A 53,076-nucleotide genomic window follows, 5' to 3' on the forward strand; every position below is an offset into this window, starting at 1 on the left:
TGAACTTTGAATATGACTATTGCAAAAGTGACTTTTAGCTGACTTTGTGTACTTTAAGATATTTAATTGTCTTTATTTTTATGAAAAAGTTATCGATCCTCTATATGTTGCAAATATTAAAAAAACTTTTATTTTTTAATTGGTTAAGGAATAACATGAAAATAAATGATAGAAACAACATACATATTAAATGTGAAATTTAAAGCATTTTTTGTCTACAAACAAAAAATTCACTATAAAGATTATCATGCATTTCATTTGTTCATTATTGTCTTTAACTATGATTTACAATATCGTCTTTGACGAGTGATACTTTTATATCTTTGCAAAAATATCTAAGTTTGTTAATATTAAAATATTACTTTTGAAAGGTTATAGATCGTCATTTGATTTACACAATTTATGTAAAACATGTAAACAATCTAATTTAAACTTCATTTGAATATTAATTTTTTTTATTAATATAAGGGAAATTAATTTTATAAAAGAATCTAACAATAATAACAAATATATATTTAAATTTTTTTTTAAACATTAAAATCTTAAAAAAAATTACATTATAGAAAATTTAAACTTAGATTTTTAATATAATTATATGAGCTGCTTTGTTTTGGTTAGCTAGTATGTTGCTTGGCTAACAAGTTAGGCGAGACAAATTGGTAAGTTAGACACCTAGCTTGCTTTGTCATTTTTTGGCGAGTTGTTAGGGTGACTCACCAAGTCCAACTTGTTTTGCTATCCTAGATATGATAATTCAAGTATGAAGATATAAAAATATCATATCTTACTTCACAAATCATAAGCAAATTTTTAATCATTAACACTAATTACAATATAAAAAGGTAAAAGGACTTTTAATTTTTTTTCCTGTCTTAAAGGCCTTATTATTAATTCTCAAAAAATTCATAGAATAAGTATTTTTGAGGACCAAAAGTGGTGTATCTTCAAATTAAAAAAATCAAAATAAAATCAATAAATTTTGAAGAACCAAAATCAAACTTAAAAATTTTTAGAGGACTCAAATATATTTTAACCTTTTATGAATGTAATGCATAAAAAAATAAGAATAAAGATAATAAAACTTTATAACCATACCACATTTTTATAAAATATAAAAATATAATTTTTTTTTATAAAAATTCTAACATAATTACATAATTTATTTAAGAATTTTGGACCCTTCTATACTTTGGGCCCAGGGCGGTTGGATATGCAAACAAGGCCCAGGCCGGCACCCCATAACACTATATAAAGTGACTGTTTGTTTGGATTTCTCGACATGTTGGAGTCTTTGGAGAAGTCAAACGTGTGAGTGTTTTCTACATTTTCCTTTGGTTGAATTTATTAATTACAACGCCTATAAATAATAAAGATAACCATTTTCTTACGTGTTTGTCTGCATTATGTTATTAAATGCTTTATTTTCTTTTCTTCTCCACACAACGCCATTTTACAATAGTTAACAAGTTTACTTAACTTGTTACATTTTTACAAGAGTTTCCAGTTGTGCCTGCAGATAAAATATCAAATAAAGAGGCCATACAGAGAGATCTTGATCAAACACAATGGTTCGTTGGTTGATTTATTTATTGGGTTAGGTTGGTAATAATCTTTTATTCTTTATTAATTATTTCTATTATTCGTCTTTTCTTGTATGATATCTATCTGTAATTATGTATTAAAATGCTTTTCTTGATACTTTTTCTTTATTTTCATGTTAGTGTTTTTCCAAAACAAACCTTTCTTGGTTCTAGCAGTAACAATGAAAATAGAGTAGGAGTTTTAATAGTAATATGGTATATAGTTAAAGGCATTTTGTTATCTCAGAGGTCTTTATTTTTTCTTTAGGCAATTAATAGAACCAACAAAATGATTAGTTGTAGATTCATCTTCCTAAAAATTAATATATAATGTTAACAGAGGTCTGTTTTGAATCTTTTGATTTTCTTTTTTGTTTTGTTTTTCTTTCTTGATTTTTGATTAGCATTCTGGCTCCTACCTTGCAGTAGTTTCAGTCACTTTTATTGTTTTTACAATAATATTTGCAGGGGTTTTTGAACCTCTTGTATATTTTAATTTTTAAACCAAATTTGAATATTTTAAAAAATGATTACTAGTTAAAATATTCTTATAATATAATTTGTATATTTTAAAACAATCTTACTATGTTGCGGGTAAGGTCCACGAATAAACGGGCCTAAAAGTTGGGCCGGAGATGGATCTGGATCTGGATCAGGATCAAGAGACATGAAACCTACGACACACGAGGGGCAAGGCAAGGGAGAACAGTGGAACACCGCACACGTTGTTTTGAAGTTTAAGCTTTGCACTCAAAAAACATTAACACAACTTCGAAGTTGTATCTCATCTCTTCTCCACGCTCTTCTCGCACATTCTTTCGCTTTTCCCTCTTAATCTTATGACCTCGTTTTCACACCAGCTATCCATTAAGGTATGCTTCTGATTGCACAATTCCTTCTCTCTCACACGCAATTTCTCAATCCTTTTACGTTTTATTCCATCTCTGTCTTTCGTAATTATTCGTATTTCCTACGATTTATTCATTTATTTCGAGCTGTTTCTTTCGTTGGCGATTCAGTGCTGGATCTCGTGCCTTGTATTTGGAATTAAAACATTAATTGATTCGTTTTTTGTGTTATCATTGCAAAATTGTTTCACACTGTATTCAGATCCTTTCCACTATGATGATACGTTATGATGATGTGCTTGTGTGTGTGTGTGTGTGTGTTTTTTTTTTTTTTTTTTTTTTCCTTTTCAAATTCTCTCTGTTTACTTTGCTTAACTGTGCTTCTTGTTCTGTCAGCACGTATTAGTCTCTTTCTGTTACAATTTAAAGCATTCATGATAATGGCGGATTACTAAGAGTAGGATTTGTTTATCTACTTGTCATTGTCTTGTTGCTGACTTGGAACTTGGCGGTCCTAATTCTGGAGAGGAGAGAGTGAGTTGGCCTTAAAATCGTAGTATAGCTTTTTTCTAGTTATATTAACCTTGACGAAAGCAATGAGGTTATTTTTTTTAACTCTCTAATTAGTCTTATGTGGAAAAAGTAGTAGAATATCAAGTAGCCAAGCTGTAAATTTAGTTGAGCATGTTCCTGGTTTTTATTTTACTTAACGAACATGTATGATGTCAGCAGTATCTTGATGCTACTCAGAATCTTGTACAAGAACATATATTTTCTATGAATTAATTGTATGAGTTAAAATATTTTTTCAAAAATGCTATTTCTCAATGAATTAGAGATGTAAAACAATCAACTGCATGCTCATTGTTTTTGGTTCCATTTCATTATGTTCAAATGTTCAACATTTTTTTGGTCTTGCAGAAATCAATTTAATGCTGTGTATGAATTGCTTATCCTGACTTTTAATTACAGTTTGATCATTAAAACTATTGAATATTGAACCTTGAGTTATGACAATGAATTATCTAATGAATGGGTATTCTTCTGCAGCACAGTAAGTGTTGAAGAAAGACAATAATTTCAATGTACTTGAGGAGAATACAGTGCAGAGATAGGACATGGGCTTTGGTGTTGCAGCCATCAAAATACTTCTTTAGGCCAAGATTCTATGATCATCCATACTTTCAATCTTTGTCCCCTAAGATCACTGTGAAAGAATATTCTTCACATGGCAGGATCATCAGAAAACATCTTTTAGGTTCTGATTCATGTAGGCATACTTCATCTAGAAATAGTTTCACTGGTCTGGATAAAAGGCCTAGTTTATGTCTTAATGGTACTCAGTTACGTTCCTATAGTTCTGAAGGTGATGGAAGAAATGCAAGTGAGGATAATCATGTACATGTTAGTGATGGAGCTAACTTTGATAAAGGAGAGAATCAAAAAGAGAAGTTTGGGAAAGATATCGAGCACTGCAATGCACATACACGACTTGGAGAACAGGAACAAGAGGAATGGCTTAATAATGAGAAGCTTTCTATAGAAAGTAAAAAGAGAGAATCACCATTTTTGACAAGAAGGGATAAGTTTAAAAATGAGTTTATGAGAAGAATTATTCCTTGGGAGAAAATAAACATTTCCTGGGAGACATTTCCTTACCATATTAAGTAATTACTTGTTTTTCCTATTTGTTCTTTTTCAATATAGTCTCTTTATTGCGGAATTAAATTGTATGTTTCCATCTGTAGTGAGCATTCAAAAAATCTTCTGGTGGAATGTGCTGCTTCCCATTTGAGACAAAATAAGTTTGCTTCATCTTTTGGCACTCACCTCCCATCATCAAGTGGGAGAATATTGCTTCAGAGCATTCCTGGTCTGTCATTTATTTCATAATTTTTGTCTTTATTCTGTTTAATTTATAATTTTTATTTTGGATGCATTTCCATAACATTTATGCCTCAGTTGTTTAGTATAGTTTTTATCATAAGTCTGAATATTGTTGCTGTCTTTTTATCTAAAGGGACTGAGCTGTATCGGGAGAGATTGGTTAGAGCTCTTGCACAAGATTTACAAGTTCCTCTGTTAGTGCTTGATAACAGCATTCTTGCGGCTTATGTAAGTTCCAGAAGAACTTAGACAAACAATTTTTTGGTATATAATAGCAGTGGTGCTAGAAAGATAATATTTACATTATTTGAATTGTTATGCAGGATATTGACGATGATTTATCATCAGATTATGATTCTGATGAAGATAATGCAGAGTCTGGGGAGGAGGGTTCTCTGGAATCGGAGAATGAGGTTGATAATGATGCTAGCAATGAAGAAGAGTGGGCTAGCAGTACTGAGGCGAAGTCAGATGCAAGTGATAATGAAGATGCAATAGCATCTGCTGAAGCTCACCTTAAGAAGGTTAAAGCAGCTGTTCTTCGGAAACTTGTCCCTTACAATGTTGAAGAATTTGAAAAGGTTTAAATACAGTCAACTGTTTACTGTGGAAGCTTTTATTTAATGCACACTGCACAAAATGTAACTTAAGATGATGAATATTTAGAAAATATTATTCTAATGCTAGTGTTAATGAAAATCTATTTGTTCATTATCTTGAAATTTTTCACTCCATCTACGTAAATCTAGTTTTGTGTTATTCTATTACTTACGAAGATTATTTATGTTTCATTTCTATATAAGCAATCTGTTATTTACACTGATAAATAATAGGAAATCACTTTAGCATTGTGCATAACAAATAATGAAACATAGATTTCTAATTTTTGGTGACTACTTTAAAAACAACTAGATCATAATTTTTTTTTTGGGAGGATGTTTATTTGTGCTATTGTTGCATTATACTTAAGTAGGAATACAACGGTTGAAGTTGATATTTGGCAATGTAGTCAGGACAATCTTAAATAAAGTTCAATGTTATGATAGATTTTTAGCAATTATTTTAATTGAAACTTGTCTTAATCTTCTCTCAAGTATTATTAATATTTAGGCTTGTAAATAAACTTTTGACAGATATTTTTATATCTCATTACTACCCCAAACTTTTGACAGATAGTGTCTGGAGAATCCGAGAGTTCTGAGTCATCCAAGTCGAATGATGCCGAATCTTCTGATAAATGTGAATGCCAGCTAAAAAAAGGTAACATGTTCAGCTTGCTGGAAATTTGATCATGCATATGAACTTGCCAAATGTGTTTTGTACATTATCTACTTGCAAGTAAAACTAAGACATCAATTGTCCTCATCCTATCAAGGATTATATATTTACTAGTTAACCGATTATTATGAAATTAAGCTCTCATGCACAGTGAACTATTCCTTGCCTTATTCCTTCATGATGACCTGCAAATGGAAAAATCATTTATACTGTTGTAATTATGAGGTTTTAAAATACAGGGAAAAGTAACTTTGAATATTATTTACTTGTGTATTGTGATATATTACAATAAGATGTAATTGGATAATAAAACCAAAAAGATTGATCCATATTAATATTAATAATCCTAACTAAGGAAACAAATCACAAAATAAACATGAAAACTAAGAAAGTATTACAACTAATCCTAATAGATGATTTCTAAGACACTCTAATGTATTCTAAGATATAGTATTGATAATATCCCAACACATACTTCTCTGAACCTTGAGACTTCCTTTTCTCAATGCTCCAAGGTTCAATCCACTAATCTGTTTCCCAATAGCATCAATTCATGGTTAATCATTCCATTAAAGCATTAAGAATAAATACAAGCACTTAATGGAAAGATAGAAATTTTAATTAAGATGTAATAGAATCCACAAGAAATTCATATTAGGTTCATCATCCCATAACCTAGAGAACTATGTACACATGATGGAAGAAAAAACAAAAATAAGAAAGAAAAAAATTCGACAGAATTCCATTAGTGTTTGAAGAATCTGGAAGTTGATTCCCTAATATTGAATCTCCACTGACACCAACCTCTAAAATAGTTGCCCTTTTGGAATATGAAGATATGACACAAATGTGTAAACAAGAAACCTCTAAAATGAGTCTTCAATATGATGTCCTAATCCTAAATTCTTGAAATTCTTGTCTGGTCTTTTAATATGATCGGAGATTTGGCAGCCTAGTGAGTTTTGACAACCTTGATGTTTTACCCCTTCCCATGATCCTCTTTCTATTTTGTTTTTCTGTTTTTGATGATGTTTTATCCATCCCTTTGTTTTAGTTTTTCACTTGTTAGATAAAATAGGTAAATGGAGTCTAAGGTGCTGCATGGTGTTGAGAACCTTCTATTTTGGTTTCCATGATTAGAGGGATGGGAATGGTATGTTATTGAGAAGAGAGGGAGAGGAAGAACATAATACGAATTTGGTTTGATGTGATGTAATGGGGTGAAAGAACCCTCCATGATTGAAATTTGTCACACTGTATTTGTTTCTCTTGTTATCTGGCTCTCCTTGTTTGAAGGAGCTATGATTTGATCACTGGAAGTGATACTACTGTTATTTCTATAAAAAACAATGCTACTTGCATATATCTTTCCTCTAGACAATATTGCGTCTAAGACCTGGAGTAGTGATACAGGAAGCTGGTCACATAATTGAATTATTTTACATTGATTTGCTTGGATAACGTTTTCCTAAATCCCGTTAGCAAGTATTTGATCACTTTTAGCTTTGAATAGATTCACTACTATGCATATTAGAATTTGGGTTTGTACTTAACTCCAAAATCTTGCTTTAGAGGTGAGGGTTGCCCTCCATTTATACACATAGTTGATGTGAGTTCATCACATTTCTCTTACACTAAGGGCTGAACATTTCAAACGTGGAGTTTGTAGAAGTAGAAATCTAATTTTATATTTGAATTTGGGCTCAAGCCTAACTTTATCCCAAAAGTTAGTTCTAGAGTCTAGAAGAGTTGCTTCCCATTTATAGACCTGTTTTGGTGATATCAATAGTTGATGTGGGATTTCCAAGACTCTCACAATGCATAAGTTGTAGCCCAGTTTTTTTTCCTTGCTCAATTGCATTATGTGATTCATGTAGCCGACTTCACCTAGAGGGAGAAGGCTTTGTTGCTTTGTTTTTATTGTTGAATGTTGTAGCCCAGTCTTTAGTGCTGGAAGATAATGTATTTCTGTTTGTTGCACTTGTGATATTGAATGAATTTGGGATTATGCAAACTTTTAATGACTCATCTTCTAAGCTATTTGCTTTCATTTTCCCATTTTTATTAACATTTATGTAAATGTCTACATTACTGCTTTGTTACATTTTTCTTAGGTGACCGTGTGAAGTACATTGGGCCATCTGTTCAAGTTACAGATGAGGATAGGTAATAAAATAATTCCCCTTTTTTCCCCTTCTCCCTAATATTGATGTGCTTACTTTAGTCCATCATCTTCCGCAAAGTTGCTTTTTTTGTGTTGAAACTTGAAACATTCATTTAATTTATTTACTATGGCTGCAAACATGACTGGTTTTGATGAATCATTGGGGAAGATTTTCCTCAGCTAACTACATATTTTAAGCAAATGGTAGACAATTATTTCTTTATTGTATTTTCAAATAAAAGAAGAAATCTTGTTATAGAACCATGATACTAATGCAACTGAAGGATGAGAAATATATGTTGTGGTACCTAAAAAAATAAATAGCTGAAGAGGCTATGAAATAAACATGTTTGCTATTTGCATATCAGAAGATGCTGTTCCTTTGTAACAGGAGAGCCAGAGCACCATAGAATAGTTGTATGCACAAGTTGGTTCTTAAAATATGAAGGGAAAACAAGCAAAGAGATCCCTTGGGCATTTATACATCAGAGAACTGCATAAATGATGCACTGCCAGTTTCTTAGATGATGCTTCAAGGATTCCTGATGACCTCTTGGGATTTGATTTAGAAACTCAAGCTGATAAATGAATATAATTATTAATTCCATTGTTCCGAAAAAGAACGCAAGAAAGCATCTTCATTCATTAATAAGACGTTAAATATTGCACAAATGATGACAATTATTATTTGTGCATGATGTTGAGGTGATTATTGTTTTTTTGTGCTTTTCATGCTTGTGGGCTTTGTGGCTATGGTGTGGTACTATTGGTGATTATAGAGGAAGTGGTGATACTGTTGGATAGGGGTAAACTTGACAGCCTATACTAAAATACCATTACCTTCTATGTGCTTTTCAAATTTGACCAAAGTTCAAGGAATATCTACATCACACTATTATAGTATTATTGGTAATTTTAGAATAAGTGTTGATATCGTTGGATAGGGGTAAACATGACTTAATCAATCTCAAATCTTGTGATATGGGGGTTTTCTTTTTAAATTTTGTGATTGAATTCTTAAATCTGAAGATTATAATGGGATAGTGTGGAAACAACTTCCCATGGATTTTTTTTGTATACTGATTTCTTCCCAATATAAGGTCTTTAGGAACCCGTGATTCATTGAAGTCCTTCAGAGAATTGAAAATAGAAGTTCTTATATGATAATCTGATTTTTGAGTAGTCAACTAATTGATATTCCTGTATACCATAGTACAGAAGTAAATACAGTTATTTCTGGTGGATGTCTTTGTCCTTGTTCATTTATCATGTGGTGTAATTATATATGCCAATATCTGGTGAGCATTTCTAATTTTATGTCGTTTTTCTTTAAGCAACATTTCAATTTTTTATGGTAATAAGTTCTAAAACTATCCTTGTAAGTGTGTTTGATACAAGTGCTCAGTTAGTGGGTGCAAGTCACATAATTCTAAACTGTACATTAGGACCTTGTAATTTTGATGAATGTCTTAGGACATTGAGCCCAAGTAATTACGAAGCCGATATTCTGTCCAAAAATGATATTTTGAAACCTTTGTGCTGAAACTTCAAATATAGTTTGAAAGAAAGGCACTATAAGACAACAATTAGCATGTTGTCAAATTTTTTGAGAAGTGTGGTTCTAAGAGAGTTGCCTCGGCTGTTTCTTGTAAAACCATTGTATCATCCCCATTGGACTTTGAGCTAGCACTCACCTGACATTGGCATACATAATTTTATCACAGGATCATACTGGGGAAGATACTGACATCTGATGGTCCAACTAGTGCATATACTATTATACATGGCAGGTGGGTTGGTAAGTCATCGCTATGTGTAGAAGTCAAACTGTTAAATGCCTTTCACCCTTTGGCATTACATTGAAACCCTTTTTTCTTTAAATATGCAAACATTGATGATAACACATAATATAAACTGGCTTGCATTTAATTTGAGCTTTGATTGGAGATGCGATCTGACCTGGAAAAGCTTGCAATGTGACCCTACAAGGAATCCTACAGTAATCAATGTTTAGGTTATAGAATGTGAAGTGTTGTAAATACTAGTTACAGTGATTGGGTGTACTGGGACTAGGTTTGAGTTTTGCACAATCACTCCTTGTAAATTCCATTAAACATAGTTAATTTCCTCTCTGTTCTGCCCATGGACATAAGCATAATAGTTTGCCATAGTTTGAACCATGATATTTTTTTGTATCTTTCTCCTTCCAATTCTCTATCTGTGCCTCTGGTTACAGTGTAACATGTGGCAGACAGTAGCTGGTCATTTGAATGCAATGTAAACGTCAAATGTTGACATCCACTTTAGCTTTCTGCTTTTTTTTTTTTTTTTTGTGTGTGTGTGTGAAAGATTTCTGCCTTTTATTTCTATCTGATGGTTACCTAATAATTATTTCCTTGAGTTGTCTATTCGATTTTCCTTTGAATTGGGAGATATCTATCTGCTATCATTCTGTTTCCTTTCTTATTGTGAGTTCCTTTCCTTAGTGAAGTGATGAAGCATGGAATCAGAGTAATGATGGGCATGTGGCCTAGAAACAGTTGAATGTATTTTTGTATGAATTGGGATTTTAATCTTATTGGTTAGGAGTGTATTTGTCCTTTCTGAACACCATTATTGAGGTTTCAGGAGAAGAGATGCTATGTGAGGGTATGTAGCACATTTTGAGTTGCATTCAAGCAATGATTTTTCCCCATAAATCTTCTTTGGGACAGGATAGTTTTCCTGGCTTCTTTGTGGGTTTATTTGATTATGTTCGTGGCTTTTTAAGGAGTTTCTTTATCGGTGTAAAAAAAAACGGAGTTTCTTTGTCAGACATGCAGGGGAATTGAGTGCTCTTTTAGGTTGACTTTTTTATTTCTATTTTTCCATGTTTCTTCTGATGTGGAGGGTTCCTGATTGGCTGATCATTCTACATTATAAACATTTTTGCAACCTGTAATCACTAACTAAACTCCTGAATTTCTCAATAACTTTTATAGTGTAATAGTATCTATGGGATAGATTGGTTATTCGTTTCTTATTTTTGTATTAGGGAAAAAAGTGTAATCAAGGGCATACTTGCATTTGGATGTGTGACCATGTAATAACTGTATAAAGTGAACCTGTTTTTTTTTTTTTAATTTTAAATTTGTATTCTTTTCATTAAGTTCAGAGATTGGCATGCTATGTTGCATGTTTCTTGACTTTCTTTTTTATTCCCCCAATTTTTTTTGGTATTGATGTCATTAATTCTTGAGGATTTCTTATCCTCTTGTATTTGTTTCTTTCTTTCTATCTTAATAAATTATTTGGTTATAAAAAAAAATGAATAGTTTAGAGAATAAAATGTATTGCCTACTTGACCAAACAAATTCTTGACTATTGCGTTCTTTGTGCTTGTTGCAAAGTTTAAATATTAATAAATTTTGATCTTTGGTGTGTGGCTGGTCATCTGATCTAATATTTTTTGGGGGGCTAAATTATGTATTTGGTCCTCACAATATTTAGATTTCCCTATTTAGTCTTGTTTTAAATAAGTTATTATTTACTCTAGTAAGTTTTTATTTGGTCTGCAGAAAGAATTTTCCATTCCCATGTATAGTCCTTTTGTTAGGCCTCTGTTTATTTTGTCCATTAATTGCCAATGTGGCTCTTAAAAATGAGGGACCAAATGAAAAAGCTCGTCATTTTAAGGGAAACCAAAAAGTAAATGAAAAACAATACTATACAGACACACCTAACAGAAGACTAATAAAGGGACTACATGGAGAATGAAAATAAATTATATGGACTAAGTTATAACCTTTTTAAAAATGAGGGGCCAAATGGAGAAGTCACACTATTGAGGCATTAAATACATAATTTAACCTATCTTCTGCATGTATTCTGTATTGTCCTTTTCTGGTCATTGATTTTTATTTCTGACGCTGAGGTTTACTGTTAATAGTTAGGATGTCTTTCATTTTTGTGCTATCTTATGATGTGCTTTTAAAATTATGGCTTGATTTTCCTTTGATGGTATTCTTCAAAATATATTTTATAGATATACACAACATATTAGGTGCAAGTGGGAATTATATGTTTCAAAGTTGCTTATAGCTTGCAGGTTATTCTTTTTTTACAATTTTAACTAAATGTGGATATATTTCAGGCCATTAGCTAAAGGTCAGAGAGGAGAGGTATATGAGGTTAATGGAGATCGAGTTGCTGTGATCTTGGATATTAATGAAGATAAGGTCAAGGAGGGCGAAGCGGAAAACCTAAATGATGATCGTACAAAACCTCCAATTTATTGGATACATGGTAAATTTTTCTTATTCAAAATATAGATGAATATCATTCTTCTAAACTCTTTTCTCGTCTTCAAAATATGGTAAATGACACCCATATATTTTCCATGTTTAGATGATTGTTAGGAGATACTTCTTATGTTTCCAAATAGCCAAACTATCAATTTTCCTCTGCATTTTTATATATCTTGTACTGAATTTCCCATCATTCATAAACAATTATCGGGATCAGAATTGGATCTCCTTATTTCCTTCATTAGTCTTGCATATCTGCTCTATTTGCTTCTCCAATCCCTCCACTCTTGAGTCTAGCAGATTGGACCGATTGTTGAACGCACAGAGTTCTGAATAAAATAGAAATAATTTAGTTTTCAGGCCAGATTTGAGTAGGAACACAAGGTTTCCCTCTACCAAGGAGTTTCCTCTTTTGAAATATAAAGAATAACAATGTGATGCATGAATTCCTTCTTAAAAGTCTAACACAACTTATATATTTTTATAACTGTCACGTCATAACCTATAAGTATAACTGCCTAATCCAAAATTAATATGAAAATAACTGCCTAATAACTTCCTAATACAAATTGTAACTGCTTATATCAGATTTGGACTTATCATTTTGTAATAAGATATTGGTTATAATCGAAAAGGTCTTATTGATAAAACTTTCATTTATCCAAGATGTAGGCATAGGTGGAAAAATGGGATGAGTTGATGGCTCAGAGTTTGATGGTTATGTTTTTATTAACTTACTATCGAAGGTTGTTGTAGTAGTTTATGTCCTAGGACTTAAGAAAGTATTGAGGATATTGCTTGTGAACTATGGCAACTTTGACATATGTGAACTTGAGCTTCACCCATTTTGGATATACAAATATTTTTTTTTGTTTTTTTTTTAAGTAACTAAGAGTTTTTAATTTGATAACAGTTAAGGACATTGAGAATGATCTTGATGCTCAATCACAGGATTGCTACATAGCAGTGGAGGCCTTATGTGAGGTACAGTGCTATTATATTATTAATTTTTTTTTGAAATCTCATAATAAGATTACCACAATCTTGTTTTCCTGATTGGTGAACCTGACTCTTGTTCTTGCAGGTTTTGCATTGCAAACAACCTCTTATTGTCTATTTTCCAGACAGTTCACAATGGTTACATAAATCAGTTCCCAAGTCAAACCGAAATGAGTTTTTTCGTAAGGTTGAGGAGATGTTTGACCGGTTGTCTGGCCCTATAGTATTGATTTGTGGGCAAAACAAAGTTCAGTCAGGATCAAAGGAGAAAGAACAATTCGTAAGATTCAATTGTTATTTTTGGTCATGAAGTAATAAGATCTAAATGTTTGTCATTGAAATGTTAATTAATGCATTTACTTCCATTTTGTAACTAGTAACATTTTATTTTGACTTTTATCGTTGATCACATGTGATTTTTGACAGACAATGATACTTCCAAATTTTGGACGTGTCGCTAAGCTGGTAATGCTTTCTATCTTTCTACAAAGTTATGCATTCCCTAAATGTAATGTTGCAGAATTTATACATGATTGAAATTGGTGTCAGCTTTATCCATCTCCCATATGTACATTCTCCTTCTTCCAAATAGTGTGGCTTTGAAGAGTTCACATAATTATATTTTTTTATGCATTTGTTATCTTTGTTGGTAAGTTGCTGCTTTAGTCTCTTTAATAAGTGACTAAAGCTATAGATAGTAAAATTGAGAATTTGATTGTAATACTAGATTTTTGTTTTTATAATATAATACCTGCTTCGATGTCATAAAATTGTATTTGACTTTCTGCTGTAAATATATGATGTTCATGTGAATTTGACTTCCCTTCTTTTATGGTAATTTGTTTTCCATCATTCTTGCTATTCTATTTGTGAAAATATAGATCTTATGGGGACTTTTATAGGTATTATGTGCTTTGTTTTAGTGAACCTTTTGTTTTCTATTTTGGAGTGCATTAGATCAGGTTGAGATCTTCCCTTGAGCCATTTTTTCTGTAATGGATATATAAAAATGATTGATATCTTGTCTATTTACTACTTGCAAATTATTGAAAACCATTAGGCTTCAAGCTCATCTTTTTGTTTCATTAGGGGAAAGAGGCCTCTGTATTTATTTTTGAGGGGATTTTGAGAGATGATTGTTAAAGTGTGTAGTAAGAATTTAGAGGTAATAATGTCCCATGAAAAAGTGGAGACCAAAAGGGTGGTTACCAAAACCTATTTCTTTTATAATAGGTATAAATAAATATAATAGCTACAAATGATAAGATCATAAGAGAGTTATTTTTGTTAGATATATGATGATACTTCTTACTCTGTATGCTACCATTCTAAATATTGCGAGTATTTTTCCTTTTCAATTTTCTTGTAAGATTTGTTATGGCCATTTATATGGGTGCCCAATGTACTTGTAATCTGCCCTGGTGTCTGATTTATCATATGTTGAGTTGAATATGGATGCTGAAACCGGTGGTCAATAAAAGCTAAAAGGGTAGATTAGAAATCACCAAATAATTTTATATGGTCCCAAAATTGAATTCTTATTGATAACTGTTTACAGCCTCTTTCTCTGAAGCGTTGGACTGAGGGAATAAAAGGGGACAAAACATCAGATGATGATGAAATTAACAAGCTCTTCTCCAATGTTTTGAGTATACATCCACCGAAGGTAATTGTTTTGCATATGCATCCTGCTAAGTTAATCATTATGGTTGATGAATCACAGGGTAATTGTTTTGTCTACACTATTACTAGGGATGGGAAATTGGGAATAGGCTAGGCCTTTAATAGTGGATTTATGGCCTGACTTCTTTAAAGCCGGACTTTACCTCTTTAATAAAAAGGTAGGTTTAGGCTTTTAAAAAAACCTATTTATATAAAAAAGCCAGACTTAAGTTTATAGAAAAGGCTGTTAGGTATGATAGATCAGCCTATTTATTTATATAATAATAAAAAATAAGATATAAATTATTAAAAATATAAATAAACAAATAAATTTATAAAAAAAAATAAATTATCAATATTTAATATATTTTTTTATACCATTATTTTATTTTTATTATAGGTTTATAAGCTTAGATCTATGCATGAGCGTATATCAACATACATGATTAGACATGAATTGTTCTTTCAATAGAAAATGATTTAATTTTTCTCTTATATTTCTTTTAAAATTTATATTTTAATAATATTGAGTAAACTATATTTTAAAAATAATTTAGTTGATTTTTAAAAATTAAGTTTATTGGCCTAATTAATATTAATAATTTAAATTGGTTTTTAAATAGGTTAATAGGTCAAGTATACTTTAAAAAGGCCAAGCCAGACCTATAAAAAAAAGCCTATGATAGATAATAAGCCAAGTTTAGACTTTAATTTTGCAGAACAAGTCTAACCTATATATTCAAAGTCTGACCTGGTCTGGCCTACTTCCATCCCTAACTACTACTACAAGGATTCTGAGACTTGTCAAACTCTACACTTAAGTATGAAACATTTGAAGTTTTGAACATCTCTGTACACTACCCCACCTCTACTATAGGAACAATATCTAGCAAGCAAGAATATTAAAATGCCAATGTGCAAGTGCAAGTCTTAGTGAAGATATTTTTATTCATTACTAGCCAGACATATATATAGGAATATTATCACAGTAGAAAACTAAAGTGCAAGTGCAACATACATGATTTTTTTTAATAGTTTTTTGATATATTTTTCCTCATCTTTTCTTCACTGGCTTCATAAATTTGGATGTTCATATTGGTGGCCATTTCTGCTACGGATTTTCCCCCTTCTTCTAATCATGATAGAATCATATCTTTCTCAGGCATACATCAGAAAATATAATTCTTCATGAAGTCAAAGCAGAAATGTTATATCAGTTTCACTGTTGATTGGCTGTTTGAATTGTTCTAAGGTTTTCTGTTAAGGATTATAGAGCACCTAACTTTATACAATTTGATGAAAATGGTTCTAGTAGCTTGCCTGTTAATTTGCCTTCTGTTCTGCACATGTATTTTTTTTCTGTTTGTCATTTTTTCATCTGAAATTCTGTATGACACTTTGCAGGATGAGAATCTGCTGGTAACATTCAAGAAACAACTTGAGGAAGATAAGAAAATTGTGACATCACGTAGTAATTTGAATGTATTACGGAAGGTAATTCTCTGGTTTCTGAAGCATTTATTGTTACCCTGCTAGTAATCGATCATTATTGATGATATATTTAAGGTTATCAAATCAAGATGCAAATCTTGAATTGCCAAGCTAATTTTTATCATGAAGTATAATTTGTATTGAATCACAAGATTCAAAGACAATAAAAAATAACTTCAAATATGTCCTATAAATGATATAACATGTTCAGTGTAATAATTTTAAACTAGAAATTGATAAGTCTCATTAAACAAAACTATTTGATATATATATATATATATATATATATATATTAATTAGAAGAATGGAAACGCAATGAAATAGCCAAATAGAATGCATGCATTAAATAAGTGTGTGACAAATAAAGTAATGCTGCATTTTACACCATCAATACCAATAATTTATAGATGCAATTTCATCTTGCAGGTTCTTGAAGAACATCAGTTATCATGCATGGACCTTTTGCATGTAAATACTGATGGCATCATTTTGACGAAGCATAGTAAGTTCCATTCATTCTCTTATATATTTTCTAGTCTTTTCTTCATCAACCAATTTATTTGTATCTTTTCTCCATCCATAATGTATTATTTACCTTTCTGGAACGCAAATCTGAAATTGAGTAATGAATAAAACATATCTTAAATTGAGAAACTACAAAAAGTTCAAATGTTGATTTATTGGTTTAAATTCAGGAAGCACTTAAACTTGTTTACGCATTACTTGATTTAAGTGTAAGGGATGCATTTAATTACTACCTCGGTCCCTATATATAAGACCCTTTTTTCTTTTTTGCTTGTCCCTTTTTATAAAACTCTTCTAATTGTCAGTTGCATGAATTATATCTTCTCCAATTAGACAAAAGGTAATGAATACTTATCTCTTAAATTGGAGAAGATAAAAAGACACAGACATATCTTTCTTCCAAACATTAATTACTTAGGCGGGAAATGATTAAACGGAAAGAGAGAAGCTTAATTTAAGAGATGTTAAGGGTAATTTTGTAAAAATAGTTTAAATTATTGACAAATTTAATGCTCTTAACTAAATTAACTAATTTTCTTAAAGGGTGTAATTTAGTTGAAAGAGTTTTATAATTAGGGATGGAGGTAGTAGTTGATTGATGATGATTAAAAATAGGGGAAAAGAGAATTGTTGGCTTATTTTAAGTTTTCTTTGTTTTCCTTAATGCTAATATGCTCCTAAAGGTTTCCATTGTACAAATTGCACTCTTTCTTTATTAATAAAATATTTTATTAGAAAGGATGGGAGTACAAGGTGGGAGCATTAGTTATCTCCTTAAAGAATGAGGGCTGGGGCTGGGGTATAAGGGAGAACAATTTGTATCAGCTGAATAGGGCCTTGCAATTTTGTCAACTTGCACTCTAACATCATGTTCAAAACATGTCGATGTTGAGAATAGTTTGTTAAGCAATAAAAATGGAAAGTATTTAACAAGGAGTATAACATTTAATTTTCTGGGTACTTAAAAAGCTTTGTTTTCATTTAATACTTTCCATCTCTGAATCTTTATCAAATTTCTTAATCGCACTTGTTAGTAATCAGATTTTCCATCATCCAAACAAGATGTTTTTACATGTCATGGTTGTTGTGCATCATGTGTTTTTGTTTTCAGAAGCTGAAAAAGTGATTGGCTGGGCAAAAAATCATTATTTGTCGTCATGCTTGCTTCCATCTGTTAAAGGAGAAAGATTGTGCCTACCTCGTGAAAGGTATAAATATAAATCCTTTTACTCTATAATATATGTGTGTTTGGGTAAAATTCTAAGGTTCACCTGTACTTTGTGTGAAGTCTTGAAATTGCAGTCTCAAGATTGAAGAGCCAGGAAACTATCTCACGGAAGCCTTCTCAAAGCCTCAAGGCATGTGATTTTTTTAGTGCTACTATAAGTGATCTTTGTTAATAATTAAAATATTATTATGCATGCGGTTAATGCACTTATCATAAGAAACCTGCACCCACAAAGGGTACATAATATTATGAATGTGGTTAATGTGCGGAGGGTATGCATCTTCTGAACTATATTATACTACACTGTACTATTGGCTTAATGCACTTATCATACTGAAACCTGCACCCACAAAGAAGTACAGTTTCCCGAATATCTATTTTCCTAACAATTTTAAATTCAGGCCTTTTTTGTCTTATGTGGATTTTGTTCATGTGAATATTGTAACAGAACCTTGCAAAGGATGAGTTTGAGAGCAATTTCATTTCAGCTGTAGTACCTCCTGGTGAAATTGGGGTGAAGTTTGATGACATAGGTGCTCTTGAAGACGTGAAAAAGGCACTTAATGAACTCGTTATTCTTCCAATGAGAAGGCCAGATCTTTTCTCTCATGGAAATCTGTTGCGGGTAATGTTTGTTGTTTCTTTTATTTTATGCATTCTCACTGTAGCCAAATTGGTTATGTTCTCTGTATTCTGTGTAATTAATTTGAAGAAACATTTTCCAGCCCTGTAAGGGAATATTACTTTTTGGTCCTCCTGGCACTGGGAAAACCCTTTTGGCTAAGGCACTTGCGACTGAAGCTGGTGCAAATTTTATTAGCATAACTGGTTCGACCCTTACTTCAAAGGTAATTTTGATAACTTCATATTTGTCTCTTTCAGTTGATAGGTCTTTTGCAACTAAAACTTAAAAAAGAGACTTAGTAAAGTTTCGAATACATCTAGCTTGCTACATATCTATGAAATCCTTGATCCCTAAAGATAATCTTCTTACAAATAAAATGATAGTCAATCTCAATATTATTTGTTTGCTAATGAAAAATTAGATTAGTAGCAATGTGCAAAGTGTTCTGATTATCATAGATGATATTCATAGGCCTACATTTCAAAACTAACTCCTGGAGTTGTTTCAGCCATTAGTTCACATGTGGTAATGGCCATGGCTTTGTATTTTGCTTCTGCATGTTGGAAGGTCCCACATCACGTGCCTCAATTCCTAGGGTGCAACCTATATATTTGTTGGACAATTTTACTTAATGTCAATTGGTTTTAAAATGAAATGTAATATGGTATTAGAGTCCATAGCCTGTCTTGTAAATTGCCTATTCTAGTAGGTTCATCTGTTTTGGTAGGCATCTGTGGAAGGGGATGTTGGAAGGTTTCACATCGCTTGCCTCAATTCTTGGGAGTGCAACTTATATATCTATTAAGCAACTTTACTTAATGTCAATTGATTTTAAGATGAATAAAGGAATTATATGAGAGTGAGACAGAGAGAGAGAAAGCGAGAGAGAGATGAGAGAAGATTTACAATAGGCAAAAGAATGTAATTCATTAACCAACAGAAAACAGAGTACAGGGCAGGTTTATATAGAGCCAATTAAGATTGGTCTATAATAATCGAAATATCTATAATAACTGAAATATCTATAATAACCAAAAATAACAATAAAGGAGTAAAACTATACTCCAATAGCCCCCCGCAAGCTCAAGTAGGATGAGGAGACTCAACTACTTGAAGCTTGGACCTAAGATCACAAAATCGCGAAGGCGAGAGAGCTTTGGTGAGCACATCAGCACATTGATCAATAGCTGGAACATGAACAAAGAAAAGATCTAATTCCATATGCTTGGTACGTGCATGAAGAACAGGGTTGTGAGCAAGAGCCACAGTGCTCAAGTTGTCACAGAAGATAATTGGAGTAGAATGATTGACTTTAAGTTCAGAGAGCAAAGTTTGTATCCAAGTAACTTCAGTTGTGGCGAGGGCAAGACTCCTGTATTCGGCTTCCGTAGTAGAGCGCGCAACAACAATTTGCTTTTTGGACCACCAGGACACGAGATTTGGTCCTAGGAAGATGGAGGCACCAGATGTAGATCGCCTATCATCAGGATCAGACGCCCAGTCTGCATCACAATAGGCATGAATCGAGAGAGAGGAAGGGGAAGAAGCAGGTTGCAGACGAAGACCCCAGGACGTAGTGCCCTTCAGATACCTGAGAATTCTTTTAACAGCAGCCCAATGATGTGTAAGGGGATGAGACATGAACTGGCAGACTTTGTTTACAGAGAAACTAATTTCAGGTCTTATAATGGTAGCATATTGCAATGCACCTACAACTGAACGATAGAGAGAAGCATCCAAGAAATCTTCAGAGCCTGCTTTTGATAATTTGCTGCCAGAAACCATGGGAGAAGAAATAGGTTTTGATCCTTCCATATCAGTACGATTCAATAGATCCCGGATGTACTTACTTTGAGTGAGAATGAGAGAACCATCAGGCTGAGATTTTACTTCAATGCCAAGAAAAAAATCAAGATCACCGAGGTCTTTGAGAGAGAAGATTGAATGGAGTTGAGAGACAAGCGTATGAAGAATTGTGGAATTATTGCCAGTGATTATAATGTCATCAACATACACCAGAATGTAGATGACATTATTGGCATGAGAGTATACAAACAGAGACGGATCACATTTGCTGGCATAAAAGTTTAATTGCAGCAGAGTTGATTTGAGCTTGTCAAACCAAGCACGAGGTGCTTGTTTGAGCCCATAGATGGCTTTGTGTAGTTTGCAGACGAGATTTTTATCAGATGCTTCAAATCCTGGTGGTTGTGTCATGTAGACTTCTTCTTCAAGGGTGCCATTGAGAAAAGCATTGTTAACATCTAGTTGTTGAATGGGCCAACGATGAGTTAGGGCAAGGGTGAGAATGAGCCTGACAGTGACGGGTTTGATAACAGGGGAGAAAGTTTCATGATAGTCAAAGCCAAATTGTTGATTAAATCCTTTGGCAACAAGACGTGCTTTGTACTTTTGGACCGTACCATTAGGATTTTCCTTGACACGGAAGACCCACTTGCAACCTATAGCAGTGCGGTGCGGTGGTAGAGGAACAAGAGACCAGGTGTCATTGTGAAGAAGAGCATTGTATTCTGTTTGCATGGCAGCAGACCAGGTAGGATTAGATAAGGCTTGTTTGGTGGTTTTTGGTTCAACATGAGTTAATAGAAGTGTGGGTTGTAGACGTGGTTTGACTATACCGTCTTTTGCTCTTGTGGTCATAGGGTGCACATTGTGAGGGTGAATGACAGGAGATGAGGAAGGTTCAAGGTTGGAGGATGTTGGAATGGATAAAGTGGAGGGAGAGGTACCCGTGGCAGCAGCACCAGGGGTGTAGGAATCAGAAGTTAGGCTTGGTGAGGTTGCGAGTGGATTAGGGGAGGTGGGTCTGGTCTCATGGGAGGGTGTGGGAGTGGGGTTTATAGTGAGAGGAACCGAAATAGGATGGTGGGAGACACTAGCTGTGGAAGAGGAGAAGAGTTCCTTGTAGGGAAATTTAGTTTCATGAAACACTACGTCTTTGGAGATATAGAGACGTCCATCAGCAGCAAGACATTTGTAACCTTTGTGGGAAGTGGAGTAACCAAGAAAAACACATTCTTGGGATCGAAATTGAAGTTTGTGTTTGTTGTAGGGCCGAAGATGGGGAAAGCAAGAGCAACCAAATATTCTAAGAGAGAGATAATCTGGTGGTTGGTGGAAGAGTTTGTGATAAGGAACAACATTCTGAATAGATGAGGAGGGAAGTCGATTGATGAGATAAACGCCAGTGAGAAAGGCATGATCCCAAAATTGCATAGGTAATTCAGCTTGAGCCAACAACGTGAGACCAAGTTCAACAATATGCCTGTGTTTTCTTTCAACAACTCCATTTTGATGGTGAGTGTGTCGACAGATTAGACGGTGTTGAATTCCAACTTCATTTAAATAATTAGTGAAGGAACGATACTCACCACCCCAATCAGTTTGCAATGCTTTGATCGGGTGGTGATATTGATTGTTAACCATAGCGTGAAACTGCTTGAAAACATTAAAAGTTTGAGCTTTATTTTTGAGAAGATAGATCCACGTAAAGCGTGTGTGAGCATCAACAAAGGTGACATAGTATTGATAGCCACAGGTTGACGTAACCGGAGCAGGTCCCCATAAATCGTTGTATACTAAATCAAAGGGTGTATTGTAAACAATTTTAGACAGATTGGAAGGTAATCTGTGGGATTTACCAAGACAACAAGGAGTGCAGAAATCTGATTTATTATTGGTCACAAGTTGAATGTTGAAGTTCCGGGAAACATGTTTCATTACATCAACATTAGGATGTCCTAATCTAGAGTGCCAAGTGGCAAAAGAAACATAACTCTTTGCTGCTGTATTAACAGAGAAGGATCTGGCCGGTTGCACCTGCTGGACAGATTGTGTACTGGGAGTTGGAAGAAGTGCAGGAAACTGGTACAGGCCATCAGGACCAATCGAGCCTTGGAGGAGAACTTCTTTAGTGTCCTGTGATTTGACCAAGCAAATGTAGGGGTGAAATTCAAAATATACAGAATTATCCTTGGAGAATTGACTAACACTGATTAGGTTTTTTGTGATGGAGAGCACAAATAGAAGATTGTTTAGAGCAAATTGAAACTTAGGGTTGATTGGAGAATGAAAGGTGGTAACACCTGTGGAGTTAATGTGAAGCCCTTGTCCATTACCAACATGGATTTGATCGGGTCCTTCAAAAGGAGTAAATTGTTGAATATTTTGAGAGACATTGGTAACATGATTTGATGCCCCAGAATCCGGATACCAATTGTTGTTGCTTGAAGAGGAGGACGATGCAATCATGGCTTGAGGTTGCGCCTGGGTGGAGGTGAATTGGACTTGAGGAGTAAATTGAGGTCTAGGCCCAAGAATGCCATTTTGATGAAGAGAAGAAGAAGCAGGTTGATTGCTATACCACACGCTTGTGTTTGCATGTTGGTTGGTAGAGTGGTACGCGGGTGCTTCAAGAGGTGAGGATGGAACATAGGTTTCATCAAAACGATAATAGCAGGCAGAAGCAACATGTCCGTACCTATGGCAGACTTGACATTGGTACCCAGCAAATCTGCCTCGTCCACGGCCTGCCCGGTTGGAGAAACAGCCACCACGAAAATTGGTGCGACCCCCTCGACGTTGAGAAAAGGCAGATTGGTTTTCTTGATGGGCAAGATGTGCTTGTGGGTTCGTGACAGACAGATTGGGTTCAGGGGTGGTGGTGGTGACATTAATGGAGGCAGCGACTTTCTTCTTGAACTTGTCAAGACGGGATTCATGGCCAAGAAGCAAGGTCTCGACTTCATCTATGGTCAGAAGGTCAAAACGGCTACTGATGAGAGACACGGTGGATTCGTATTCTTCGGGTAAGCCTTCAAGAATTATATCAAGGTGTTCCTTTGGAGAAACAGAGTCGCCGATGGCTGTGAGGGCATCAACTAGGGTTTGAATTCGAAGCACATATTCAGAGATTGTCTGATTTTCAAGACTTGTATTGCGAAGTTCATTGCGCAATTGGCGGGCTTTGGCATTCATATGGGAGTGAAAGTATGAGTGAATTTTGTCCCAAAGCTGGAAGGAGGATTTGCAACCGATAACTCGTGTAAGCATGTCTTTAGACATGGAGGATTGTAACCAAGAAAGTAGTAATTGGTCTTGCTATTCCCAGGCAAGATAGGATTCAGAGATGCGACCAGCATCTCGGTCAGCAAGGGTTGCAAACTTCTTAGGAATCTGGGGGTTGACAAGATAATGATGAAGGCGGTGACCCTTGATGACGGGTTCAACCTGTTGACACCAAAGAAGATAATTCTTGGTGTCAAGTTTTTCGGAGATGGTGAGAGAAGGTGAGAGACGGATGAGAGTTAGGGGGAGGATTCTTGGGAGGGACGGTGTTTACGGGGTTAGCATGAATGGGTGGAGGAGGCGTTGGTGGTGGGGAAGAATTCATTGTAGAGGTAGATTCAGCCATAGGAAGATGTTGCGCGAGCGGAAACGGAGAGAAGAAGAGGATCAAGAAGCTCTATGATACCATAAAGGAATTATATGTGAGTGAGACAGAGAGAGAGAAAGCGAGAGAGAGATGAGAGAAGATTTACAATAGGCAAAAGAATGTAATTCATTAACCAACAGAAAACAGAGTACAGGGCAGGTTTATATAGAGCCAATTAAGATTGGTCTATGATAACCGAAATATCTATAATAACTGAAATATCTATAATAACCGAAAATAACAATAAAGGAGTAAAACTATACTCCAATAATGAAATCTAACACTGCATTGGACCGTGTGACAACATTCTACTTCCCCATGAAATGAGATTACCCCCAATAAGAACATAGTAGCAAGAAGTAGATTGTCTCATTGGACAACTTGCCTAATCTGCATCTATGTAGGCATCAATACCAGAATGGCCTTTATCTGCATACACTAGACCTCATTTCAGGAATCCCTTGATAGATCTTAAAATTCCAACCACAGCATCCCAATGACAGTATCAGTTACCCTTTATAGTTCGACCATACACTATATAAAGACTGGATAAGATCATGAACAAAACATGTCAAGCCAAAAACCTGAGGAGGATCATTAGTAAACAGTTTGGAGTGAGATAGTTTTGGACTTCCAAATGGATTTATCAAGAAGAAATATCTAACGTTTAAGACTAGGTTAGAAACTTAAATACTGAACTTGATGGAAAACACACCAAAAGAATACGAAAGTCATATACTTCAATCTGGATTGGAAAATAGATAAATATAATTAAGTAAAAGCATGTGGGTCTATAATTCACTAGTTTTTCTAAAATCAAGTTCCTTTGAAGCATATGTGATATCTTATATATTTGTTTTTTGGTTTTTTTGCTTATACAGTGGTTTGGAGATGCTGAAAAACTAACCAAAGCACTCTTTTCGTTTGCCAGCAAGCTTGCTCCTGTCATTATTTTTGTTGATGAAGTGAGTGTCTGAATGCATAACTTATGTCATTAGTTTTTTTTATAAAAATGTTTACCATATACTAGAAAAAAATGTATTTCTTTTTGTGCATTGGTATTTGCAAGTTTTTTTACATATTTTGTTATTTTAGTTCTGTATGTTAAATTGTTATTTTAACAGGAAAAAAATGCAATTTAAGAAGTTCAATAACTACTTTGAGTGAACCTTTGAGGACTAGCCTTGTCTCTTCTTTCAGACAAGTCTGGGCTCTTGAATTGACTAGTTGAAATGGAAAAAAGAAAATACGTTGGCACTTTTTAATGTCACATTTATAAGATCACTCGATGCATAGCAAGAAAATCAGTTTGTCCTTTTGGTTTTTTCCTTCCCAAAAGGCTGGAGAGTAAAAGTATACTTTAGAATTTTAAAATTCATCATTTCTCCTTTATGTAATACCTTTTTTTTTTTCTCCATTTAGTTTATTTTTACTTATGCCAAAACATTAGTGTCCACTTTCCAGGAATGCGCCTTAGAAAGTAAGAAAAAAAATTAATTAAAATATTCATTTAAAATGAGCCCTCAAGCCTATATGCTTTATCAGTTTGTCTGACTCAATAATGTCTTGGAATCTTGGTTTCTGACTAAAATTTGTATTGTAGGTTGACAGTTTGCTTGGTGCTCGAGGTGGTGCTTTCGAGCATGAGGCCACTAGAAGAATGAGGAATGAGTTCATGGCAGCTTGGGATGGATTAAGGTCAAAAGAAAATCAAAGAATCCTTATTCTTGGTGCCACTAACAGGCCATTTGACCTTGATGATGCTGTTATTCGTCGCTTACCAAGAAGGTAAACTTTAAGATTCCTCTTAGAAAGTTATCAGCTAAATGGCTGTAGTCATTTATCACATTTTTGAATTATGACTGTCCCATGTTCTGTCTGTTTTTCATACTGTCTTATATTTTTTTATCCATGTCTAGTTTGTGCGACATCACTTGCTACTTTCTGGAGGTGAATATACTTGAGATTTAAAATATGGCAAAATCAGTGAGTTTCTCTCAGCTGATGCATTATATATATATGAGAAAGGTCAGAACAAGTACAATACAAAGGAAAAGGCTACAGCCTATGACCCTTTACTCTTAAGCTAGATATGGCCAAAAAGCAGCTTTATAAAGCTATACAACTTATAATAAACAACTATTTTAACACTCCCCTTAAGCTGGAGCATATAAATTGTATGTATCAAGCTTGGAATATAGATTGAATCCTAGATTCTTAGTTAGAATGTCTGCAAGCTGATTATTAGTGCTGATAAACTCAATACTAAGTTCCTTGAACAACAGTTTCTCCCAAACAAAATGACAATCAAAATCAGTCGTAATGTTTGGTTCTCTCATGAAACATTGGATTGGATGCAATATGAAGGGCTGCTTGATTATCACAGTTCAACTTCATCAACTTCATCCACACTAGTTCACAAGTAGCCAAAGCCATAGATCTATATTTTGCTTCTTCACTAGACCGGGCAACAACACTTTGTTTCTTGTTCATCTAGAGATAATATTCCCTCCTTTAAATATTTCCCTTGTCCTCATACAACAATCCTTATCTTGCAGTCTTTTTGACATATTTGAGAATGCAAATCACAACATTCCAATGGTCAATGTGAGGATTCTGCATGAATTGACCAACAACTCCGACTGCAAAACAAAAACAAAAAATATTAGATCTTGTAATAGTGAAATAAATGAGTTTCCCACCAGCTTCCTATACCTCTGGATTTGAAAGTTTCACCTTTGTCTCTGGTTTGGGTGCATATGACTATCAATTGGCTTGCTATTTTCAAACTTGTTTTCTCCAAAATATCAAGAGCATATTTTCAAGTCAACATTTACAATAGGGAAGTATTTGATAAATACTGGAAATTACAACCTTTTTGCTAACTCAGCTTTGTGTTTGAATCATGTTTGTCTAGGATATATGTTGATTTACCAGATGCTGAAAATCGAATGAAGATTTTAAGAATCTTTCTTGCACAAGAAAATTTGGATTCAAATTTTCAGTTTGACAAACTAGCTAACTTGACTGATGGATACTCTGGCAGTGATTTGAAGGTAAACATTATTAAGTACAACTGAATCAAAACTGCTATATTTTAGGCACCACTATGCTAGACCACATTAGGAATGTGAGGGATCAAAGGGAAAGTAAGGTAGACGGCTAAGAATGCTACCTTATTTTCTGTCTCATCTCACATTAGGAGTGTGAGGGATCAAAGGGAAAATAAGGTAGATGGCTAAGAATGCTATACCTTATTTTCTGTGTCATCCCTCACATTTCTCTTGTAGTCCAGCATAGTTGTGCCTAACATTATATTTATCATGCTTTCTTATGCTGCAATATTTAACATTCCATGTGTAAACATCTCTAGTCATGTTTCTTATGCTTCTTCATGCTTATATTTGCAGAACCTCTGTATTGCTGCGGCATATAGACCTGTTCAAGAACTCTTAGAGGAAGAAAAGAAGGTACGAATATCATAAATTTGATCTTTCTTAATTGATGAATATGTGAAACTAGCTAACATTTTATGTAGCAATTTCTGGGATTCGCACACTATCCTTTTTAAAATTCTCTTAACGCACATTTGATGCACATGGTGATATTTGGTAATTACATCTCCATATTCATGGAAAATATTAATAAAGAAAAAGAAAATCTAATATAAAATATGTCCCTGTCATTGCAACTTTGTTCATCAGATCTGGATGCTGTAAAAACTCCAGGAAAATATTTATTAAATACTATCTACTCCCACAGTTAATTTATCTATAAAAACATTCAGACCTAAACAATTACTATTGAAGCCACTATATTTAAACGTCTACATTTCTGCTGCTTTTGATATAAAAATGGGAAAAAATGTACTTGTAGCAATTGAAGTATCGAGTGTTCTTGTGTGTAAAATTCAACTTAGTTGTTACTATTAATATAAAAATGAATACCTGAATCAATATGGTTATACATATCTTGAGGAAATAATTTATAATTATTTGGTGAAAAGCAACGATAACTGACCAATAAATGGTTGTAAGCATTAGCTGTTAAATAACGGGTTTAATTGTTAATGGATGATAGAGGTACCTTGAGATGTCCACCTTCCTCAGTACTAAATAGTATTTTCCATCGTAATAGGTTATTTTCTTTGTTAATCGTCTCTATTGGCTTCTAATATATAATGTTGGTTTGCATTTATTACTGAATCCCATTTTAAACAAATAAAAGCATTGTTTACCTCTATATGTACTATTAAATGGTTTTTCAAAATGAATTCTACATTTTCAAATGGTTTCAAAATGAATTCTGCATATGTGAATTCTCTTTCCACCTGGTAGAATTATAGAATTGTAGCTTCAATTTACTTTTAATTGGATTTATTTGTCTGCTGCCTCACATGGTATCTCATTTGGTTTGCACAGGGAGCCAGTGAGGGTACAACTTCAGTACTAAGGCCTCTTAATGTGGATGATTTTATTCAGGCAAAATCCAAGGTATGTATGTGTGTGTGTGTGTGTATATATATATATATATATATGATATTTTATTTGTTCATTTCGAATTATGTTCTTACAAAGTCCAAGTTGTATTTGTGGACCAGTTTTACATGATTTTTTTAAAAAATGCATTTGATGAAAATGTGTAGGTGGGTCCATCAGTTGCGTATGATGCAACAAGCATGAATGAGTTGAGGAAGTGGAACGAAATGTACGGAGAAGGCGGTAGTAGGACAAAATCACCTTTTGGATTTGGGACTTGACCTCATCACTAACCAATGCAATGCTTCTTTGATTTGATAGATAGATAGATAAACAAAAGACTTTGAGCTTATTACTTCTCACTGCCCTCTGCATTTCGGTAGCAGTGCTTTCCCAAATTTATTTATACGAATTGGTTGTTAGGAGGATGTTTCGTGCTGATACAAGAGTAATTCAGTTTAATGTATTGTAATGAAATGTAGGTAGCCTCTAATTTTGTCTAGGGAATGTGCTATCTTATGCTTAACAGTAGGGGTAATTTCCCCAATTATATATATATTTTTTTCAGCTATGTTTAATAATTAAATTTCATCATGGGATGCTGTCATTGATGTATACTGATTATTTTTTATTTTATTTTATTATTATCATTTATTTATTTTTATCGAAAATGACTTGATATGATCCTCAGTTTGTGGTTAAGCGCCTCACATCATTATTGGATTGAAATATCAAAATCATGTTAACAAATTTATTGACATCGTTCAGTTTATCCTGTAGGATCATTTTATATTCCCGGTATAATGAAATAAAATGAATCGTGACAGTATTTTATAAATAAATTGGTATCTTGAACATATTACTAAAAGCGCATCTAGTGCACCCAATAGGAGTCGAACCAAGATGATCTGACCATTTGTAAATGATTATCTGTGCCGGGTCAGTGTGTAATTAATCGATTGATTGAAATAAAATTTTGACAGATTACTGTAGTCCATTCTACATGGGTCGTAGTGTGTTCTACCTTGACTAATTAAAAAACTTTCTATCCCTTTTACATTGCAAGCGTTCCTAACATACCCGACCATCGAGTCAGCTGCATTTTAAATTTCCAAGTTCATAAAATAACTTTCGAACAATTTGACATCGATTAATACTTTATAGGGAGCCGACGAACGCAACAGGTATGACATTATCCAAATATTGAAAAATAAATCATTTTTTAAAAAATTAAGCCATACGCGCAAAAACACGAGAAATTGAATGAATAGACACCATTTTAAGGACATTTGATGCTTAACAATACCAATTTAATATTACACGTATTTGAAAAGATCAGAGGCTAGATTGAATAGAAGTAGCTCTTGAAAGTAGTACCTTAATTTTCACCACGTGTCCATACTAAAACAGCTACATATAGTTAAAAAAAAATACAATTCGGCCATTAAAGCCGTCAAAATCAGCCACCCACTAAAATATTATCCAAGAATCAAAACGACATACGCCAGCCTATGCTATTTTTTCCACTCAACCAAATAGAAAACAAAAATAAGCAAACCAGATATTAGAGAGTTATATACAACGATAAATATACATAAAAGAAGATTACAATTAAAATCTAAATTTACAAAACGGTGTTTATGTGTAGTGCTTTAAGTAATGACGTAGCCATCTGTTTGACCAACACTTGCCCATCTCTCCGTTCCCCTATTAAGTTTTGAAGTTTTTCAGGCAGATCATTTTCCACAATCAACTTCTTGGGCTGAGGATGATGCTCATAAACAGCCTGCAAGGTCATAACGTAAGAATTAATGGTGTGGCGGCAAACACAAACTTGCACGTTGCATACGTACATATTTTACACCGAGCCATGCCAACACTTACATGAACATATAATTTTTGGAATTTCTTTTTAAGTTCCAGAAGTAAAATCTTGTATGGCAACCACTAGATATATGAAAACTTAAGTTCAATCTTCATTGCCACTATGTAATCTTTCTTACTAATTATAAAAATCTTCTACGCCATTTTGTTCATTCACTTTTTAGTTTTTGATGAATGAAAATTTTGACATCTCTTTATTAGGCAACACAACCTGATTAACCATACTATGGGAGGTGTGGTATTACCCACCAGAGTTTTTAGCATGAATTAACATATACCATATATGCATCCTTACCTTTATTAGCCTGAGCAAATTAAGACGAGCTATAGCATCCTGATGATCTAGCCTTGCAATGAGCAATGGCGTTAATCCATTAACAGCCAATGTGGTATTGATCCTTGCAGATTTTCTGCATACAGTTAAGTGATGACACATTACATAAAATTCCAGTAGAAACGAAACTGAGAATGATAGCATTTGGATATAAAAATAAAAATAAAAATAAAAATGATATTCTAACAACTGCAGTAGCATCAAACATCACGTAATCAAGTGATAAAGATCTCTAGGTACTTCTAGCAAGAGAGCACTACCGCGTATATGGTTTTCTGATATTTTCTTCTCCTAGGAAGATATCTTACTTGTAATCTCTTCCTTGCTTCGAAATAATCTTTTATAAAAAAAGGAGAATTTTGACTAGGAAGAACCAAAAAACTCAATTGCCTCCTAATTAACCCATCCCCAACATCACTTAAACAGTTGAACTTTATGACAACAACAATAAAAGTCTTATTTCACTAAGTGAGACCAGATATATGGATCACACGATGACTTGACTAAAGGCCAAATCAAATTCTCAGGGATACTATTAGACAATTGAACTCTACAATAAACCTGATTACATACAAGCTTAAAAGTATTTTTGAGAACTTCTTTACTAAAAAATATTATTTATTTTTAGTAGAGAAACTTTAAAAAATGCTTCTAACTTGTATCCAAACAGACTATATGTTAAATAAATCAGCATTATTCCTTGTGCAATCTAAGAGCAGTATCCATAATTATTGATATCAACTTTTCCTTATTAGGGTAGCAATGACAGCAATAATAAATAATGAAGTTGCAGTCAATAAAGCAAGGACCATCAGAACACCAAGCTATCCAATGTAAAGGTTTTTATTGCTGGTTATCTAGTTACAGATGCGACCCTTTAGGCTTTTCCTCATGCATCTCTCTAAAATTGCAGTAATCCATTTTTCACTGTCTAAGATTGCCTATAACCAAGTTACTTAGGACTGCCAAGCCTCGTGATTCGTGAAACATGATAAATCATAAAATCTGTTACGCAGGTCAGATAAATTCAGCCCATCCATTCAACCGACCTTATGCAATGTCTGGGGCAAACACCTTAAACAGTGTTTTTATCTTACAATTCCCATACATTATTTGGCTGAAAGGGTGGGAGTGGGACAATGCAAGGAAAGATATGCTAAGAAACATTCCCATTGCCCCTATTGGGAAAAACCCAAGTCCCACATCGACTAGAGATTAGGCAATTGAATAGTATATAAGTGGAAAGCAACCCTCACCTTACAAGCCGGTTTTGTAGGGTTGAGTTAGGCTTAATCCACTATTCTAACAGCCCCCATTATAACTTATTTTTCCCATATAATTATATGCTACCATATAATTAAATGAAATATTTTTTATATCTTACATGTTGCCTACACCTATTCCCACTTCAGTAACACTTTGTTTATGACCTAACCATGCAATAATAATTTATCAAATAGTTGAAGCATTGAATGACACAATCAAATACTTAAATAATGGGACAAATGAGGAGAAGGGAATTAGAATCATATACGTGATGATTTTCAAGAATGGCTCCAATATGTGTACAAAATGCTGCTCTGGACAGCACTGGAAGAACTTCACAAGCTTTTGAACTGCATCCTTTTTCAGCAATGATTGTTCAACCTTCCTGTTGTCATTATCATGGGCTAAACAAACAGCAATAGAATCTAGTGCTGTAACAGACCAGATCTCATCCTCAAGAAGGTTCAAATAGACATCCAAACCACCATGAGCCCTTAACTGCTCCCTTGAATTGCGAGATGCATGAGCCATGTCACATAACAGTGGCAATGCATATTGTTTCAAGGGAGAATTTGATGTGATGAATTGCATCAAATGGGGAATGATTCCATTTTCAGCTGCTTGTTCTTGTCTCCTCTTATTTATCTTGCATAAATTGAATAGTGCGTTCAACACCTATAGAAAGGAAAATGAAAGATGAGATTCAAGCCAATTTTAGATAGCTACCACCACCAAGCAAGACAAAGAAAGGACAACAACAATTACAGAAATTACACCAATCTAGAAAATCAAAAACAGAGAAATGAAATCAATGAAGTCCAAAATCCCATAATATATTTGATTAGAAAGTAACTAACTACACAACATGATATACACGGTACTTTCTGCACCCAATTGTTTATTTTTTGTTCATAGTTAAAGAACATTGCAGTTACTACATGACCAGTGCTAAATCAATTTGAACATAATACAAACAGAAGCTGAGAAAGCATGGTACTGAAAATTATATGAGAAATATAAGCTGAGAAAGACGTACCTCATGATGTATCTCTGAAACAAGGGACCCTTCTTTGAGTTCAAGATTTGGTATCAAGTATTTAATTGCTTCAGCACGCTGAAGATTTTCTAAGCAATTTGGATCAGTTGACAGATGATTAATACACTTCAGTATCTAGAATATAGGCCAGTACATAAATGGTCAGAAACTATAGTAGTAGGACTGACATAAGCTAAATTATCAAAAGATATGTTTGTGTCACACCTTCAACAAAATAGGAGGCTCCACCCTATTAAACATCTGGAAAAGCCGACTGAGCAAGCTTTGGCTACACATGAAATATTTCACTGTTGTGTCTGCTTGTGCAAACTCAAGCAGAAGATCTGCCACTTTCTCCAGATACTCTCTGGCAAGTTCTGCATTCAGTGATGAAACCATGTGGGAAAGTAGCCCAGACGAAGTAGCACTACCTGGTCTAGCATTTAGAACACCTGAACCAGACAGTACACCTGATGCTGTCTGCGAGGCAATCCCAGATGTGGAAGCAGCTCCTTCGCTGGAACCCAAAGTCCCTAATTTCTTGGGAGTGACTTTATGAGACACTCTAGCACCGGAGTCAAGATTTCCATTTTCCCTTCCACGTTGAGAAACATCTGCACAACCACAAAAAATGTGCCATTGATAAAGAAACACAAATGACAACCAAACCAAACAAAGACAGAATAAAATTTTATAAAAATAACAGAACAAAACAGATTTTATAGCTAAAGCTTTGAAGTCATGTTGACTATAGAATACATGGTCAAAAACTATTGTAGGAACAAATATAACCCAAATGATATAGGGCAGAACTAGATTTCAACATGCATTTTTTAAAATTAAAATAAAAATGAAAAAACTTTTACATAGCAACAATATATAATTTGAACCCTTGCAGTAAACAATAACTTGCCAGTCAAAGCGTTCAAGCTTGTTGAACACTTCCACTAGAAATTTGGAAACTAACACATCTTGGCTAATAAGAGCTAATAAGACAACAAGAAATAACATCTTCGTGTAAATGTAATTGCTATGAGAATGAGTATTCCCAGAAAGGTTGAAGGATGTTCTGATGGCAGATTTTAAGAGTTTTGATAAGAAACAGTTTCTACAAAAAAACAAATATATATACATATATACATACATACATACACACCCACACACACACACACACACATATATATATATATTACTTAAGATTTAAAATGTTGCAAAAATCAGTGAGTAGTTTCTCAGCTGAATTATTTTATGTGTATGAGAGATAAGCTAGTACGATCAAAGGGTACAATAAGAGAAAAAGGCTACTGACTACAGGGACAGATGCAGAGGTGGCAACCAAGAAGTTTCAATTTTTTTAATACATATATAATGTATTTTAATATAAAATTGTTAGAAAAAAAAATTTAATTGAACAAATTATGAAAAACTTTCATTGGACACACAATAAATAATATTGAAAAGTTCTAAGAGGTTTTTATTACTTACTGTTGGAGATTCCACATTGTCTAGAAATAAGATCATAAAAAATGTATAAAAGTGGGGAACAATCCTCACCTTACAACTCTGTTTTGTAAGGTTGAGTTATGTCCATAACCCACCATCTAAGACTTACAAACTTTAACTAAAGAACAATATTATTTAAAGTTAAATATTTAAATAATTATAATGGTAAAAAAAAATTTGGCCCCCACTATTATATCTATGGATCTGTCACTGACTGCCTATGACTCCTGATCCATCAGCAAAAAGCAGCTTTATACAGCTGTACTAAAATAACAAACTATTATTTTAACACTATTAAAATTTTAAAGTAAATTTAAATGATTTTTATGGTATTCGTAAATTTCTGTTATTTATCTGTTCAATTATGCTCATTAAAAAAATAAAATAGATAGATCTTATTACCTGCAAATTCTGCCATTAAAAAGTCTAGTTCACCATTTGTTTTCTTTTCAGAGGCATGTAACAAAGGGACTACACTTTCATGTCTTTCTAATCCTGAAAACTGACGTACATACTCGAGCTGTCCAGAAAAGCGTCCAGAAGGGGGTTCTTTATCCAACAAGCTAAGAAGAGGCCTAACTTGCTCTTGGTGTGTAATTCCTGTTACTGTTAACCCATTTGATGATGGTTCTGTTAATTTTGGTGGCCTATCAGTTGATGTCCTATTAGTAGAAATACGTTGCTGTCTGGATTCAATATTCTCTCGCTCTTTCAATACACCTGCTGAAGATTCTCTGGAAGTTTGGGTCGAACTCTTGTCCAGTGACATAATATCAGCTGCCATATTGTTTGATTGATGTCTATCAACATCCACGGGGTAGTTAGCATCTGATCTCCGAGGATTGGAGGATGAAGGTTGTGAAGGTTCTAAGTGATGATCAGGTACTCCGCGTCTCACTTTAGCCGGGTCTAGCTGATCTACTGAAGATAGAACTGCCTCATTCTGATTGATATAAGGGTGTGTAGGATCCAAGATACCAGATCGTGAGCGTACAGCTGAACCATCAACTGAAAATCCACCCCCAGCAGAGCAGGAAGCTAGTCTAGTTGACTCATTTAAGCTATATAGAGTATTTATAAGCCTGAGAAGTATTCCATTTTTAGCAGCTATCCGGCAAAAATCATTTCTAGGCGTTGACTGCTGAAGCTTAAATACCTGCCACATGCCATCAATAGCCAGATGAACCATTTCCCTGACACAGAAGTTTTGTAGTCAGACTTTATTAATCAAATTTTGAGAATAAATGTAGAAGCAAACATAAAAAAAAAAAAAAAAAAAAATTTACTCATTAAAAGGAACCACAATACACACTACATTAGAATTCATTCTGGACCTCAGATAAATGAAGGGAAGAGAATTGTCTTGTCATATAAGGACTATTCTGGCCATATTCCTAGTCAATGTGGAACATCTTAACAGTATATAATCAATCAGAGATGCAAACATTATTTAAAATCTCAATGGAAGTCCCATGACATCAAATAGAATTTGCGCCTTAGTCAATTTGAAGAAAGAAGAACCCAAAAGGCATAAGCTGTTAGGTGCAAGCCAGGGAATGGACTTTATATGTAAAACAAACCCTCCCACAAGTGTCAGGCCTGAAGCAGAGTGCAAGCAAATCAAGAACAAATAGAAAAACCATGTGATTTACTCCATGCCTTGTAGCAAATCAGCTGTTGTGCCAAAGAAAGAAACCTTCATAAATATGCAATAAATATATATCAAGTTTCAATCAAATGCACCAAAACGTAGAATAAAGAGCACATAGCCACAAAAATTACTTCTACCAAAACCACATAAATTGGTCAAAGGAGGTAGGGTAGACCGATAATTCAGCAAAAAAGGTCAAACAATATATTCCATATAGGGAAAGCAGCACAACAATATATTAAAAGATGAGGGATTCTGACCAAGAACAGCACATAACACCCATATTAAGGAAAGAGTTATGTAGCCTTCAAGATCACTCCCACGTCTAATAACTTCTTTCCCAAAAAAGAATCAATAAAATCTACGCCACTTCTGGTACAATTCTAGTATCCAACAAATCTTGGCATTGCATTGCAAACTATAATATAGTGTAAATTGCAAGTACTCCTATATATAAGCACAACTCACAAACAACTAACCTGTACTTAGCATAATCAGCCTCAAGAAATCCCACTAAAACTGGTATTCCACGGCAAGCTATAAACATTTGTAATGTCAAAGAACTGCATCAAGTAATAACAATCAATTTTATCCTTTATTTTCCAAATATACCATTCAGGTAAAAATAACCAATAACAAATATATTGCAGACCTTGACTGACAAAGTTGCTGCAAAAAATAAGCTGATTCCATACGAATCTCTCGAGGACGATCAGGTACTGCAAAGCTTGTGACTGCAGGAATCTGCCATGAAATTTTACATTAAATATAAACCAAGATATTTGAGGATGCTCAGTGATACATTTAAGGTGGTCATGTTTCAGTTTTTGGTACTTGTGGGCCCAAATTTAAAATTTCAAAAACCTAACTGTTGATTATGTGATTGATATTGCTGATTCTTATTTTATTTCCTAGTTTCCTCAGGTGATTGCTGTATCATAGGAAATGTTTATCATCCCTTAGATTTAGGGATTTCTTATTTCTTTTGTATCTTGCATCTGTATATTGTACAATTGCTCAATCAATTCAATTAAATTCAAAGCATTCAATATATTCACCTTTGGTTAAGTCCGTATAATAGCTCTCTAAGTTCTGATCTAGTACAAACTTGTCAAAAGCAAAACTCCCTTTTTCCTCCATGTTCATTGTGCTGACAAATGTTTTGATAGTAGTCATAGTGATGTTTGGGGTGAGTCACATGTATTAACTGATCCTTTAATCCATCAGTGCAACTTCTCCATAATTGGTGGATTTCTTACCCCCACTAAACTATGACTTTAGCATATTTGTATAATTCTTCTTCATTATTTAAATAATAATAATAATAATACTCAGTGGGACCAACAATTAACTGAATGAGCCTCCTCAACATCAATAAGACAAATTTTAATATAGAATTCAAACCAGTTAATGAGGGAAAGGGATGGGAGACGGAGATTATAGGAGCATAAAAGATACATGGTACTTACCAATCCAACAAGACATGCATTTTCTAGAAAATCTGTGTTGTCTTTAACTATTTGATTTATAAGCTGAAGCACAGAACATATGACCTGAAATAACAATTGAATTTAAGATGTCTTCTACCCAGTTGCTAAATGGTCAGTGTGCCTATCAAGTATCAATAATGAAATCAAATGAAGTATCAAGAAGGACAACATACACGTGTTTTAGGAACTTCCAGCAAGTCTGTTAGAGGAAGTAAACCATGCTGGGTAACAAAAACAATCTTCTGCTCTGGACGTTGGTTAAATATACCAATAAGCTTCTGACATGCAGAAACAATCACATCCTCTGATTCCTCTGGTTTTAATGAACCGACTAGTTTGCTAAACTCAACAGCCTACAACATTATAGTAAATACATCACAAATGCAACTCAAAAATACAAAGCTTTCACATGCAGAGGATGGTTGTTAAACATCTGAGGGTAAAATGAAGGGTAACAGATAGAATGTCATCATAAAATCCAACAAAAGTTAGACAGCAAAGAAAGCAATGGCTCAAAGAAGTTAGAACATTTTGATATCATCATGGAAATGTACCCAAACCTTTTTTTTTAAAGACATAATGGAGTTTTAAGTTTTGGATTTGGGATTTGATAGAAGATTCCAAAATGCAATATTGGCTGGAAAAAACAGCAACTTGAGTTACTTTAAAGAATTGTTGACTGTGAAGATAATTACTTCCATATCAAAGCTGTAATATACAAGGTTTACAAACACAAGACAATTTTGAAGAATGAATATTTTCTACCTTACATTCTATAATGTTATGCCCATGTCCAACAACAATCTACCACAACACAAAATAACATTCCAAACCTAAAATGTAAACCAAGAGAAACAATATGAGATGCCAAAAAGTGAATAGAACAGGGAATATTATGTGAGGGAGGAATAAATTACAGATGACAGAAGAGAAACCCTTGGTACCTGTAAAGGAAAAAGGTTCTCTCCAGGAAGTTTTTCATCGAAGACCTGATAAAAAGATAGAGAAAATAAGAGTCAAAAGAATAACAACACATGATGTTAATAGAAAAAAGCTAAACTATCAAGACTGATTAACTTACCAAACCATCTATATCAATCACATCATCTTTTAGAACACCTATCATCACTCGGTGCAAAAGATTCCCACCATTGTTTGCCTGTCCAATTTCACTTTCCTTCTCCCATTGCTTTCGAGCAATTGTAGCCCTCAGCTCTTTAGCCAGGTCATTCTTCCCACCATCATTTGTAGATACATTAACTTTAGCTATATGTGAAGTGGATGTAGAAGTCGACGCCTCTGCTACAACCTCCCCAGGTTGTTTATCCAATGGATGAAATAAATCATCTAAGTAGGCATCTCCTGGCGGGTCACTAAATCTACTCAGCTCATTTCCTTCTACAGTGGTTGGCATCTTCATTGCCTTCGGATGGCAATTAGACAAGTGTATGAGATTTCATCTTAAAAAAGAAAAACATTCTCCAGATGAATTATAGCATCAACTATATTAAAAGCAAAACAGGGAAGCCTTAAGGAACCTTAGTTGACTGTATCTCATCCCATGTACAGAGAACTTTTACAAATACTGTTCAAAAGCATCTTATCATTTTCTAATTGATATGGCACCCTGCTCACAGATAATTCTAAGCCCCAAATTTCAAAGGTAACAAAAGAAATGGAAGTCTGCCCAACTCTGTTATGCATAAGGATTAGAAATTGTTTTTCTACTATGGTGAAAAATATTAAAAAGGGAGGAAATAACAAATAAAAACATGACAGAAACTCATCTAGGGAGAATCAACAGAGTCCTAGTTGCAGAAATGGATCAAAAGGAAGATAGTCTGATTAAATGGGAGGATATAGACTTAAAAAGCACTTTAGGAGAAACAATTAAGATGGACCAAACTCTACATGGATTTATTGAAAATTTGGTTTTTGAAAGAGCACAAGTGTGTCTGATTTGTATAACTGACCTCACTTAATGGGACAATGCTTGGCTTGTTAATAAATAGAACATGTATATATATTAAAAAGAATACATCAAATCTACAATAAATAAATAAAAAAAAATCAACAGCAACCAAGTCATTGCTCAAAAAATGTTACAAACATCCGATAAAAATATGAAATACCTTAAGGGAATCATTATCTTGACCTCTTGGTCCAAAAGCAAATGATTTGTTGCCATTGTTTACAGAATTGTCTTTTCCTCCAACCTTACTAGCCGTTACTCTTGATTGTGGAGATCCAACCTCTCCATTCATCGTAACTTCATGAAGGTCTTTAGCATTTGAACTTTCAAGATTGCCAGTAGGATCGGAACTAACCACTTCTCTATTAGAAGAGAGATTGCTAGAATCAGTTTGTAGAAATGACTTCTCATGAATGGCTAGAGTAAGAACCTGATCTGATGGAACATCATCTGCTTTCTCTGTTCTATTGTTGGGGAAATTAGAATCTGAAGCATTGTCTTCAGGAGATTTGCTGCTATGAGCAACCACAGTTGTAAGATCTTTCGTAGAGTCCTACACAACATACAAATTGAAGTTAAGACCGTGATAAAAAATCTAATCTAATTACTCCCACTATGTAGATTCATTATACATGGTTACCAGTTTCAATTCATAAAATTATGAGTAAATTACACAGACACCTCCTGATCCTTGATTTTAGCGTATACAGTAACATCCCTTACAGTGTAATACTTTTCAAACAATTAAGAGAGGACAATGTAATGCCAAAGGAGTGTCGGTGTAATGTTTTTCATACAATTAGGGGGGATAGAATAGAGGTAGAAAAACTAGGAGTCTGGGTACAATTTTACGAAACTTAGTAGAAAAGATTTCTCACAGCTTTCCATCAATACTAACCTCTTTCTCCATAGAAACTTCTGCATCTGCAGAATCATCTCCCTCTATATTTCTGCAAGAGATAGCATTTTTTGTTCAAATAAAAAAAAACTATTAACAATTACAGAGCTAAAAGTAAATGACACTTAAGCACAATTCATTAAAAAAAAATCAACCAGTAAATACATCCTAGAACTAATAAACATTCCATTTCTTAAAGTGGACAAAATCTATCCTCAAAAGTACCACCACTAATTGGCATGTAATCACTGCATGTATAATACAAATCCATTGTGTAACACTTCTTGAGTTAGAAAACTCAATCCTAAAAGCTGGCTCAAGGAAAGAGGATTTCCCATGAAAACACCAGAGGTAAATTCTAATAGTAATTATCCAAGCTAATAAGAAAATAAAAGAGAAATGGAAATGCATAAGTTCCCTCCATTATTATAACAACTTCTATAAACACACAAAAATAATAATAACAACAACAATAATAACAACTATGGCTTAAAAGGTTGATAAACAAATCTCCTAGTCACCTGGAAGGTGAAGGAAATTATATCTTATGCAATCTACCTTAGTGTTCCACTATGACGAAGAGAAGACTGCAGAACTCGTCTACAATTCTGAATCCAGGGGTGAGACAGCAAAGTTTTAGCATCCGGCCTTTGTCTAGCATCCTGACATGTGAAACAAGATGGCATATAAAACAAGTTTTAGTCACTGGTATCTGATATAATTACAAGTATGGATTGATAAGTATCAATCTTGCCTGTCCTACAGTGGTAGAGATACGATAAAACTACATAGACAACAATGATAGCATCACATTACTTCAGTCCAGAGAACAAATAATATAGTAGCATTTATCTAGTTAAAAACATATATTCTCAAGAATCAAGATGATCTCCATTTATAAGACATGATAAAACACATTATGATACTCCTATGCTAATGTCTAACCATGACATTATTTTTTTTTTTTCTGTATAAGTTTTATTCGTAATCTTGATGAAATAATACATATCTATGCATGAGGCAAAAATATAAGTCCTTTAGTAAAAAAGAAGAAAAAAAAGTTACATTTTCAAAATAAGTAATAGATGTATAGAAATCAAAATTTCTTCCAAACATCAATCCCTAACTCCGAAACAACGGTGAAATACACCTAGCTTATCAATTAGGAGAAGACAGAATTGCATGCATGTATTCTGTCGCAAACAATAACATTCAAAGGATATCATCCTTCATTTTTAGGTTAAACAAATAAGTCAATGGTTTGAGGATATAACAGTAAAGAGATAGTAAAAAGATAAATTAAAATTTCAGATAATGACTGAAACTCTACTATATTTGTCACCTTCAATCATTCCCAAAAATGTCTACCTTGATCCTGGATTTTGTTAAATTTTTGAAATTGACAATTACATTATTAAGGAACATTATTTCTACCATTTTGGGAGATGGGTAGGGACAGGAATGGGGAGCTAAATTCAAGGAAAGAATGCATCAAGAGAAGTTACAGATAACCAACTTAGCATCCAAGTTAAAACAACATATGCATTAAGAAACATATTCCTACCAATAGTTAAGATCCAGTTTACCTTCTTAAAACATTGAAGCAGAAAATCAGTAATATCGGGTGAAAGGCTATCTGGAATTGGTGGATGCTCATCCTGAGAGAAAACTTGAGTGTTATAAATCAAATCATACTTAGCTGAGCATATCAAGAACACAAGACAGCATAAAATACACCAATTATGAACTCATTTGTTTTACAATCAAGTGTAATTGCCACTATCTGGCAAAATGTTATAAGAAATTAAAGTCCAAGGAACCTTCAAATATTGAATAAATAAATAAATAATAGCACATACGCAAACCTGGACAATACGGAAAAGAGCCGGCATAGGCTGCAAATCATAATAAGGAGGTACACATGTAAGAAGTTCAATAACTGTACAGCCAACACTCCAAATGTCAGAAGCTGCACAAACCCCAGACATTTCTATAACCTGAAAAATTAAACCAAAATTATCAGTGTCACTTTAATTCACAATCAACTTTATTAGGATCACTAAAGTGTCAGAAAGGTGCTCAGCTCAATAAATAAACTATTTAAAGTAAAATACACGACAGAAAGGACAGTACATCTGAGAGAAGAGAACCTCCTAAAAATACACAAAGTAAAGAGCAAACCAAAGTGACTCAAAATTAAAAACAAAGAACAAAGTAGTCCAATCTCTTTGCATATCATTCTTGTGTTAGAAGACAATTTGAAGAAGGCACTAATTAAAAGCTATGAGCAAGTGATTTAGTAGAAGAATATCACACAATTAATACCTCTGGGGCCATCCAGTAAGGCGTTCCAACAACTGAATGAGTGTTAACATCAGCCTCTGTTAATTTTGTTGCAACACCAAAATCAGCAAGTTTGACAAGACCCTGAAAGCAGAAGTTAAATGTAATTAGTAAGAAATAAAGCAAACTGTCTAGATTTAAACCAAGAAAAAATAATAAAACAAAAAAAAAAACAATAGCATTAAAAAAAGGACAAAACCAAGAGTGATGTCAGAGGAAACCCATGGTGGTACTGTAATGTATAAAGTAGACCATGGAAAAATTGTTGTAGAAGAAGAAATTTTATTAGTGATGGAAGTTCAAAAGGTTAGATTTGACCCCTATAGAATTAGGGATTTGCTTTAGAGGTAAAAACAAGAAGTTATAGCCATTGAATGAAAAATAAACGACTGAGATTGTGATTGTTACATTCAGATGAATAATAAACTATGTAGTTGATTCAATCTCAATCACTAAGTAATAATTATTCAATCAGTGGCTATTATACTTCCTCACTTTAGAGAAGCTAAATCTCAAAAAGGTGAAGAGATCCAAAAGAAATCCTCAATCCTCAACAATAACAAAACAAAGTGAGAGAAAAACAGAGACTGAAAAGGAAGCTCCTAAAAGAAAGTTGGTGTAGGAGGGCAGTCTGGTCTTTTCCAATCAATGTTTACTCATTTTTCTGTGTTGTCTTATTTTTCCATTAAGGAAGATGCCTTATCCTACTTATTCCTCTCACTTTTCCTCTTTTCATCTTCATTAGTTTTTATTTTTATTTAAAATTGTACATACAGGGTTATGAATTAAATGCAAAATAGCGAGTAGCATAATAATGCTCAAAACAAATGGGCCAAAATGGACTCCCTCCTTTTGTCTTCTAATTCCACTGCCTTATTTAAGAAAGTGGGAAGGGCTAAATTCAAAATTGACTCACTCCCAAAAATATAGAATTGCTTGGAACAGCAGTTCAGCTAACTGATTGAGCAGCCACTAAAGTAAAATAGTTAGCTATCTTTATAATCATAAAGGATAAACAGAATATTTACACAAACAAAATTTAGCAGAGTAAAGAAGTATGAAAGAAACACTGCTTGAAAAAAATAGAGCCAAAATGAAGGTGGTTGATCATGAAGCATAAAAGCAATGATGATGCAAAATATAATTATAATTATATAATCTAAAAACAACACTTTGGTGATCAACACGACTAAGCAGTGAGTTTGGATTACTAATAACAATACATCCAGATACAATTAATTTTGTCCTAATGAAACTATGAAAGGAAAGATTATATGATAACCAAATTCATCTGCATACAGATTGCTTGAATAGCATAGTGATGAAATCATTGCGCATATACACAACCAGAATAATTGCCAAAACACAGCCCTAGTATATAATGTGATAAGAACAACAAAAATATAAGGCTTGCCTCTTTAGTTGTCAATATGTTTGCACCCTTAATATCCCTATGGATAACACCTTGTTCATGTAGATAAACCAAACCTTCCAACACCTATTTCATAATATAATACTTTTAGAATAAAATCCAAAAATAATCAAATCCAGGAAAAACCTCAATGAATAGTCTTACACCTACAAACCTGGGCGATATATACTGCAACCAATGATTCTGGGAAAGGTCCAAATTTATTTGGCTTGATAATATTTGCAAGTGAGCCATTCTCCACATACCTATGATATTGCAAAAAGACGGGAAACAAAATCCATCAACTCCTCTAAATACCCTTCAAATGATACTAGGCTTAAATCTTATTATGTTGTGAAAGAGTCAAGTCCACTTACTCAAGAACTATGTGCAGGTGACTTTTTGTCTTTGAAGATCCAAGATACTTCACAATGTTTTTGTGGTTCAAATTCTGCAAAATGATAGTCATTTCAGAAACATGGCATCATATAATATCACTATACCCATTCCAGAAGTGCTTAGAAACCCAGGCTTTTTGTACAGTTTAGGGTTTAAGCCAATAAACTAATCATTTTTACATCATCAATAACCATAGAAAGATAGCATAGTAGTCAATCATGGTGCCACCTCTTTTCATGAGCTCATGGCACCTCCACCTGAACACTACATCCAGCACATAAGGTCACATTTTATCTGTTATGGTCCTCACAGCCTGCTATCATAGCCATGATAGCTTACTGCATTCTATACAGTACAGGTGCACAAATCCCACTTAGCCACCATAGTTTATGGTTTCTCACCCATTTTTTTGGAGAACTTTGCGATTCCCCATGCAAGGTTTTGGCACAAAGTTCTTGCCTTTTATTCATCTTCAACAACATGCATGGAGCATGTGCAAGAAATGAAATCATGCATATATCATCAATTAATAGCCAATTTTCCCAACTCAGGCAAGTAGACCACACTCCATTTGGTCCAATCCAAATCTTAAAAGTTTGTAAAAGTATAATTTAATGCAAGAACAGCAATAGCATCTCATTGAATATCATTGACTAAAGCTTACAAGCAAAATATATACATGGAAGAGATAGAGTAAATAATACCAAGAAAGCTATTGAGCAAAGGAAAATTCAATTGATAATGTAATGCAAATCGAACATTGAGGAATCAAAAGTACCTTTAACAAGTCAATCTCTTGCTGAAAACATTGAGGCATCCATCAAATCACAGACAAAACAGCACCCAAATTTGTTAATAGAGATAATGAAATATCAATTATGAAAGCAACAATATAAAGACATCAAGAGTTAAAAAGGGCATTGACTTTGTAGCAAGGTTATCAAAAAACCGTTATAACGCCGCTATAACGGTATGGCGGGGCGGTTTTGGGCCTCGCCGCCATTCGCCATCCGCAAAATGGCGTTTTGTGGCGCTGTCCGCCATTTTCGGCATGGCGGCCGCCATTTCCGTTTTGACCCATAACGCTATAAAGGTGATAGCGGACGTAACGGGTCTGGGGCCAGTTTTGGGCTTCAAACTAGGCCCAACAAGTATGCCCTAATGGTTTTAGGGTTGAAGAATGAGAAGCCATGACAGCCACCCACCCAAACACAGCTCATCTACCTTCAACCAGTCTCCGATGACGTTCCTCTGCCGTCGCCCACCACTCGCCAGTCATCTCTCTGACCGACGACCTGAACCGCAGTGGTCCACGGCTTCGACGACCTGAACCACAACGCGGGCATGAATAGGACCTATGAAATTCGAAACCATCTTTGATCACTGTCGTTCACCGTCGCCCACCACCCCTTGGTCACGTTTTTGGCCGGCGACCTGAATCGTGGTGGTCTTGCACTCCGGTGAACAACTCCGGCGAGTTAAAACCTAACAGTTTTTTTTTTCTCCAGTTTTAATCCTCCTTTTTCCTTTATTTTTTTCCTACTCCTTTGAATCCTTTCTTCATTTTTAATGAGTTGGTTGCTGCATCTGCAACAAGAATTTTTTTAATCTTAATTCTTCTACTAATTGGGTCAATTTAAATTTCTATTTTTTTTATAAATTCTAAAATAATATTGAGTTCCTATTTTATTATTGTTCCTATTTTATGAAGAGAATGATTATATTGAGGAAGAGGAGGAGAATGATGATGATGAGAAGGATGATTAGATTAGCAAAATGCTTCTTGTACTCTTGTTTTTCTATGTTTTTTGTTGTGTTTTAATCAATTATGTTATGAGACTTAATGAATGATGGTATTGTTGTTATGATATTTAAGTATTTAAGTTGATATTATGTTGCTTTTAATTTAGTTTTGTTACTTGTTATTTATTGTTTTGCTATTTTCTTTGTATATAATATATATAAATATTTTTATTATTAATTTTTTTTTGTCCGCCATGACGCCCGTCATAGGCCGCCATGGCATCCGCCATAGAGTTATAAAGGATTTTTGGCCTCACCGCCATAGACCGTTATCCGCCATCGATAACCTTGCTTTGTAGTTGTTTTTTCTGTTGCACAACACATGCTGGTAATTCAAGTGTGCTAGGAAAGTCACCCATAAAAAAATAAACGGTCTAAGAAACAGTCATAAGTGAAATGACCCTTGAACCCAATGATGAGTGCGCCCTAATTAAAGAGGTCATTTTTTATGGCAACATGCAATCTATGCTACTATCTGGCATATCAGGTTAGAGCATAATATATGTATAACTAGAAAATATTTTATTAATAGCTGCTGGTTTAGGTGGTCACTTCAGACAATAAACGTCCACAGGAGTCAGCTTATCCATGCAATGAACAGTATTACAAAAATTGATACTGAGCATCCCCGCACCCAGAACCCCCCAAATTGTACAGAATTTGAGATAAGATTAGGAAACTGGATCCTATTTTTAAAGCAGATCCTCAACAATAATGTAGAGTGACTGAGCAGCATTGCTCTATCAATGTTTTTTTTTTTCCTTTAGTTAAATATCTCCAGTATTTGTTAAGGAGAATCATTCTTTCTATCCTTTTAAGCATAATGAATTTCTTCTTTTAACCAAGATATAATAATAGAAACAAGTACTATTGTCTGTAACAAGACCAACTAGCCAATATTCCTTATAATTGTGCTATTATGATATTGGCAGAACTCCAAATACATCTCAATCAAAATGCCTAAAGAAGTAATGCAAGAAAGGCTATTTACAGCCCCCATGGAGCAACCACTAAGCAATAAAATCCTATTAATGCTAGGGCTAAGATGATGGGTGGTTAGAATAACATACAAAATTAATAATTCCCAAAATCACAAATAAAACCTTATTCTTACTCAACAAAATAACCTTAATTCCCACATAAAATCCAAACTAAAAAATTTGTTTCCTTCAGTAACTCACTTAGCCAGACAGTCATAACACATTAATAAAAGTCAATTCCAAGAACTAATAAGTTGGGTGAGAAACATCCTAGTAATCGCATTTAATTCCTACAGCCACACATTTTTCTTCATAATAAGAACAGGTTAAAAAGTAATATCTCAAGCTACCACCCTGACACCACAACCCCTGGACTATCACATTTTTAACTAGACCAAAGTCAACTTCTCCCTAAAGGTGCCATCAGGACATCAGCTTTGAAGCGTGCGTACTCCGAAAATGGAAGTGTACTAGTATCAAGTAGAGGAACACACCGGGTACGTGTGAGTACATACTGGATATGTATCAAATTAATTAAAATATTGGATCAAGCTTGGGTACAACTCAAGTTCAGCTAGGCCCAGCTTTTGGCTAAACATCATTTTGGTAACATCTTAAGGCTTCTTTTGCTTTGGGTCATCACTTGTCTCCTCCGTAATCTTACATCTCATTCTGTAATTCAGCACTGGAGTTGTAAATAAAAATATCTTAGGAGATTTGATATAATCTTTTCTTATTTCTTTTATATTTGTTTATTTTCATAGTTACCTGTTTTAGGGACAAATGTATGATACAAATTAATAATATTCTCTCTTTCAACTAGTGGGTTCTTCAGTTTGCTTAAAAATGTCTTCTTTGAAAGGCAAACACTTACGTCTGCCAAAGATGAGATAATGTTACTTGCATCTTGTCCTCTCCACGATCTGCAGCTGTGACAACATTTGCATCAGGGACAGTGTCTCCTTGTCTACTCTGGTGGTCTGTTTCTGATCTGCACCAGGCCACCTGTGTTTGCTCCACTGCATCCTTTCTGTCACAGCCAACCAACCAGCAACAGCCAGGTGGTATCCCTTCCAGAGCAGACCAGTAACATTCTCTATGATTGCTATTTGATTTGTATAAACACATGCATTCTTCAATTTGATTTGTCATTCCCATTGCTAACGCTTAATGTGTAATACTAAGAGATAATGCTTAGTGTTCAGTTAGTTAGTATGAAACCAGAAAATTTTATGTGTTTTTTTATCCTTTTTATACTATCACAGACACACACTATGGTACCTGTATTTAAGATTTTTATAAAAAAATATCATATCCCACACCAATATTTGTAGCCAGTACTCGAACGTAACCAAATCCATGCAATGTAGGACACAAGTCTCTAAGCTTACCCATTTATAGTTAATAGATAACATAAAAGTTAAAAGTGAAAAAGAAAAAATATGAAACACATTATATACCATGATGATGTTGAGATCCTCCTGAGCAATATTCTCCAAAGAAACTTGTTTAATGGCAACAAAATCTCCATTCTCCAGGTCCAAACCCTTGTAAACTCGACCATAAGCTCCTTTTCCAATCTCATCTCCCAGCATCTGCTCCAAATCCCATATACAAACAAAGCAAATTCTAAAAACAGAAGCAAGACAAGAAAAGCCAAATATTTCTGCAAACGAATATCAAGAACAACAGGACGAATTCCCTACCACTTGCATGCAAACCCAAAATAATATAACTAAACTCCTAAGAAACAATAAAATCAAATTAAAACCATTTCCCAACCAATCTCTAGTCTCTAGATGAAAAAACATTCAGCAACTGCCATCATCCAACCCAGCAGTTGCATCCCCACCTCCGGTTTATGTAAAACTCCCTTCAAAACCAACATACAAAGCATTCCTCGACCTCATTCTTGCAACCACCACCACTATTTCCATTTCAGTTCCTAACACCTCTCGACATCACCCCAGCACCCTAACACCCCCTCCAGCCACCAATTCCAGCACCGTTCCATCACCTCACAATCACAGTAATCTCAATCTCAGGTTTCAACAACTACAGTAGCAGCCTCTCCTACACTAAGGTCATCTCGTAGTTTCATTATGCGCCTTATCAAACTAACAACAAAGCAAACAATCACCCGAGCTCCTCTAACTTCATTGATACACAACAACAACAACAACAACAACAACAACAACACAAACCGAAAGCTAAAGCTTCCACTAATTGACCTTCAGTGGCCCATTCAGGACTCTACGGAAGGGCAACACAAGCAATACGGAGTTGCGAAAACAATGAGTACGATATTCAAAGCAGCATTACGAAAACATTGAGATCGAAGGAGTGAAAGGGAAAAAATGACGAACATATTTGTTGTCGAGGGTTTTGGATTTGGTGAAGGCAGACGACGTCGTCTGGCGCGACATCTCTGCGGAGCGGCGATCGGAGAAAGCAAACCCTAGAGAGAGAGAAGGCCCATGGAATCGAGGGACGCCGGAGAAGAACGCTCCGATTGAGCTAATTAATTTAATTAGTAAATAATGAGAAAATATAAAATGTGAATGAATATAAATATAATAAGTAAAAATAAAAATTAAAAAAAAATGGTATATAGTATATAGTGTAGGTTAGGGTTGTGAACAGAAGAACAATGGTCAAAATGGAATGTCCAAATTCCTATCATATCCTCTCTGTCTCTGGGCTGGCAATGCCATTAGCTGGCCATGTGATGTCAAAATCTCCTACGTTTCTCAACTTTTCTTTCTTTTTCCTTTGCTTTTCAAAAATCATGTTAATAAAAATAAAAGTTTTCCCTTTTTATTTTACAATTATAATATTTTTGTTTAATTTTTTTATAATAAAGAATAGGCTTGATTATATTTTTATTCTCTTTAATTCTTCTGAAAAATTGATCCATATCTCTTTTAATTTACAATTTTGATTAGTTGTTTCTTTTTTGAACTATACTATTAGGCAAAATATTCACTAATTTTAGTGATAATTAATATTTGTTAAAAAAAATTGATTAAATATATTTATTAAAGCTTTTTTTTCAATTACTTTTTTTTTATTTGATAACTTATTTATAAAATCAAGTCCAATTTCATTCTATCTAACCATTTGTTAGTATTGTTGATTTGATAATTGATAGTATAGAATATTTAAAATAAATGTTGATGTAACATTATATTATATTGCATTGCAATGTCAATAGTTCACATGTAACATTTTATTACATTATCATGTTAATGTTTTTACTGAACATGCTCACTTTCATAGCAAGGATGGAATTGGAAGGATGGGTGATAAAAGAAGACGAGGAAAGTAAGTAGGAAATAAAAGAAAAATTGAAGGTGTTTGATAGAAAGAGAGTTGGAGGGATTTTTTTTTATAAAAAAAAATTGGTTTATATTGAATTAAATTAAAAGGTTAAAATAATGTTATAAATTAATTTATAAATATGTATTTTATAATTAATTTGTTGATTTTATTTTATTTTATTAAATAATTTTATATAACCAATTATATGATGATCATAATCAATTGTATGAATTTTTATATATCACCAAAAATGTATCTCAATTTTACATAAGTGACTATACTTACTGTAAATTTAATAATATAGACAAGTTAAGCCCATAGAATAATGGAAAACATGTAATAAACAATTATGTGTAATCTATAATCGATTATGTTTTTTCACGATATGACAAAAAAACTTTAAAACTTAAATTGAGTGTACACTCATGTGAATAAAAGACAAAAATACAATTGTAAATAATTGTTATATATATCTTCCAATCTCTTCACTCTCGAGGATAAGAAAAATAATACGACCAACACTTATATTCCACTTTCTTTTTCTCCCTTCTTACACATCAAACATGTTAAATCATCCTAAATCATCACAATTTCACACACTTTTTTGTTGACCTTCCCTCCTTATATCCCTAGCTCCATACACCTTGATTACACCAAACAAACGTAAATAGACTTAACTTATGAGCAAAATTTAAACAATTGAAATCAAATATAATAAGTAAAACTAAGGTTATTTAGTGACGTGATCAAAATAAATGTACGAAGATTTAAATTTTATTTTATTAATATCATCGTAATATTTTTTAATAATAAGATAAAAATTACAAAAAAAAAAAAAGAGTGAAAGAACTAAATTAGCAAAATAATGGTCACAAAGAGAGGCGCAATTAAGCTTAAAAATTATCAAGCATTTATTTAAAAAAAAATAAAATTGGCCATAGCATTTATTTTAACTTTTAACAAGATTAACTACATTTATATTTTTGAATCTATTCACTTATTCTTTAAAGATTTTTAAATGTTTATTTCATAACTTTTGGTGAAGAGAAAAAAATTCATTTTATTTTATATCTTTATAGAAAGAAAGATAAAAAGTAAAAAACAAGATATAAAGATTTTTTTTTTAATCTTTTGCATTTGATACACACTTTTATCCTATGCATTATTTGGTGAAAAATTGACAAAATATAAAAGATAATATAAAATTTATTGTATTACTTCTCTTAATACTAATTATTTTAATACAATTCATATTAATTATATTAACTCAATGATGATGATAACGATAGTAACAATATTAGTGACAATAATGATATAAGTGGTGATAACAATAATAACAATAGTCATTGATGATGAATAATAGTAATAATGCTAGTAATAGTGTTAATAATAAAATATAAAGACAAGAAAAATAAAATGTGATTGTTAAATAAGAAATAAATATGATTGTTTGTTTGTTTTTTTAAATATTTTGTACTTGACACAAAAATTGTCATGTGATTTATTAAGTATCACAAAATTGAGTTTTTGTTCTATCATCTCTTAGATTATATTTTACCATGATAATTTTTCAAATCAAACATGAAACAAATATATTTATATTGTTCAATATTATATTTTTAACGAATCAAAGTCAAAATAATCAAAATATTAAAAACATAACACATCATTTTTATTATCTATTTTGATATGAAAAAAATGTTTATTTATATCCTCATAAGTTAGTGTTTGCTTGGTAATGAATTGATTTTAATCTTAAAAATAATAAAATAATTATTTACTTTTCTAAAATAAGTTAAACAAAACAATTAATTAATTTTTTTCTTATACATTTAAATTTTCAATTTTCCAATTAAAATGATATAAATGTTTAACCAGTAAAAAAAATAGATATAAATGTTTAAATACATACTCAAATTTTTTAGTTTTTTATTTATCATAACCAAATTTGTATAAGGTGTTTACAATAACTCAGACATTATTTTCGAACAATTGAGCTAAATCCTATTACCTTTTTTTTAATGATTTGTGATATACTCACTCAACTGATGTAAGTATCTAAAACAGTGGATAGCTAGGTATAGAACTGATAGAAATTAAATAGAGATCGCAAAACATCTTTTATTTAACAAATTAATTAATTAATGAGCATAGATGATTGAAATAATATTAACAATATGCACTACTATTATATCAACTAGTTACAAAACAGGCACTCAGTCTCTGTGCCTTGTGTGAGTTAAAAATATTAATTTTTAATTAAAAATAAAAGATATTAA

General features: G+C 33.5%; 3 protein-coding genes across 8 annotated transcripts; 1 reads left to right on the plus strand and 2 right to left on the minus strand.

Annotated features, from left to right (window-relative positions):
- Positions 1-2,265: 2,265 nt before the first annotated feature.
- LOC109798393 (P-loop containing nucleoside triphosphate hydrolases superfamily protein) lies at positions 2,266-29,113 on the plus strand. Of its 5 annotated transcripts, none has more exons than XM_083062731.1 (25): positions 2,266-2,452; positions 3,479-4,095; positions 4,177-4,301; positions 4,449-4,543; positions 4,639-4,839; positions 5,488-5,575; positions 7,708-7,759; positions 9,482-9,547; positions 11,890-12,041; positions 12,957-13,027; positions 13,128-13,322; positions 13,469-13,507; positions 14,601-14,708; positions 16,109-16,198; positions 16,622-16,697; positions 17,832-17,928; positions 18,009-18,078; positions 18,397-18,573; positions 18,674-18,796; positions 24,910-24,993; positions 25,632-25,816; positions 26,946-27,084; positions 27,439-27,498; positions 28,450-28,521; positions 28,674-29,113. In XM_083062731.1, exons 2-25 carry the CDS (start codon positions 3,512-3,514, stop codon positions 28,785-28,787), a joined length of 3,063 nt encoding a protein of 1,020 aa, XP_082918857.1. In that variant the 5' UTR covers positions 2,266-2,452; positions 3,479-3,511; the 3' UTR covers positions 28,788-29,113. The 5 variants fall into 5 exon arrangements, with proteins under 5 accessions (XP_082918857.1, XP_082918858.1, XP_020214231.1 ...); XM_020358642.3 differs by having other exon boundaries at positions 2,267-2,452; positions 4,639-4,896; XM_020358643.3 differs by having other exon boundaries at positions 2,267-2,452; positions 3,484-4,095; positions 4,639-4,896.
- A 740-nt stretch (positions 29,114-29,853) lies between these two features.
- Positions 29,854-50,134, minus strand: LOC109798969 (MAP3K epsilon protein kinase 1). Of its 2 annotated transcripts, XM_020359423.3 has the most exons (24): positions 49,843-50,134; positions 48,937-49,071; positions 45,472-45,492; positions 44,672-44,745; positions 44,470-44,560; positions 44,298-44,381; positions 42,866-42,967; positions 42,406-42,537; positions 42,127-42,198; positions 41,099-41,202; positions 40,541-40,592; positions 39,803-40,195; positions 38,752-39,093; positions 38,615-38,659; positions 37,844-38,023; positions 37,650-37,733; positions 36,833-36,924; positions 36,660-36,743; positions 34,932-35,722; positions 33,252-33,640; positions 33,027-33,161; positions 32,259-32,665; positions 30,686-30,800; positions 29,854-30,292 (listed from the first exon to the last, which is right to left on the minus strand). In XM_020359423.3, the coding sequence occupies exons 1-24, from the start codon at positions 49,900-49,902 to the stop codon at positions 30,131-30,133; spliced, it is 4,146 nt and encodes a 1,381-aa protein (XP_020215012.1). In that variant the 5' UTR covers positions 49,903-50,134; the 3' UTR covers positions 29,854-30,130. The 2 variants fall into 2 exon arrangements, with proteins under 2 accessions (XP_020215012.1, XP_020215013.1); XM_020359424.3 differs by lacking the exon at positions 45,472-45,492.
- LOC109798970 (uncharacterized) lies at positions 46,335-48,930 on the minus strand. The gene is made up of 2 exons (XM_020359425.3): positions 48,351-48,930; positions 46,335-48,148 (listed from the first exon to the last, which is right to left on the minus strand). Exons 1-2 carry the CDS (start codon positions 48,632-48,634, stop codon positions 48,091-48,093), a joined length of 342 nt encoding a protein of 113 aa, XP_020215014.1. The 5' UTR covers positions 48,635-48,930; the 3' UTR covers positions 46,335-48,090.
- Positions 50,135-53,076: the final 2,942 nt, after the last annotated feature.

The sequence above is a fragment of the Cajanus cajan genome, chromosome 8 (genome assembly GCF_000230855.2).
Source record: "Cajanus cajan strain Asha chromosome 8, NIPB_CcT2T_4, whole genome shotgun sequence".
NCBI classification, from domain to species: domain Eukaryota; kingdom Viridiplantae; phylum Streptophyta; class Magnoliopsida; order Fabales; family Fabaceae; genus Cajanus; species Cajanus cajan.

Excerpts from the sequence above, each read along its gene's own strand:
- LOC109798393 (XM_020358642.3), top strand. The coding sequence starts at position 3,512 with ATGTACTTGAGGAGAATACAGTGCAGAGATAGGACATGGGCTTTGGTG. Across the intron at positions 5,576-7,707 it reads TGAATGCCAGCTAAAAAAAG|GTGACCGTGTGAAGTACATT; the intron begins GTAACATGTTCA and ends CATTTTTCTTAG. Across the intron at positions 9,548-11,889 it reads TATACTATTATACATGGCAG|GCCATTAGCTAAAGGTCAGA; the intron begins GTGGGTTGGTAA and ends GATATATTTCAG.
- LOC109798970 (XM_020359425.3), bottom strand. The coding sequence starts at position 48,634 with ATGGGAATGACAAATCAAATTGAAGAATGCATGTGTTTATACAAATCA. Across the intron at positions 48,149-48,350 it reads TTATCTCATCTTTGGCAGAC|AATGAGATGTAAGATTACGG; the intron begins GTAAGTGTTTGC and ends GCTGAATTACAG.
- LOC109798969 (XM_020359423.3), bottom strand. The coding sequence starts at position 49,902 with ATGTCGCGCCAGACGACGTCGTCTGCCTTCACCAAATCCAAAACCCTC. Across the intron at positions 45,493-48,936 it reads AGGATCTCAACATCATCATG|CAAGAGATTGACTTGTTAAA; the intron begins GTATATAATGTG and ends CAATGTTTTCAG. Across the intron at positions 44,561-44,671 it reads CACCTGCACATAGTTCTTGA|GTATGTGGAGAATGGCTCAC; the intron begins GTAAGTGGACTT and ends GCAATATCATAG.